The 72,089-nt window shown below is 38.2% G+C and overlaps 7 protein-coding genes across 7 annotated transcripts; all 7 read right to left on the reverse strand.

Annotated features, from left to right (window-relative positions):
* Window positions 1-13,472: 13,472 nt before the first annotated feature.
* On the reverse strand, window positions 13,473-15,442 carry LOC139700447 (fibroin heavy chain-like). Its single transcript, XM_071599047.1, has 2 exons — window positions 15,373-15,442; window positions 13,473-14,367 (listed from the first exon to the last, which is right to left on the reverse strand). Exons 1-2 carry the CDS (start codon window positions 15,385-15,387, stop codon window positions 13,843-13,845), a joined length of 540 nt encoding a protein of 179 aa, XP_071455148.1. The 5' UTR covers window positions 15,388-15,442; the 3' UTR covers window positions 13,473-13,842.
* A 5,888-nt stretch (window positions 15,443-21,330) lies between these two features.
* Window positions 21,331-21,819, reverse strand: LOC139696953 (cuticle protein 1-like). The gene has a single exon (XM_071595855.1). The coding sequence runs from the start codon at window positions 21,817-21,819 to the stop codon at window positions 21,331-21,333; it is 489 nt and encodes a 162-aa protein (XP_071451956.1).
* A 9,743-nt stretch (window positions 21,820-31,562) lies between these two features.
* On the reverse strand, window positions 31,563-33,768 carry LOC139696959 (cuticle protein 1-like). The gene is made up of 2 exons (XM_071595867.1): window positions 33,754-33,768; window positions 31,563-31,991 (listed from the first exon to the last, which is right to left on the reverse strand). Exons 1-2 carry the CDS (start codon window positions 33,766-33,768, stop codon window positions 31,563-31,565), a joined length of 444 nt encoding a protein of 147 aa, XP_071451968.1.
* A 4,420-nt stretch (window positions 33,769-38,188) lies between these two features.
* Window positions 38,189-39,624, reverse strand: LOC139696966 (fibroin heavy chain-like). Its single transcript, XM_071595878.1, has 2 exons — window positions 39,599-39,624; window positions 38,189-38,692 (listed from the first exon to the last, which is right to left on the reverse strand). Exons 1-2 carry the CDS (start codon window positions 39,611-39,613, stop codon window positions 38,189-38,191), a joined length of 519 nt encoding a protein of 172 aa, XP_071451979.1. The 5' UTR covers window positions 39,614-39,624.
* A 5,707-nt stretch (window positions 39,625-45,331) lies between these two features.
* Window positions 45,332-45,757, reverse strand: LOC139696982 (uncharacterized). The gene has a single exon (XM_071595879.1). It carries the CDS (start codon window positions 45,755-45,757, stop codon window positions 45,332-45,334), a length of 426 nt encoding a protein of 141 aa, XP_071451980.1.
* Window positions 45,758-56,698: 10,941 nt separating this feature from the next.
* Window positions 56,699-59,220, reverse strand: LOC139696998 (fibroin heavy chain-like). The gene is made up of 2 exons (XM_071595880.1): window positions 59,206-59,220; window positions 56,699-57,202 (listed from the first exon to the last, which is right to left on the reverse strand). The coding sequence occupies exons 1-2, from the start codon at window positions 59,218-59,220 to the stop codon at window positions 56,699-56,701; spliced, it is 519 nt and encodes a 172-aa protein (XP_071451981.1).
* A 4,539-nt stretch (window positions 59,221-63,759) lies between these two features.
* LOC139700463 (uncharacterized) lies at window positions 63,760-65,848 on the reverse strand. The gene is made up of 2 exons (XM_071599049.1): window positions 65,784-65,848; window positions 63,760-64,569 (listed from the first exon to the last, which is right to left on the reverse strand). Exons 1-2 carry the CDS (start codon window positions 65,796-65,798, stop codon window positions 64,066-64,068), a joined length of 519 nt encoding a protein of 172 aa, XP_071455150.1. The 5' UTR covers window positions 65,799-65,848; the 3' UTR covers window positions 63,760-64,065.
* Window positions 65,849-72,089: the final 6,241 nt, after the last annotated feature.

Below are 72,089 nucleotides of genomic sequence, written 5' to 3' on the forward strand. Positions count from 1 at the left end.
TGTATGAAATATACGCATTATCACCAGGTAACCATTGATTGGGAATTTAAGCTTTTCAACCTAATATTATTTTTGAAATAACTAAAGAAATGAAATTATAAATTTATTTCAATCTAGGATCACGAAGGAAGGAATGTGGAATAGTGTAAATGTTTTTATAAATGAAATTCACAATAGTATTATATATCACATTTGTAATATAAATATTCAATTAAGTTGGCGCTCATGCTCTTGAGGGTGACAAAGTAAGTGCCCGTAAGTGCCGAATAGTGTAAATGTTTTTATAAATGAAATTCACAATAGTATTATATATCACATTTGTAATATAAATATTCAATTAAGTTGGCGCTCATGCTCTTGAGGGTGACAAAGTAAGTGCCCGTAAGTGCCGAATAGTGTAAATGTTTTTATAAATGAAATTCACAATAGTATTATATATCACATTTGTAATATAAATATTCAATTAAGTTGGCGCTCATGCTCTTGAGGGTGACAAAGTAAGTGCCCGTACTACCAAAGAGAGGAAATGAAGAAAGGAGATTGAACAAACTTAAAAGATTTATTACGAAGAGTATTGGTCGGCATCTAATGTGTCTGTTTATTTATGGCTTATAAATAGTATACTCTAGAGTAATCTAGACAATTGAAGCTGAGTACAGCATTGCAAAATGTTGTCCAATGATATTTTTCAGTTGCGATAACTCCATCAAGATGAAGCTATGCCATGTGCAGGAGATTAAAGAAAATATCTATAATTTTAATTCATAGGATTCGTGTATATGCTTACCGATAGTGTTAGAAAGCTCGCATGAATATTGCTCATTTATCCTCAATTATGTAGTGGTAAAATCAAGTACTTAATTGAGTTAGCGAATAAAAATTAAGGTGGTATCATTTGGAATAATAGCGTCACTTTTTTGATTTTCAGATTAAAACGTTCCGAAATTAGTTTATCGATTAGCTATTACATCTCTAAGTTTGAGTGCTGTAAACGTGGAAAAATTATATTTGTGGCTATCATTGATTTTTGGACACTTTATTATGTCTCACTGTATACTTTGGACATTTAATGTTGTACATATGTACTTTTGATTATTTTAGGTTGTAAATGTGAATAAAAACGGGGAACTTATTTTTATTAACATTGCTGAATCTGTTTAGCGAATTTCCTAATGAGCCATCTAGGTCAAAAAAAGCGTATCATAACCATGTACATAAATATTGGTCAGTAGACAAAGGTCTTTGGGGACACTTATTAAAGGATAGAGGTAATAATTTCTTTTTCATGCACTAATACTTGAAGCTATGCCATCAATTGTCATGTTCTTTTCCGATTATGAAATAAATGGGTATACCTTTACTACATTTTGTTCGTACTTAATAGAGTGTATGTGATCTTTGTGTATGTGACACTATCTAAAGCTGTCCCCGTCTGACTCTTTTGATTTGCCAGCTTATTGATGGAATAGACGCCTATGCATATTAATGCTAGTGGAAGGGTTTTGCATATCCATTTGGGTATACAAAACACTAGTTCCAGTTGGAAAGCATCGTAAATTACATGGAAAGTGTCACCAATGCCAGCTTGACCTTCATTTATTGAAATTGAAAAATATTTTAATATGAACGTGCCAACAAGAGAAACGGATCATTTTAAACGACCATTTGATTGATAATTATATTCATGTTAATGTAAAAAAAAACCACACAGCTGTAAAATGAAGGAAGAAGAAATAGAAAAGGCCCGTAAACTTAAGAAGTTCATGGCCTTGGCTATTTCGTTTTTCCATTATATCCAAGAACTTAATTCATAATATTCCTGCTATAAATTGTTGTAAACTCCTATAAAGCCAGATACGTGATTTTCAGGTTACAAACACATTATAAATCTTTAATATGAACATATTTGAAACATTGTAAAGATTAAATCAATAAAAATGCACCTTAAGGAGTGTTGAATTAGGAAAATACTTGCCTCAATCCAATATTATAATTATCAATAAACACCTTAGCTATAAGTATTTTACTGTCACTTTAGTGAATACCACAACTTCTTAACTGACATTTGAACTTGGGTTTTCTTTTGACCGGGAGTTTTATAAAATTCTTCTGCACCAACACTGGTTTTTTTCATGAGGGCTATTCGAAAATGACTGATAAATTATTGTATAGTAGCGTGGTTTATCGTAAAAAAAATAATTTCATCTTATATTCTCAGCGCAATATTTATTTACGCATAAATGGCACAAGTTTCATTGATTTGACTTCAGCATCTTTCAAAGGAATCCATTGAGGTTTGACAGATGCTGAGTTTGCCAACGGTAAAGATGTAGATAACTGGTGACTAGTAAGACGCTGCATTGATTTTTTGCTTTCCCTGGAACAATCCTTCACTCGAGACTTCTGCAATCTCACAATAGACTTTCGAAGATTAAGTTCCTCCCTATAGCACAGAAATTAGATGGTTTAAAAAGAAGAGTCAATTTCGGTGGAAGATGGACCCGGAACTGCAGCTCCTGATCTTACAGAAGTAAACCTTAGAACTGCCGCTTGTTTAGTGAAAAAAGGTCGTTTAGCCATGTTAAGAACACTATCTAAACTATTTAATAGTTCATTCGGTGCCAACCATACGTTGGAAATAGAAGAAATACAAATGAGGCTTTTTTCGCAAATGAAGCTGATGTTAAAGGAAGAGGGGTTGTTTCTTTCTAAGTTTATTGCTGCAGATAAAACTTTGCTACATATTTTTTATCCAAAGAGAAAACAGCAAAATTTTTATCCTCTGCTGAGAAAGTTATGGTCATATCATTTTTCGACATTCAGGGAATGGTGTAACAGCGTGTTGTGACAGCATGCCCAACTGTAAATGAAGTACATTATGATAGGGATGTGCTGAAATTCATCCAAGGTTATGACACACTTGATTTTGCTTGTGTTTTTGTTACTTTTTACGGGTGGTGACCTAACACCCCCCGCCACATGCTCTTGAGGCGGCTTGCGGGGTATTATGTAGATGTAGAAGAAAAAGGCCACATTTTAAAGCGACATGCCGCACCACGATAATGCTAGGCGGCACCGGCGGCATCGAAAACTTTCTTCTGAATATCTCACAAAAATTAAAATTAAGTGAGTTTATCATCCTCATTCAAGTTCAGGTACATTTCTATTCGGATATGTCCTGTCCGCCAGGTTGAGGAAAACACTGCTGGGAAGAAGCAGCCCAAGGCGAACTGAACATGTTTCAAGTTGCAGTGGTTGCCACTATGAAATACCGAAGTGAAATCAATTAAAATTTTGCCATGACTGCATTACAAATTGAACTGAATACATTAAATTAAAGTCATCATACCACATACCAAATAAGCCGTTTATATTTTAATTTTGATCGCGTTTTTGAAAATGCAAGCAACTCTTTTATTTCGGTTGCATTTTCCTGAGAAAATATCAACTTTATGTGCGTACTATTTTACTGTATTTTTTAATGTTATAGAATGCCTAAGATCGAGTAGTATCGATGTGGTAAGTCTAATCGCTTAACTATTAATTACCGGTCCACGCGTATGATTTTTGCAATCTGAAATTCTCGTATTTCCGGGTTCATCCGTGCATAAATCTGTCGCGACATCTTTTTAAGTTCTTTGAATAAGTGCTGTACACCAAACATGGTTCAATGGACTGACTCACAAAGCGGACACTGTGGATTAGTGTTTATCTCTCACTCATCATAAGGTGGGAATCGTAGGAGAAGTCAGTCATTCAAGCGATATCTTTAAAGAACAATGAATACACCTGCAAAAGCTACAACGCAATATGTCCCGTGAAACTGCGAGATAGTGTAATTCCCCACAATGCAAATGGTTTTTTCTCTATTAAGTTACCTAAAATTAAAAAGAAATCACCCCTACCGACGAAAGGGTGTGCATCAGGGGATGACAGAAAAATAGGGTTTCCATGAATTTTAATGATCAAGAGTCCATGAAGGACAGATGTACATTTACCGAGTAATTCTTGCTTTATAAATTTTGCCAGTTCTATTCATATGGAAAATCACCCTCGGTGAAAACTGAAGACATTGGTGGAATAGTAATATTCCGTATGTCTTTTAACTTTAATTTCTTAACTTGCCCGGGACCGTGAATTGTATAAATCGGGAGGAATCCTGTTAGAAAAACCATATCACTAATTTCCATTTAAGTATAAAAGAATTATGTAACTTGCACTATTTTAAATTATTCCATGTTCCAAATGAATATCTATAATTTATACCAGTGAAACCAGTCTAATCTAGATTGGAGACTTGGGGTGTCTTCATGGGCTGCCCTTATTGATGATGTGGTGAATGTTTGACGCTTCGAGTTTTTTATCAGTTTTCTTCCGCTTACTTAGTATTCTAAACGTTTACATACAATGCTCATTGAGTAATTATTTATAAGATAGATTTCATGTAATCTATAGCATTTTTATCTTAAATATAACCATGGAGATATAGTTTGATTTCTTCAATATTCATGGCTATAATATTAAACATTACGTTAAAGAATTGGTAGAGTATTGAAAGCGGATTCGTACGTTTGGTAGTACCTTCAGTTTTTTCTTCGTATATTTTCCGTCATGCTCAGGCTGATATTATGGTGACATCCACGTAGTTTAACAATATTATACACAATCTTATTAAATAAATAAGGCCACCTCAATATTTGTTTCACATAATTCATTGTGTGCTCTACTTACTAATTCGTATGTCTCTTCTGCAGGTATAAAATATAATTTTGTGTACTTATAGGGTGAACTAAAAGTTAGAGAGATGAGTGGGAGATTTTGAAATGGCCATTGGGAAATGTTGGAAACTGGTGGGGGTCAAAGGGAAGAGATAGATAGATAGAGGTCTTTATTTGGGCAAAATTGAGACCAAATGGTCCCTTCTTCCATTTAACCCATCGTCGTATACATATTATATTAGACATTAAACTTATAGTTACATTTATATAGTATGTACACATAAATACATATAGACAGACATAAATTCATTTAACACAGATTTGCACATCAAAAAGAAAAAAGTATATATATATATATATATATATATATATATATATATATATATATATATATATATATATATATATATATATATATATATACATATATATACAGGGTTCGTCCGGAAAATAAGTGTACTGATTTTTTCCCGCCGCTCCAGGCGCGCCCAGCACCGCTCTGACGGGCTGCGATTGGAGGGGGGTATGTTGGCAAGCGACGCTGAAAAAGGCAGTCGGCTCTGAGCTGTGGTGTAGTGAGGAGCTCTGTTAACGCGAACCTCCACGCTCGACCCACGTCACGGAACGCGATGCCGAAGTTTTTGGAGCAGCGTTATTCCATCAAATTTGCGGTAAAGCTTGGGAAATCGTCTACCGAAACTGTCGGTATGATTAACCAGGCTTACGGGGAGTCAGCCATGTCCAGGAACATGATCTTTCGGTGGTACAAGATGTTCGTGGAGGGCAGAGATGAGGTCGACGACGAACCACAGCCTGGACGCCCATCAACGACACTCACCGACGAAAATGTGCGAAAAGTTCGCGATGTACTGAACTCTGATCGTCGTCTTAGTGTTCGGATGATAGCAGAGCAGTGTAATGTGCCAAAAACAATAGTGCACGAGATTATTAGGGAGCAATTACAGATGCGAAAAATTTGTGCAAAGTTGGTGCCGAAAGTGCTCAGTGATGATCAAAGACTCAATCGTTTGGAAATCGCGACACAACTTGCGGATCACTGCAAAAATGATCCACATTTTTTAGAGAACGTTGTTTCGGGTGACGAGACGTGGATCTTTGAGTACGACCTGGAGTCGAAGAGACAAAGTGCGGAGTGGCACACCCCATCATCACCCCGTCAAAAGAAAGCTCGCATGAGCAAATCTCGGATCAAGGCGATGCTCATTGTCTTTTTTGACAAAAGGGGAGTCGTCCACTACGAATTAGTACCTGAACGACAAACTGTAAATGCTGCATTTTACGTCCAAGTGCTCGACAGGCTTCGAAAACGAGTCGCCCGCGTCCGGCCAGCGATCAAAAACATCTGGCGGCTGCATCACGACAATGCGCCGTCTCACACCGCGCTTGTCGTGTCGGACTTCTTGGCCAAGCACGGCGTGGCAACGCTGCCGCACCCGCCCTACAGCCCGGACTTGGCACCACCGAACTTCTTTCTGTTCCCAAAGATAAAGAGGAGTTTGAAAGGAACGCGATACGGGACTTTGGACGCCGTCAAAGAGGCCGTGACGACGTGTCTTCGAGAGTTTCCCGATGATGCCTTCGCGGGAGCGTTCCAGGAATGGGAACGCCGCTGGAACAAGTGTATCGACTCACAAGGGTCCTATTTTGAGGAATATTAGCTTAAGATATGTAAAAGTTTAATAATTTTTTTTTCCTGACCTCAGTACACTTATTTTCCGGACGAACCCTGTATATATATACACACACACATACATGCACATACACACACATACATACATATATGTATACACATACCTACACATATACATACATATCTACACGCACATACATACACACATACACACATAAACATACACACATGCATGCATACACATACATAAATACATACATAATTACGCACATATACACCCATAAATACATACATATACATATATAAATTAAGAATACACCTACACATACTCAAATTAAATGACAGTGAAGATAGAGAACAATAAAATGAGGAAAGTCTAAGCAAAGAATGAGGTTTGTGGGAAAAGCTAGGGAGAGCGTGGCAATGCTCAACTTGTAAAAACCCACGCAGGAAAAGCACCCACGAAGAGAAGGGGGGTGTGAAAAACCTGCGAAAACCCTATTAATTAGAGGAAAGATACATGTACATTGTAACTATCATTTTAACATAGTATACATATTATTAAGTCACTGAAATTTAAATGGAGAAATTAAATACATTGACAACACATGCGTAGTAACGAGAAGCGTAATATTTCTAAAAATAATAATTCAAACTCCTACCACTTGAGATGACAAAACAAAAAAGCAGAAAAAAGTAGACACAGTCATCTGAATAGCAGCTGAGTGGAATAAGAGAGGGTATACTGGTTAAGTTAAGTACCTGAGGAAAATGAACTTGTGAAGTGCTCTTTTAAATGTTGTTGTTGATGAAGAGTTTTTTATGTCATCTGGGAGAGAGTTCCACAGACGGCATGCTGTAACATGAAAAGATTTGTGATGGATTTCCGTGCGATGGTGTGGGACAAGAAGTTTATTATTACCCCTAGTATTTCTGTTGTTGATTGAGCTGATGAAGAGGAAATTTTTTATAGATATTTAGGTGTGTGGTTTGAAAGTATTCCGTAGAAAAGTGAAAGAATGTGTAAATGCCTGCGGCCTTCTAGCTTTAACCAGGATATTCAATTAAATGAGTCGGAAGTAGAGAAAGAAAGAAAGTAAGTGTGGAAAAGGTTTTAGTAATTTTTAGGCGCGTTGCTTACCAATATTTAGCCTGGCATGGATGTTTTGGGTTAGAGAGGGAAATGGTTGACAAATGTCAAGTTCTTCAGCAATCTTCAATCCTTCTTAATGTTGCACAATCTATCTATCACATCCAGTCTACCCCCTTTGGACTTAAAGTAGTTTGGGCACTACGTGGTTCTGTGTGAAGGCTCGGTCAGATGGCTTACCGCAAAGGATGACCGTTCTTCCCACTCCACTTGTCGGGCATGTTTCTTCGATCCTAATCCGGAATCGTCTTCCCGTTTATACTATGTCCGATAAGATGGATGGAAAAACCACCCACCTTTCACTGGTTAGCCGATAAGACTCCCCGCTTATCTTCATTGGGTCGACTTTGCCTTCCATCTAGCTGAGTGAATGTAGCAGTGTTATGGGGCCATAAAATGTCATTTTCAACTAATTTAGGGAAAGAGGTTTGCTACTTTATAATAATTCTTCCCCAAGAACCGTATTTTACACCATTTGGTTCTTTTTTTGGATCACTGTGAAAAGTGAGGTTTGGATAAAATTTATGTTTAAAATACCTATTTTAGTTATATTTATGTATCGTAACACATCTTTTAGTAAGAAATTGTAAGTTGGTTTTGGTTTGGTTTTGGAAATTAATTTTTCACATAAGTTTCAAGTTTTTAGGGCTGATATTGAGATTCAAACTTTCATTGAAAATTCTTTCGATTAATTTTTGGTTTAATTTTAATGCAGAAACACACTCAAATAGACGGGGCACGTTTCTACAGTATCTACATTATCCCATCAATTTGTGAATACTGCAAGGAACTTATGAGACCTAGTATTAGTTAATCTCTCCCCTCAGCCCTAAAATCAACCATTGTGTTCATTACCGTGGTACATGTACCGGACACTAATTTCGAATATGTGGTGCCCCAAGGGCGTTAAATTATCCACTATAATTCGTGTTGCTGTCTCTAAATCATTGCAATAATTTTTCAAATCCAACTTAATTATCGATTTTCTTTGTAAGAAAAAAGGTATCATTTTATTTATTTTTCATAAAGGGTCTATCCCGAAAATAATTGGAACGATTTTTTACCACCAAAGCAGTTGGCTGAAGTAGGGTGGCGGCTGTGGTGGGACAGGTAATGGGATATCTTAGAAAAACAACGCGACCCACGTCAGTTAACTGTGTGTATTTCCCATGTCCGGATTTCTGCTAGGCTGGACCCCCGTTTGACGGTCAGATCACGAATTCACGATTCCACTTTCCATGGGGCAATGTTATGCGATAAAATTGTGCATTAGGCTTGGAAAATTGGGTTCGTAGACTATGACCATGGTTAAGGATGCATACAGAGATGGAGAAATGTCCCACGTGATGCTTTTTCTGCTTGCACAGTATGTTCTGGGAGGGTAACGAGGAGATTGACCATGAGGAATGACCTGGACATCCATCAACAACACAGTGTGATAAATATGGGCAAAAAGTGAGTCACATACTCAATTTGGATTGACGCCCAAGTGTCAGGACGTTAGCAGAAGAGTGCAATATTCAGAAAACCACTGTGCTTTGCATGTTTATAGAAGATGCCCCCCAAGATGCTGTCAGAAGACTGCTTGTGTGACAATCTTGCCTTAGACCTCTTTGACCACGGTGAAAGTGACCCGATTTTATAGAATAGGTTTTTACTGGTGACGAGACATGGGCCTTTGAGCACCATTTTGCATTACTGTATTATGCGAATCAAGCTATGACGAGATGCTTGAACGAGGGTCCTGTTGATGCTTCACAGGAAACATACCGCAACTAACGGAGGCACTGCAATTGGGATGTTGATACACAAGGAGGCTCTTATGAACAGTTTTAGTAATCTGTACTTTGATCTAGAATAATTTTTTCCCCAGATTTATTTGGCTTACCTTTGGGAAAGATCTTGTGTTTGAAAATGGTCCACCATTGAAGGCTTTACATATCCGCTGCTGTTTACCTATATTCTCTAGACACTGTCGTCCTTTTAGCAAATTATTCAAAAGTCTTGACTAAGAATATAAATCATTTTGCTTAATTCCTTTCGTGCTTCTATTCACTTTTCTTTAGATGATATCAATACTCATAAAACAAAGCCTTTTGGTCGAATTTCTCCCTTTTTAATGCTATGAAAAACCCATAAAAATTCCCACTTACACCAGTTTTCTGAAATTCTTGAGTAGTTCCGCAGGATTACCGCCTACTTCATGATACCAAACAAAGTATGAAAGTTAAAAATCGTTTCCTTTAAATTTTATAGCCTTATGAACATTAAACACACTTTGAACCCAAATATCTCTGGTGGAAGAATTGATAAGTTATTTCAAGGTTAACTTTTTATCAGGGGCAGATATTTCAAATTTGATTCATTACACGACAGGATACTTGTAATTTTTATTCAGTAGATATTTCATGCTTAAAACTTTTCAACGTCTGCCATTTATTTTTATTTATTGTGTAAATGCATGAAATAAAATTAATTTATTCAACTATTTAAATAGTAAATATAGAGAATATATATGCACGTATATAGACATGTGTGTGTATGTGTGTGTATACATATATGCGTACATGCATGTATATATATATGTACATAATTATTAATTTATATATATATATAATAATGGGCTGGCACAAAATAACACATATAGAATAGCAACATTGAAAAGGACACCCAATGGTGAATTGTTCGAGCTTTCGGCCCTCTCAGGGGCCTTCTTCAAGTGATACACTATATATATATATATATATATATATATATATATATATATATATATATATATATATATATATATATATATATGTTTGTATATATATGTATATCAACAGTATTTTTAAAGGAAATGAGAAAGCCTTTTCCTCCGATTAAAAATTATTTACAACTATGAAAACATTTTCATGATTGCCCACAGTTAAAAATTAGGCCCGTTCAAGTGCCAAAATCAGCATGTTACATAGAGCAATAATGGCTGCCACCTGTACATAGCAACGGATTATAATTAAATAATAGTTATTTTAAACAATGTATGCCTATGAGTAATATCTTAACAATAATTAATTATTAAATGGTCAAGGAGCCGGCTTCGGGTCACTTGAATTGGATTTAGCTTAAATTATTTTTGTAGAGCAAAATTATTAATTTGAGGGATGCCTGTGGAAATTTTAAGGTCTCTGTACTCGTATTTACTGTGATTTCGTCAGGAGAATAGATTGTGACTTTCTTCATCTACGTTTACCGTAATTACAATGAATCCTAATACTAAACTAGTTTCTTCCTTCATCCGGGGGAAAATATTTGAAAATTGAAAGGATGCCTACTTTTCTATCACAATATTCTAAATAATTTAATATTTATTCTTCCGACGACACCTATTTGCAGTGTTTTAATTGAATTAAATCTTTTGGACGATTCTTCTCTCATTGTAATAAATTCTAATTCCCAGTATATTTTCCAATTTTTCCACAACCATTAATCACGCGCTGAATTCGCTCGCTATTTTCGTTATCGGAGAACAGAAAGAAGAATTCCGAGTTCAAGAAATAAAGTCTTTATTGGTATATTGCGTGAACTTATTACACCAAACATTTTAATGCTAATTTTGACAAAAATCTGGTTTTCCTTGGATAAAACTCTTGCGATTTGGTGGCAATGCAATCAACTCAGCTTTTTATTCAAGAAATGTCAGATTTTTGATTTATTACCTATCATAAACTCACATGAATTTCCGGATGTGTAGGTATTTATATTTAACTGAAAAAAATCTTTGGCTTGTGTTGTGATATTTTAGTTCTGCTAGCAATGGCTTGGAATGGAAGCAGTTCTGCGTGTGCAGACGCATATGGTAAACATTATTTTAAGTTTTTGGTTTGAAAATACAAATGCTGTCATTTAATATTCGTGCGCGGATCGATTGAACCCATCGATTGCCAGTAATTTTCCCGACCGTAAAAATGAAATTCGTGAACATAAATCCTTGCTTTCAATGCTCTACGCGTATGTAAAGCAACTTTATTGCTAATAGCATGTTGCTGGCCTTGTTGGCGCCAGGTTCTCTTCTTTCAGCCTCCAATATACCGTTACGATATCATACGCTGGGTAGAGAATTGGCAGTGTTATTAGTATCAAGGCCATTTCCTAGAGACACCTTTCAGTCTGCAACATTTGACGGAAGTATTAATTTTATCAATTCGAAATGTGGATTAGAAAGTTTTAACCCTGGTCGCACGACCACGCCTAAGAATAAAAACTACACTTTAAGCGCAGGTTTCGCTTGCAGCGAAATTCTCCGGATGTACACCAGCATTGTTCACAACTCACATCAGCATCTACCTGTACCCCAGGATCCATCAAAAAGGTGTATGGTAGGGGGTGCAAGCACTAGGTTGGAAGGGCAAGTGATAAGGCAGGATATGGAAGAGGATGAGAAAAGGGAAAAAAATATTCTGTAAAAATTATCAACCTGCTATTTTGCATACATAAGGAAGGAAGACATGATTTAAAACAAACGCTAATTTCACCCAATAAATTTGTTATTTTTTATACGATAAAGGGAATAAAAATAACTGACAATCATTTATACGACAGGCCTCTAACTTATCAAGACAGGTAATGCAGATTTGGTGATTAAGAAGCGGTTATTCCATGGGCATGCAACCCATATTCCCCGCCTCTCACACGTCAATATGAAGAAAATTGATTGAAAATGGAAAGGTGCTGGGATTGAAAATATAAGCTAAAATCCCAAAAAACAATGGTGGAAATCAATTGTGAGCAGGATAGTTCGTTAGTTTTTCTGATTTGGTTACAATAAAAAAAATATGCTCGAAAATAGTAGGGCAAAGATTCCCTCGAGATTGCTTAGGCAAGACATTAATTAAATAATATAGGAATTGCGTTTGGTTCGAGGTTTCAGTGTATATTTTTAAAACATTCATCGTTATTGGTTATAGTCAATTTGTTAAAGTATTTTTTGGTTGGGGATACAGACTGAACATCGTTACACATGTAAGCCTCACCCAACAAGACACAACCTCACACCCCACACAAAAATAAACCCTTCTTCATTTCCGGATACTTTCTGCCACTCTTAATTCCACCAAACATGTCTATTTTTCTTCCTTTATTCCTGAATGCCAAAATTTTTTCTTTTATTACAGCGTTTAGTATTCCGTCGTGAACCTAAATGTCTTCCAAACAGTTTTAATGCCTCCTTTCGAATTTCTCCCAAAAACTCTCTCTCTACTATCTATCATTTTGTCTTTCTTCTTCCCTTCAGTCCATTTTGGTTTTTTTCCCATTTTTCTACACACTCACACTTCAGAAGTCTTTTACGCTTATCCTCTTACATATACGACCAAGTTTCCGACTCGTACATAACTAAGCCTCATAGTAAATATTACACTTGCCCTAAGAGCATTTCCTTACCTAAGGTGCTCTTATCGACTCCCACCTCTTTCTGATCCATCTTTGCCAAAAGCTTCTTATTATAATTATTGCCTCTTTCACTATATTCGTCAAAAGATTACCTAGATAGTTGATCTGTTCCACTAGCTGTAGTTCATTTTATCCAAATTTAACATTTAATTAGCCCTCCTATTTCCCTTGTTACCATTGATTTATTTGTGTGGATTCATTTAAGATGGAGATAAAATGAAATTTGGAAAACATATTCGTGTCAAAGGTACTAGTAGATATGTTTTGGTACTTTCAGCGGGTACTATAGCGATACTTTAGAATATGACATTTAAAATACACCTTTCCTGAATCCTTACTTAAAAATACCGACCAAAACATACTATATAATCCAATGAAATGCCTTTCAAAGTTTTAGCTTGGTTGAATCCGTTAATTTGGACCTTTGTGACCTAATCTTCAAGAACATTTAAATTACAAAGAAAATCCAAATTCTCTGTAAGGATTTATGATGAAATAATGGATAAAAATGAAATTCAATGTGTTAAATATAAAGTTGCTTTTATTGTTTGCAGGAAACGAGGTAAAACAACGGATATTTACATGCCAACGGCCTTGTAGGAGGTGTTAAAGCAAAGGGTTTATGGCCACGCTCAGCCGATGTTTTATCGCGAAGTGGTTCCCACGCTCGCGATAGACGGCCTTGCGTCTGCCGAGATCTTCCAATTCCCTTCAGGATTCCTTTAATGGCCTTTTCTTTAACATGGAGCAGACGGACTTGTTAGATCCGGTCCACCACTCAGAGTCGTCAGAAGCGCCGTCAGGCATCACCATCAGAAGCAGTCTTCGAGATGTTGCAAAGATTTTTCAGTGGCAGCAGAAAAAATTACCCCGGGCGACCGTTCCTTAGTGACTTAGTGGCAGTAGGGGTAGTTGGGGCATGCGTGGGGGTCAACTCCAGCGGGGTAGTGAGCGCCGGCACCAGCACCATGGTGTGCGGCAACAACACCGTGTCCCCAGGCGGGGGCGGCGGCGTGGGCACCAGCCCATCCGTGTCCGGCGAGACCATGGGCGGCTCCGGCCCAACCGTGAGCTCCGGCTCCGGCCCATCCGTGGGCTCCGTGGGCTCCATGGGCGGCGAGGGCCACGTTATCGCAGTAGGGGTAGTTGGGGCAGGTGTGGGGGTTCACTCCGGCGGGGTACTTGGCGGCGGCGGCGACTCCGTGGGCACCGACCGCGGCGCCGTGGTGTCCGTAGGCGGCGTAAGCGGGTGCGGCATAGGGAGCGAGGGCACCATGGTGTCCGGCGGCGTGAGCGGCGAGGGCAACGTTGTCGCAGTAGGGGTAGTTAGGGCAGGAGTGTGGGTTGACACCGGCGGGGTATTTGGCGGCGGGGACGCCACCTCCGACCACGGCAGCCACGCAAAGGGCGAGGACGATCTGAAAAGAATCAAAAGAGGACGGGACGATGAAATAAAAGCTTCCCGTAGGTTGGAAACTACGAGTAGTACGGTTACATAAAAAAGGAAGGTATATGAGTATTTTATAACATTTTTTCGCGCGCCTCTTTGTTACGGAACTAACCTGATATTGCAATGGAATTTGGGAGATTGAGATGATGGCTCAGAATTCGCGGACTCACTTTAAGGAGCAACGTTAATGATTGTCTTTAAGCTCTTTGTCTCGTGAAATGGTACATTTACATCTATTAAGTACCGTAAACACCACCACAGGGCGTGTGTCAAAAGTTGTTATATCACTAGTCATTTGATCAATCAATGATATGTGCTTTAAAGCGCGCATCAACACATGCAGAATATTCTGACAATGTTCCTAAAGTTTTCAATCTTGTTGTTTAATATATTGCCTCAGAAGAATTTTTACAATAAGCTCTCGGTTGACTTTTTTATTACTTTCCCTTACCAGGTAAGGAATGGAAAAAAATGAGAGCATAGAATAAAATGTGGATGTTTTGTTGCCTAATGATTAAGTAATTGAGATTTTATTCTACTTCTTGGTCTGTTACTTTAATGTTTCGATGTTTTTATGTCGAGTTACTCCATTTGCGTCACGTAAAAGAACGATTTTAAAAAATTCTTATAAAATTAAGGATATATATATATATATATATATATATATATATATATATATATATATATATATATATATATATGTATATATACAGCATGTATATGTGTGTGCATAATAAAAGGCGGACTTATTTCAGTGTTTACCTTTTTTGGAAATGATTTGATAAAAATTTTATCTTAACCAAAAAATAATTTGTTTCAATATTTCCAGATATTTCAATATTAGTTACTTCCTCTGTATCAGCAAATATTTAAAAGTTAACAGCAATGTGAGCAGTGTTTTTTTAAACGAAAATTAAATTGTATTTGAACTGAAAACTGTCTCGGCTTGGCCGAAAAATGGAATTATCCTCACCATACGAGCGGCCATTTTTCTTGCTTTCCTTCTGACGGGGGATGGACTTGTGGGTGCTAGACGAGCTTCTGCTGAGGTGATGCTGACGACTCAGTGCACCGGTGCAATCTTTTATACCTCAGGAGCTCCTCTCTTTCTACCCCCTCCGCAACTCCCTACTCCATGGAGCGAACCTCTTAGCCCCACCCCGACCCCTTTCACCCCAGTCTCCCTTATCGGCCCCATAACCCTCGCCCACTCCTCAAGTCTCGCACCCCACACTCCCCTAACCGCGTTAGGGGTTATGCAGGCGGGCCTCCCCCCCATCCACCTTCCCGCCCTCAAATGAGAGACGCCCTTCCCTTCTTCTCACAACCTTCGCCTCTTGCGATACCCAGGGTCACCGTCCCTCCGCCCAAAGTCCACGTGTTCCTCGGTACGGTGAGCGGAATCACCTTTCTCCTCCCTGAGACCACCAACACCCCGCTTTTTTCTCGCGTATCCTCGTCCGGTGACCCACACCCCCAGCGTGGCAACGCCTTCCTCCTTGTCTCTCTCCTTGACTTTCATTTCCGCCACAGCCCTTGGACGAGCCAAGAATCATTATCGTTATTGTAATACACAGACCATACCGATGTCTGTGGAAATATTTGACGGAAGTATTCATCCATGAAAGGGAATGCAGTCTTACGTTTCAGCTGAGTAATTATCAGTTATCTCTCCGCATAGTGCCATATTCAACCTCAAGACGTGAAAATCACATACAATTTAATTTAATATAGCAGTAGTAGTAGTAGTTTTGAGGGGAGGCGACCGACAGCTTAGGTCATTTGCGCCATAGGGGATGGACAGGGAAGGATGAAGGGTGGAGAGAAACCCGGTGTCGGCATTAGCCTACTCTTTACGAAAGGCGCCAAGGGGTCCGCAGTTTAACGTCCCATCCGACGGGCGACTCAAAGTGCCCTCCACAAAGCACCTCAAGTAGGGATCGAGATTCCTCTGAAAAATATTCAAAACCGCTGGGATTTGAACCCACGCCCTCTGGGTGGGAAGCCAGTACGTTAGCCCCCGCAGCATCTCGATCACCCCTTTAATATAGTTAATGAACAATGATGATTCAAGACATTTACGTGTTTAACATAAATGTAATTTTAAAATTTATAATTTCTCTCCCATAATGCGTGTGGCATTAATCTGTGTCCGTTTTTTAGTTGTTTTCTACCAGTTATTAGGATATTAATATTAGGTTGTTTATGGAGATTATTTATGTTAAATATTTATGAATATTTATTTTGATTTGTGATACATTTTCAACATTGCTTGAACCGATACACATTGCTTTTCATCTCTATATTTTATGGACGTTTTTGAAATAAATTTATTTCTCTCTCCTCGTATTTCCAAAATATTTGTTTCGCTTTTGCAAAAGTCACCTCCATACTATTGTTCGGTCAATGAGGAAAACTGAAAAGAGCATTGACAAAGTGTTTCAAGCCTTTTACTCTGAGACGTTTTACTTGCCCTTAGGTTCTAATTAAAATACTTCACTTATCTTTGCCGTTCATACATTAGAGTCGTAATTAAATTTGATTGACGCGTGAAAAAAACTCTGATTTATTTTTATAAATTCTGTGCATCTTTTAAGATGCTTATTTGCTATTGTTCAAACAAACAAAATCAAATGATCCTACTGCGTCGAGGTGATAGTTCCAATCAAAATTTCGGAAATCAAGAATCACGTAAATGAATGCATATTGCGAGAATAAAAATTAATGGGAAGAGTCAACCCCAGCCGTACTCTTATAAATGGGCAAAGGATGGGTGAGGGAATTTAGAGAAGATACAAGCAGTAAATCAATAAAAATTATAAAAATAAATAAATAACTGAAAATAAAACCAATAATAAATATAATAAAAAACTAAAAATAATTGAAATAATTAGATACCGCAAACGGTTAGAACAATGAAATGGAAGACTGCAAATAAATCACGTACTCTCTAGCTTGGATATACTATACAGCATTGATCCTTGCTAGTCTCAAGCACTCAAACGCACGTAATAAAATATAAATTAGAATAATAATAAATGAAAATTAATCACGCACTCTCTAGCTTGGATGTACTATGCAGCAGTGATCCTTGCTAGTCGCATGCACTCACACTCTATCATGGCTTACGAGAGGTTTCCCTCTGCGTCAGGGGCCCACCAATCACACGTAGTGAAATAAAATTAAAAATTATAATAAATGAAAAATAATCACGCACCCTCTAGCTCGGATGTACTATATAGCATTGATCCTTGCTAGTCACAAGCACTTACATTCAATCAGGGCTTACGAGAGGTTTTCCTCTGCGCCAGTGGCCCGTCAGTCACACGCAATATAATAATAAATGAAAATTAATCACACACTCTCTAGCTTGGATATACTAAGCAGCATTGATCCTTGCTAGTCGCATGCACTCACATTCAATCAGGGCTTACGAGAGGTTTCCCTCTGCGCCAGTGGCCCGTCAGTCACTGACTTGCTTGGGTATGCGAAGACGCCTTAACCCTTGCAAAACTCACTCACTCACTCACAGGTCTACCGTGGAATCTCTACCGACGTTAGTACTGTGACTCGCACTGTGTGGAAGGCTAAGGGGAGTGCCCAGAATCTGACACAAGTGTTTCGACTGCAAAGCAGTCCTCTTCAGAAAAGGAATGATCATCATATCAAGGGTACGCGTGCCAGCTTCTTCCAGGGCACTTAGGGTTCCATAATGGTGTCTTTTGACGGAAGTTTTCACTTGTGGAAATTGGAAATAGTCTGGTGGTGCCAAGTTGGGACTGTGAGGGAGTTGGGGAATCGTCACGATGTCGTTGCAGAAGGTCTTCGCAAGTAGACACTCGACTCTGCTCTTGGTCGTCCGTCAAGACCTTATGGACGAGTTTAGCGCAGGTCTTTCGCATCGCCAAATTTTCCGTGGTAGTTGTGTGCAATGCCATCTTATCTTTTCCAATAGGTTATGCGATCCTGCGTACACTTATTAGGATTTTAACTAAAATATGCTGTAATAATTGCTTGAAGGCGAGCATACATCGGTAACTATCCATGTAAAAACACTGAAGATTCAGCAGAAATATTTAAAGGATTATTCTTTGAGCTTTTTTAAACAAAAGTGGGTGATTAAGCCTGTTAAATTGAAATTAAATACTAGAGAAAAAATGATCCTTAAAATTAGCCCATTCAATATTTTAGTGTATTTTATTAAGATTGTATCTTTGACATCAAAGCCGCTCTTTTTATCCGGGTATTAAAGTGTTTTTCAGCAATCAACCCAACCCTTATGTCCTTTTAGTAAGTGCTGGATTTTCATTTCTATTGAGAGTTTGCGTGTCAGGATCGCTGAGATATTTCCAAATAGGTGTTATTAAAGTTTTTTTCTCTCAATTAAATAAGTCCTTGAAGGCAAATAGACACGTGCGCGCATTCTATAAAGCACCAGGAGCTACTACCGGTAATTCAATATCAAAAGTAAAGAAAGAGGTCAAGAGCTTTTGATCTCAAATCAATGAATATGTAAATACATGAAACATGAGCTTATACATATATAGGTCGAATACATTTATAATAATCACAATAGGTTTCAATATTCTCTATGATGCTTTGAGAATTTAAACTTTTAAAACTGGCCTAAATGTTATGAGAAACTATGATATAACCGTATTCAAGACATTATTTTATATTTTAATGTAGAACTTATAACATCAATCAGTCTAATCGCCGATCATGCTTTCTCATGAATATTGCTAAAATTATAAAATTAAAAAAAAACAAATACGATGATTCAAATCATGATTTTATTCTGTGAAAGGGCAGATTTTGTTGGCTAAAAATTCCATTTTAATGTGACATTAAAACGTACAAAAACACAAAAAATTGAGGATGCCTAAAATAATGTTCTCGCCATCACATCAGTCAACGTTTTCACACAGAGTAAATATGTAGAAGAAAAATTAGTATATAAGTAATGACTTACGGAACTTAACAATTGTTTTATAATTCCAAAATATTGTTTGCACTAAGATAAAAAGCAGACATTCTTGTATTATTAGTATTGATGAACGTATTGAGATTGGTCGTGATTAAAAAAACTTTAGATCAACTCCTAAGAATACCTTACAGAAGCATTTTACACACTTCATAAGTCAAATCAGGTAGAACATTTTAACTAGAATCCAAAAGAAACTTTTTCGTGCACATGTCAGGAAGGCTCAGGGCCGTTACTCAACACACCTTTATTGAAATGATTGAAAGTAAGAAAAATTTTGAAAATTTCAGTTTAGTCTTTCCATTATATCCCTCCTTTCAATCGTTTTCTTCCAATGTTCACAAAAATTAACGTAGAAGAAATTATTTCTTCAAATTGCAATGGACATTTTAATAGGTTATATGGTAAAAATTAGGTAAAACTAAATCTCTACACAGTCGGATATCGGGAAAATTGTTAACCGTTCTCAAAAATTATATGACCTTCTTCATCTGGTCTAAGGTACAGTTTTGAATGAAGATACTCAGCGTAAAATTGACCAAGCCTAGTTATAAAAATTAACTATTTAATCTAACTGTAACTTGTACCTTATCTTATATTATTTTCACTTTCATTTTAAAATTTCCATACCTCAGCTGGGACATTTATTTTTGGCGGCATTTAATCACCATAATTTCTAAACTTTCTTCTTTAAAGATTTTTCCAAGATTTAAAGGGTTGCACATTTTTATTCTTATTTTCTCATTTTTTCACTAATCCATCAATACCAAAGTTAAACATTTTCTACATTATAGTATAGTATAGTGTTGAAAAAAGATCAAAACTCATCTTGCCCTCCATCCAACACTTTTTCTGTATCCTTTTCTAAACCCACATGTTAATAGGTTTTAGTCAACGCTCACATTTCCTAAATGCTTTTTTTATCATCATTTAGCTCCTCTTCTTACAAATCAAATCAAAGTGTTTCTCTCTAAATTCAAAATTTCTTGTGCAATTACAATTCTCCCTTTTTTCCTCATTTCCCGCACATTTTGTATTTTTAAGTATCGTACCTCAGAATATTCATGTAAACTGCCAATACAAATGTCAAAATATTTGGTTATCCATGACTTATTACAATGTAACTGTAGCCGACGTACTACAGAACATTATTGATTGGGTTAAAGGAAGTTGTACATAAATATCAATAAAGTAAGAAGGTGATTTTCAAAGTAATGATGCAGAAAATTTCAAAATAAGTCCATTAAACAAACCGGAAAGTTGGTTTCATAGTTGAAGACAGAGCTTATGCAGTACTAAGCCCGACGGTGCGTGAAATATAGAACTTCAAGCGATTATGAGGGGGTAGTTTCTCTTCCTTAGGTTTCCAAAGAGGAAGATCTGGTGCCCGAAAAATCACACAGGTTAGGTGTCGAGGGTGACCAGAGGCGTCACCCGTTTTCAAACGAGGCCCCTCCGGTCAGTAGCCTAACGTTTTATCAACTGAGCGTCCACGTCCCATTAGTCCATTACTTCATGATTAATTATTCAAGCCATATATTAATGCTATCATTCAAAGGAAATAAGGTTCATGATGATTTTACCTGGATTTTAATCAAACTGAGACCTTTTTTTTGTAAAATTCGTTTTATTTTATTTTGAACCAAAATAGGTGGCATAAGTTATTAACATTAAATCACCATTCAAGATGTAGTTCAAAGGATGCAAAGGCGACGCGTGACCACATGTCTCGAGCTGGAAAAAAAAACCCAATCGAAGGCAACGCGACTGCCGAGACCTTAACATTTTCAACGAGATTTTGAGCGAACATAATTTTTGTGTTAGATCTATTATCAATCAAACTCATCTGAACTGCCTTCAGGAATCTTTCTCAGAAGTTGTATTCAGGATGTAGAGAAAATGTTTTCATGGCAGGACAAAAATTCCCCGGGAGGACAATAAACTCGCTCAATGGCAGTAGGGGTAGTTGGGGCAGGTGTGGGGGTCCAGTCCGGCGGGGTAGCGGGCTCCTGCACCGTGGTGTGCGGCTACTACTCCGTGTCTCCACGCAGGTGCGGCGGCGTAGGCACCAGCCCATCCGTGTCCGAGGATGCCGCGAGAGGCTCCGGACCATCCGTGGGCCCCGTAAGCGGCGAGGGCCACGTTGTCACAGTAGGGGTAGTTGGGGCAGGCGTGGGGGCTCACTCCAGCGGGGTATTTTGCGGCGACGGCGACTCCGTGGTGTCCGTAGGCGGCGTAAGCGGGTGCGGCATAGGGTGCGAGGGCACCAAGGTGATGTCCAGCGGAGTACGCGGCGAGGGCGACGTTGTCGCAGTAGGGGTAGTTGGGGCAAGCGTAGGGGCTCACCCCGGCGGGGTACTTGGCGGCGGGGACGCCACCTCCGACCACGGCGGCCACGCAAAGGGCGAGGGCGATCTGTAATATTCGATTGAACATGATGGAAAACAAAAATATAATCGAATTATTAGGTGTAAGTATTATTTAACTATGTAATGTGGTAAATTCTACCAAGTTGTTAACGAAATGACTCCAGTTCCTATGTTAATTTTAATCCAGGAACTATGCTATTTTTCTCACAGATGCTTTGGAAATTGCTATTTTGTTAAATATTAACTTATTTTCAGGAATGTTGAAACTTTTTTCTTAAATTGGGAATAATTTTAATTATCCTAGTGTATCCCAGCCAATGGATCGTGAATTGAAGTTGTTCAGGAGAGCGAATTCCGTAGTTATAGATCCTATTGTGCCACTGAAATAGTATAAAAAGGAAAATTAGAAATTCACTTTCACTCCAAGGAAAACGTATGAGTTCCCATTTATAGGTTAATTATACCGTGCGTCCGCAATTCATGAGCTCAAGAGTTAATAGTTTAATTTGAAGTCAACCACTCAAATATGCCTGCGTAATTATAATCAAGCGAGTTGTTTTTCGAAAGAATATCGGACTAGGGATTTTCGATGTTAAACTTCGGTATTTATAAGTAGTATTTGCTTGATGATCTTCAAGGTTTCCGTTTGTTAAAGGCTTAATCATCAATATGCCACTCCAATTATAATAGTTACTTCATATCGCATGACCACATCGATATCCCATTGGATATTTAAGAATTCCATTTTCTTTGAAATCATTTAGTTCTAAAGGGCCTGCAATTTCGAGAATATTGATTTGTTTAAGTACCTTTTTTTTTAGAGAAGGACTAATGAAAAATTCTAATAATATAATTAGAATGACTGTGAGCCTCCGGAACGAGTTAAGATAGATGTTTGGTGATTATATATATATATATATATATATATATATATTACACACATAGATATATATGTATACAGATATATATATATATATATATATATATATGTATACAGATATATATATATATATGTATACAGATATATATATATATATATATATATATATATATATATATATATATATATATATATATATATATATATATATATATACACACACACACACACATTCAAACACGAAATCCCACTAAGCGGCGAACAAATACTCAATCACATAGAAATAGATGCAAGGAAAAGGGATAGGAGCACATATAAAGGACGAACACAGTAGAGGTGGGGAAGGCGGAATCAGGAAAATCACAAGTGTAAAAATATTTCCTAGACCGGGACCTGAACTCCGGATCTTTCCACTTGCCGGGCGGATGCTCTGAACGATGTGTATATATATATATATATATATATATATATATATATATATATATATATATATATACACACACACACACATTCAAACACGAAATCCCACTAAGCGGCGAACAAATACTCAATCACATAGAAATAGATGTAAGGAAAAGGGATAGGAGCACATATAAAGGACGAACACAGTAGAGGTGGGGAAGGCGGAATCAGGAAAATCACAAGTGTAAAAATATTTCCTAGACCGGGACCTGAACTCCGGATCTTTCCACTTGCTGGGCGGATGCTCTGAACGATGTGTATATATATATATATATATATATATATATATATATATATATATATATATATATACATATGTATATATACATATATATTTATTCAATTTCATTTTTATCAGGCTTTACCAATCTTTTGAAGTGAGACCCTGGCATACTTAGTTTCGTCACTGGTTCGGGCATAACGTGGCTTTTAATTTCAATCGAAAAACTATTTCATAAGTCTTGTGATAATTGCCATACGTCAGTGGTGTTATCATAGTGATTAAATCCAACATTCTTAAACAATTCAATCGAGAATTTATGTTGATTAAAATTCGTTCTTTTGTTTTCTGTTAAATATTCTCATCTTATTCCAAAAATTTTTGAAATACGTTAAATTCATTCAAATCCTGACTTCGAGTCTAATTTTTTCAATATTTTTTTCACTGACTTAGTTTGCATAAGTGATAAATCGTTTTTAGGCCCAATAAAAATGCAATGTTAACGCTTTCATTCATAGTAATCAAATAACTCTTCCCTGACTAAAAAGAGTCTTCACTACCTTTGGTATTGTTTTTTGAAGTTTTGCCAAAGAAGACACCTATTTTAGCTCAATTTTACACGTTAAAAGCTACGATGTAAGAAAATCATTCTCACCAATCGAGCGGCCATGTCTCCTAGTTTTCTCCTGACGAATGAAGTTTCTTCCGTTAGCTTGTCGAGCTTCTGATATGAGATCTCGTGGTGTTGCTGAATAGACCGTAGTCCTCTGCTATCTTTTATACCCGAATAATTCTCCCCTCCCAATCGGGACCCCTGGTGTTCCCCACACTCTCCCCTCCACAGTCGACGAGACCTAAGCTCGCACCCCTTCGGGCCACCCCCACTAACACCCCCCTGCCCGGTCTCCCCCTTCTCCGCAGATCGCCAGGCTCCAATCCCCACCCGAATTCCAAGTGACCAACGACGCCTCCGAGGTGCGTTATCGCCTCTCCCCTCCACCCCTTATGCAACGGCATAGCCCTTCCCTCCCTCCTTTTCTTCTCCCTGGTATCCTCGAATGATGTCCCAAACCCACCATGGGGAAACGACTCCTTTTCTCTTTCTCTTCCGTTGCCTGCCTTTCATTTCCTCACCACACATCGCTCGCCCATGTAAAACCAGTGAAAAACTCGACGAAATTTTCATGACCATAATCCATCCTCTCTAACCCAAGAATCCAAACTTACGTGCCAATTTTAAACTATATTGTTGAAACACTGATTTGTGTAAAGTTTATCAAAATGCCTTAGCGGTTATTTGTGATGCTTGATGCTAATTCAGGTATATTTGCTTGTGCTACTGATGGCATGATGTAATAAATATTCCATCATAGCGATAACTAATGGCGGATGGGGATGGTGCGGAGGCTAACGAACTGTATTTCTACACATAGGGCTCGGGTTTGAATTCCGGTGGTGGCAGATATTTTTTAGTAGTATCCCGATCCCTACTTGAGTCGCTTTGTGGAGAACACTTTGAGTGAATATGATGTCCGTCGGATGGGACGTTAAGCTGCAGACTCCTTGGCGCCTTTCGTTAAGAGTAGGCTAATGCCGAGACCGGGTTTCTCTCAACCCTATAACCTTTCCTGTTCATCAATAATAGCCTAAGCTGTCGGTCGCCTCCACTAAAAATACTACCACTACGATAACTAATGACAAAATTATGAAAGATCGGAGGGAAATTTTATTATTTCAATACATATTTTAAGGTGACCTCAACCATACGACAATTTGAAATTTACTGTCTGAATAATTTTCAAGTTTCCTACAAATGATGTATTAGTTAATAAAAGTGTTGAAGTATAGAGATTCAGCTCGGATCGCCGGAAAATAGAAATCTTTTTTAACCGTCTCTTTCCGTTCTAAGTATTCTCTTCTCTCCCCTTTACAAAGAGTAAGGATATCGGATTGACAGATACTTGCATAATTCTACAAATGTAATACTTTCCAACGCTCCTCTAAGGCTGATCAAGTGCGTATCCGCAACAGATACGATCTCTCCGTGATTACGTCAACGCAGTAAAAAAAAGCAATTTTCATGGGGAACCATGCAGGGCAAGTTATGAAATATGAGTCGATTTCATAATAAATGGGATTGGGATGCTTGGGATATTTCCGAGAGGGATTATCCATTTTGGCAACGGACGTGCCTCAGCAATTAAAATGAGCCGAATGCTATTATATGACAATTTTGAGTGAACTCCTCAGAGATAAAATTGAAAAATCCATCTGTCCCATCGGAAAGGGGAAGTATCCCCATCAGTCGAGCCTTCTATATTTTCTCCTTATGGTTGAATGAGCTTGTGTCAGTTACTTAGTCCAACTTCTTTTGCTGTGATTTTCAGTAAATCCTGACAACGCCATACTCCCGTACAATTTTTTATGCACAAAATAGGGATCTATTATTCCCGTCGTCTCGTATTGATCCCTAAAACCCTTCCGCTCCCTCTTCTCTAATCGTCCGGGGGTCTCGGACTTGCCGTCTCCACCACACTTCTCTCGACTAGCCATTCAAATCCCTGTCAACGTGTATTCCTAGGCTCGACCTCCTCATGAATTCCACGTGTATGTCTACGCATGCGTTTAGTGAATTTGCCTCTGTTCCCCCTTCCTTTATTAAACTGCAATACAATTACCTTCTCATCTCCCCCTAGGTATCCTCGGACTCTGTCCCAAACCCTTGAAGGCGAACTCATCTATTCCTCTCTTTTCAATTTTCGATTTCCGCACCAAATATTGGCCAATCCTCTCAAATCTCCGTGAAAACCCTGCAGCTGCATGTAGGGCATTTTGTGCCTGCCGATATGTGTGGTGATCTTGGAAATGCAATTAATGCTAGAGGTTCAAAGTTTCATTTTTTGCCACAAAATTAAAAATGAAAGCACATATAAGGTTCTATTATTTTCTTTCCATGAAGGGTGTCAGTTATTTGTCAGTAATGTACTTTACAAAAAAGGGCGGCGCGGTAGTCAAGGGGAAGAGAGTTGGACTACTGACCGGAGGGCCCAGGTTCGATTCCTGGGCATGAATCTCTGGCCATTCTCAGCTCCGCCAAACCTGGGTAATATTTGTACCAAATCTGCCTGGGAAACCATAATGGGCACAGGAAAAGGAAGTAACCTCCCTAACCTGATGTGTGTATTTCACACGCCGAATAGGGCTTAGTACTGGGTGAACTCTACCATCGCCTACCAAACCGACCTTAGAGTTTATAACTGCATTTATATTTTTTTTACTGCTCATAAATTTCATTTTGTGTGAGTTGTTAGCTCAAAGTATAATGCGTACGTGGTACAAGTTTCATTAAGTTAACTCAAGTGTTGCCTCAGCGGTAGCCGTGGATGTTTGAAACATGCTAAGTCTTCCAATGCCTGTTTTAGTGATAAAAACGCTTTCCTCGATAGTGATTATTTAAATTCAGCAAAAGCAAAAATAGAGAGGATTAGGAACGTACGTAAAGTTATATTCGCTTTAGAATTCACGAAGAAATACGCCTTATTTGAAAAATTTCAATACTCATAACCAACGTAAGGGAGGCACCCAATGATATTTTCAACTTTTTTTATTGTGTTCAGTTCGTTATTTGAGGCTCTCTCAATTGCAGAAATGGTGTTCATGTTTTCTTCCGTAAGAGCATAGACTGGAGTCCAAGGTTCGCCTTCCTATGAATATTTTTCCTTCCTCTTTAAGTTTATACCAACTTGTAGCTGCGCTCTAAATAATGATACATTCACCGTAGTCTTTTATTTGCATAACATTGGCCTGGTCTGACGATTTTACTGGTAAAATAAATTATTGCAATGCAGCTTTACGTTTTACCTCTATCGTTGCCTAAGATGAACTGGGCATGCTTATAACTGTATTTGCAACGGTAGCCACTTTAAGCAATGCTTGTGTCGAATCATTGAAACTTTGTACCACATATACATTACACATAAATATAACATCGTGCTATAAAATTATATATTTCCTTGATGAATCACAATAATAAAATATTTTATGATTACTTTTTATTTTTTAAACTTTCTATTTTTTCCATTTTTAAGTTTTACCAAAAAAACTTCATAAAAAAATACGTGTGACACAGAGAAATGATCTAGCCCCCTATTCTGAGGGTTTACTGTTGCATTACGAAGTAAAGAGTGAAAGTTCAATTCTATCATCTCATATCATAGAAAACTTCCGTTTGATTCATGCAGTATTTTGTGTTGTGTGATATGAATTCAATTAACTATCCATATTCGTCCAATATGTTCTCCAAAGACCTAATATGATGAAATAATCGGTTGGTTCTCTCTTTAATTTTTTGTTTACTCTCTTCTTTATGCATTTCAATTGTAAATTTATTTTAATTTCTTATTCCTTCGGTTTTAAGAACTTTCTATTGAAGTTTCAAGGGTTTTTTAGCATAGGTACGGAATTACTTAGTCCAATTCCTGAAAATTAAGTCTTTTTGCCAATACCCTATATTTATTGACAAATAATAACGAAGTAAAACATATTCAAATCTAAACATATTTAACATCCCATTCTTTCCTCTCTGTTTCCTTTTTAGTATACTCATTAACAGCTCTTTAGAATGGAAAATAATTGAGGCAAGTTAGTTTAATTTTAATCCACTCAAATGGCTTTTTAATAAATATAGAAACTGATTATTTGGTGTATTAGTGTCAACATTTTCGAGGTAAAAACTAATTTGAATTGTTGGCAAAATAAAATGGAAATGTCTAAATACCTTCATGTATTTAAGTCTTCATCTTTCGACAAAATATTTACATCGTTGAAGTAAATGTACGCCACACCATTTAAAATTAAACGTTAATGAATGATGCCATCCATCATATGAAAAGTTTTTAAGTATTCCAGGAACTAAATATGGGTATCATATCCAAATTAGTCATAAAATCTGGCTATTTTATGCCATAAATTATGGAATGATTTAAAAATATTGAAAAAGCGGAGACCAACGTTGAAAATACTAAATTATATTCTACAATCACATTGAGATGGTATCTAATTCTTTTTTTTCGTTTTTAAATGAATGTTTTCTTAAAAAGTATTAATTTGCACTCAACTCTTTTTATTATTATACACCCCGTTTAATTCTGCTTTGAGAGTCATACTAGTTATAATGCTGGATGGTGAGATGGGAGTATTGAACGATCCCTACGAAAATGATGGAAATTTTAAGGAGCACCGAACGCATAGAAGAGTAAAGAAATATTTTCAACATTATTTTTTGCAAAATTCTTCTTGGTTTTCCTACCGTGGACATAATTGCTAATTTAAGTCATGCAATATGTTGAAACAAGTTATACAGGGTTCGTCCGGAAAATAAGTGTACTGAGCTCAGGAAAAAAAATTTATTACACTTTTACATATCTTAAGCTAATATTCCTCAAAATAGGACCCTTGTGAGTCGATACACTTGTTCCAGCGGCGTTCCCATTCCTGGAACGCTCCCGCGAAGGCATCATCGGGAACCTCTCGAAGACTCGTCGTCGACCTCTTCTCTGCCCTCCACGAACATCTTGTGCCACCGAAAGATCATGTTTCTGGACATGGCTGACTCCCCGTAAGCCTGGTTAATCATACCGACAGTTTCGGTAGACGATTTCCCAAGCTTTACCGCAAATTTGATGGAATAACGCTGCTCCAAAAACTTCGGAATCGCGTTCCGTGACGTGGGTCGAGCGTGGAGGTTCGCGTTAACAGAGCTCCTCACTACACCACAGCTCAGAGCCGACTGCCTTTTTCAGCGTCGCTTGCCAACATACCCCCTCCAATCGCAGCCCGTCAGAGCGGTGCTGGGCGCGCCTGGAGCGGCGCGCCCAGCCCAGGAGTCAGTACACTTATTTTCCGGACGAACCCTGTATATTTGGAACGCCAATGAGCAGAGATGATGGGATCTGCAATGTTTTTATGAACACGAATATGTTATATAGTTCACCTATGACCTCAAATTACATAAAATAACTTTCATAATGCAGATTATAATTTGTTAGAGTCAAATGGAGCTGAATGTGTTTCATGATAAAGCGTTTAAGTTTATGATCTCGGATTCTGTCACGCGATTTTCCCACTGAAGTCTCTTTTATTAGCTTATCTGGAGTTGTTGAAAACATAAAGCTTTCAATACAACAATTTCAGAGTGTAAAAACTATTCACCTTGTCTGGAATTCGAACCCGGATCACTCGATATCCGACCGAGTGCTTTGGCCAGTTAAGCTATCGAGGCGTCTAAACACTGAAATTTTGGGTGCTTTAAAGGAACTAGATTAAGTGACGAAATACCGTACTTCCAATGTCACAGGCATTAGTTGTAGTGCACGACGCGCCAAAGTCCATGAGGTTAAAGCCACCTTTAGCACTTAGACTGTTTATACCTTGAAAAATTCCAAGAAACTGCGGAAGATGTCGTAACAGTAACTTTTAACGGAGTCATCCACTAATTTGCCTGATTTTTATACTCTGAAATTATTGTATTGAAATGCATATTAGCGGATGACTTCGTTAAAGGTTACTGTTGTGGCATCTCCCGCAGTTTCTTGTAATTCATCCAGTTTTTGATATCCAGCGAGAAGAATCAATAAAATGGTTAACGTTAAGAATATTTGTTCTCAACAATATGAGGAGAGAGCTGATATCCAAGATGCCCTCCCAGCGAAGAAGAGGCCCAGGCTTCAGTAGCAGGGATCGCCAGAACGCCGTGACAACGCAGAAGACGACGCCCTGCCTTAGAAGCCTAGGCGGCTGGAAAGGCAACACAGTGGAGCCCCGACCGGAGTAACGGGGGTCCGTCCACGAGAATTGGAATTGGAACAATTTTACTAATGAAACTGCTCATCTTGAGGAATTCAGTCGTCCACTTTCCTCATTTGTTATTGTCACGCCTACTATTTTACATAACCACACTTGACATAACCGTGACTGACACAATCATGTGATAGTCATTCATAGGCAATTATAATTCCCAATTAGCTGTCACATACTCGAAAATTTTAAACAAATTTTAAATTTTCTTAATATTTCAAATAATTTAATCATTGCTTCAGCCTTTTATCGTGCAACCGCCCCAAAAATTTTCAAAAATGTTGGTTTAAAATGCTAGACAAATATGGATTATTTATTTTTATTAAATTTAATATACTTTTTTAACGGAGTTATGCAGATATTTTTAGGTTATATGGACATAGTATGACAAAATAGATGACATCATATTTGTTCAAAATGAAAATGACGCTATATGTTGAATTGGATAATTACCTTATTCTCCAGAGTATGTATGAAAAATATTAATTATTCTCCCAAATACATTGCCTTTTACTACTGTCCTCTTGTTTTATGCTACTCAAATTATTGAGAGTAGTCTATCCACCAAGATACGGTCTTGTTGAATCCACTTCTTAACCACTGCTAACCTTAGAGCACCCGCAAAACTCTCACGTAATTAATATGACGAGCTTTGTGAAAATGTCAGCATATTAAATGCTTCAAAAACGGCTTTCTTTTCCCTCACCGTATGTATGTTAAGTAATGCTAATCATTTCGCAAACGATTCCCCTTAGAACATCCCCCCCCCCCCTAAGATTCGCTTTTTTGTGTTTTCCTCCCAACTAAAAGGTAATCACTGATATGATTTAAACAAACAAAAATATCAAATGGAATATTTAAAAAAAAAGATAAACTAGATCCTGATAATTAATTCTTCTAAAATATAATCAGTTCACAGAATAATTAATAACCTGACTGATTAAGAACGAAATAGTGATGCCTTCCCCTATATGCTCCATATTGTGAACAGTCTTGTTGTTTTAAAAAATGATAAAAATGCATATTTGGTGTTGTAATGAATTTTTATTTGCACACATGATATAAAAATATTTCTGAAAGTATATTTACAAGGCTGAGGATACAAAATCAGTTGCAACACAAAGGATTCAAGGCTGCGCATGACAGAAGGCGTTTTGTCCACTGATACCACACATTCAGTTGGACCGGTATGCGTCTGGCCACGGATTCATATCTCAGGTCTCAGGCTCAGAGGTTTTGAGCAATTGGGTTTGGGTTAGAGTCACCTCTTGAACTCGTAAGAAACTTTTACAGACATCACAATCAGGAGTTGGGTTCGGGAAGAGTGAAGGAGGTTATCGCAGCAGTACGACTCTGCTCCCCGCGAACATCCTCGGTAGGCTACCCTCCTCACTCAATGGCAGTAGGGGTAGTTGGGACAGTCGTGTGGGTTGATTCCAGCAGGGTAGCGGGCTCCGGCACCGTGGTGTGCGGCGACGACTCCGTATCCCCAGACGGGTACGGCGCCGTAGGCACCATTGGCTCTGTGGGCGGCGAGGGCGACGTTATCGCAGTAGGGGTAGTTGGGGCAGATGTGAGGGTCCACTCCGGCGGGGTACTTGGCGGCGACTCCGTGGACTCCGGCGGCACCGTAATGGCCGTAGGCGGCGTAAGAGGGTGCGGCGTAGGGTGCGATGTGATGGTGTCCGGATGAGTATGCGGCGAGGGCCACGTTGTCGCAGTAGGGGTAGTTGGGGCAGGCGTGGGGACTGACGTCGGCGGGATATTTGGCGGCAGGAATGGCAACACCCAGGGCGGAGGCCACCAAGAGGGCGAGGACGATCTGAAGGAAGATTAAATTATAATCGATTCTTAAAAAAAGGGATAATACATATGCAGGGTCTGTTAGCAAAAATGTGCAAAATGCCAAAGAGTTTTTCTGCTAAAACGCTACAAAATTTTTATTAAGAATTTTAGCAATGTTAGCGTCCAACTTTCGAAAATCTGAATAATATTGACTACTATTTGAAAGATGTACCACAAAATCTTCATGTATCAGGGCTGAAATTTAGAAGTTATTAAAACGTAACGCCAGCAGTAGCTGAAATTGTAATATCCGCACATCAATGGACATGTACATAAACGCGTTATTTTTCCAAATGAATTGAATACACTTTTTAATTCTATTTTGACAAGGGACACTGGTGTACTTTTAGTGAGGCTAATGTTTGTAATCCTTTCGACCACCGTTTGTGAATGATGAACTTAGGCAGGAAACATAAAAAATAAATTACAAACTCACCAATTAAAGAACGCTGGGGAAATAATTATTTTTGTACCGTTCAATGAGTTGCTCATTATTTGAAATGGGTTTTCAAAATCTTGAACGTTTCACTCGAAATATTTCTTTAACGAGATTAAACTGGAGTGGAAATAAATTGATTTCACGATTGTTATATAATTTTATGGATCTCATGAATATTCAATTTCATAATTGAGTTTTATAGTATTCTTGAAAAATCCTACACGTATTTGACTGATATAAGGACGTTGCCACTGCTTGAGTAGTTGGTCACCTGATTAGAATCTGAATTAATTTCGGATGCCTAGCTATTTACGTCGGTTATATGTAACAATTACTCACATGCTCTACTATGGAAGATTGAAAACAAAGCCAAAACTAGCAGTGTTAGTTCAGAAAATATCATTTTGTACATTATTTAAACTCGTAATGCATGAATCTTATTTTTTCTATATTAACTCTTACTATAATGATCCTCCAAGCACAAAACTTTCCAATTACTTCTTTGAATGACGAAGCTTCCGCAAAAGATATAAACTCATGTATCTCAAACTGATATGAAGATCTAACCATCGCTCATGATTTATACTGAATTATGCGTTGTTTACTTATAGATATTTACCATTCAGTTTAAGAGAAATTAATTATCTATAATTTTAAAACTTTGTTTGATGTATTCAGATAAGAGTCACATTAAAGGCTGTCATGAACAATATTAATACTGCTTCTGTATTCGGTAATGTAATTTGAATCTCTCTTGAACGTGTATTCCTAGTCATTGTGCCAGAATTATCGTAACGATTTCCTGAAACAGATGTATTAGAGAAGTAAAATTTAGAGCTTCAAATCGGGTCACTGTGAGTTTTTTTTAATGTGTCTTTCCGTTTCATGCATTGCCTTTGTTCCTTGTATAAAGAGTAATGGCAACTGACAGATACATTATTCTTTCAACGTCTAATTCTTAAACTGCAATATTTTTTTCAGTATTATTTTCAGAGTTATGAAGTACGTTTTCGTGAGCGTTATAACTTACCTATGCATAACTCAGCGCTGCAAAAAAATTTGTTTTTAATGGTAATACACACTGGAAATGAGATAACATATTCATATCAAAACTTATGAACTATTTTAAAACACCTGCATATACTTGGAATATTTTCAAGAGAGATTATGTTTTCAAACAAACAAACTGTCACAAACGTCCGTGTGATCCGGATATAATTGCGTCAAATTTTTATGAAATTTCCATCGTGGTGGAACTGAAATCCTCATCTGCCTCGTAGGAAAGAAGAAGTATCCTCACCAGTGTAGCGGCCATTTCTCCTAGTTTTCTCTTGATGTATGAATAGGGAACCTCCGTTAGCTAGTCGAGCTTCTTCTGCTGAGTCCCCTTGATGATTCTGACATTAATGTGCCTCAGGGCAACCTTTTATACTGCAAGAAGCGTTCTCCCCTTCGCCGGAAGGATTCCCACCCTCCGGCGCTCCTCACTTTCTACCCCCAACGTCGGCTGGACTTAGGATCCTTACCTCCCCCAATAGACCACACTCTCTCCTAGCATCTCTCCCTCCCCCTTCTCACCTTTGATCTCCAGGGTCCAACCTTAAATTCGAATTTTGCGTGGCACCTCCCAGTTGCGAATCTGCCTCTCCTTCCTCGTGCCTTTTCAATACCCTTCCATATCACCTTTCCTAATCCCAGGTTTACACGGTTGATTTCCTAGCCTGGCAGTATGGAAACATGTCCCTCTTTTTCCATCGTCTGAATACATTACTGCAATAAAAATTGATAGTCCATGATACTCGTGTAATTATAATCTCAAATTAATTAGCCGCCATGGATGAATGGAGAACTTTCAGCATGTGTCACAATATTTCAGGAATTGAGTTTCCAAATTAATTGTGTGAATCGTCAGTTTTGTTCTTAATATATAACTAAAGTACATAGAACATTTTTATTTACATTTTTTTATAAAGTACATATTTTTCTTTTTCCATTATTTTTTTAAAGGTTTGATAGCCATTGTCAGTGTTTTTAATGTGAATATAAATGGCGATGGGTTTAGTACTTTACTCGCGAAACCACTTTCTCCAATAGCATGTGTAAGTGGAAAATTCACTCTTTAGCAGTTGAAATTGTGACAAAATCCAATTTACTTATCATCCTAACTATAGTGAAACATTTTTTGTGAAATATCTTCAGCATACTTTCAATACACAGCCTTTCAACGAGGGATAATTTTGTCATATAATGTGAAGAATGTGATTTTGAAAGGAATGTGGGGAAGTATGGTTCCAATTACCAGTTTGATTTTGAAAGGTGATAAGGGATTGGAGATACAATCATTAGAAATAACACGAGAGGTATGAGTTGAAATCGTTGGAGCAGAATGACACAAGCGATTGTATGAAAACAAGAGTTTTATATTGTATATGCATGGTGAGTGTCAATGTATGAGACAGATTCGTCCATTCGAGCGTTGAGGTACATTAGGTAAAATGTAAGTCTCGAATAACTTAAAAAAAGAAGATTTGTTGAAAGTGAAAACCTTTTTAAATGAATGAAAACCAGGAAATAAAGATTTTTAATGATTTTAAAAGAGCAAATTAATTATTTTCAAATAGTTTTTGGATCAAAATGATCTGCCTTATCACTTGATTTCTAGCGGTAGATTTTGTCTAATTATCAATTTACTAATTGCATTTTCAGGTTAATATGATCTATGTTGCACTGCTTTTTTCTCGAAATTTCTCTTTCTCAGCGTTCTATGTATACATTCTTTTCTTACTAGCCCGTCAAATATGTCGTCATACTTATTTGCAGTCTTTCATGAATGCATAGACTTGAATACGTGCTTTCGAGAATAAGTGGACTTTTCCAGACCAATTCCTTACGTAGAGCCGATACTCTGAGACACTACATAATTTTTTCAAGAAATATTAGGGCTACATATCATTCGGAAGCATGTAATTGAAGAATATACACTTCTTCACATCATGACCTAGGTTTCGACTTACGAAGTCGTGTTCAGGTAAATAGTGCGGGAAAAATTGTATACTATATAGTAATTGTTCGTGTATGTATGTTAATATAAGTGACAGGAAGATGAGGTGGGATTTTTCCTTTCGTAGGAAATAAGTAGCGATAAAATATATGAGGTCAATTATCTCCCTTCTTTTTATTTAAACATGGCCATGTTAGTTGAAACATAGGTCGTAAAATAAAGTCTTGCATGCATAAATACGGAGTGACTTGCCTCATTATGAGCCCTTAACATACCTTTTATCTCAAGGTCAATACTTTCCAGTGTTTTTTGTCCTGAATAATGTTCCGCAAATGATAAAGTCTACCATGATCAAATCATTCAAGTTATATATCGATTAGTTTGGCAAATAAACTTGCCGGTAAATTGTTGAAACAAGAAAAGATTTTAAAATTATTACGAATGATTGGGATGTTTCTGAAAATGATTTTCTATCACGGAAATCGAAGTGTTTTTAGATTAAGTATAAGCCGGATGTATTCTGTCACTGTGTTTGGTAAATTCCGTCGAGACGGTGGAGAAAATACGTGGAAGTTGTCGAAATGGGAAACTATCTTCACTCATCGTAAGCTCAGGTTTCCTGTTTTTCTCCTGATGGATGAAAAGTGTGCTTCCCTTAACCAAAGATCCCCAGGGTAAACCCTCCGTCCGAATTCCTATGGCCAACGGGTTCTCCAGAGTTTCGAAGCGCCTCTGTCCCCCTATCAAATTGAATTTCAATACCCTTCCTACCCACATAATCACTCAGTAAAACCCTTGCGAAATTACGCCGAACACTAAAAGTTGAACGTTCTATTTCAGGGAATTTATTTTTCCAAGTAATTGTGCGAGTTTTCACTTTCATTGGTGGGAGCATCATGAGAAACCGTAGCACATGGTTGTGGAATTCGTAACATGCTTCACACACAGATGTAATTACCATGACTAATGATTAGATGCATGCGTTTTAATTGTCTATATCCACTATCTTCCATTATTTGATGAAGAATATCGTTAAAGAAACTCATTCAGTTGTCATTAATCTGGCAAGGAAGACAAGTTGAATTGAAAAATAATGGTTCCTTGTGCCCAGCGAATTTTATGATAATAAGTGATTTGCTGCCTTTATCCCTTATAAATAAAGGTGAGATATCGTTTAAATGAATATACTTTGTAACTTCCACACAATTTTTATTCGTACTACCGGTTTCAACGCAACGGCGTCATCATCAGGTACCAGATGATGACGCCGTTGCGTTGAAACCGGTAGTACGAATAAAAAAAAATTGTGTGGAAGTTACAAAGTATATTCATTTAAACGAACATGAACCTCCACAAAGTTGAGCCCGAGACCATAGAATTCAAAGGTGAGATATGTTTGCATTTAATTATTTTTGGAAAATAGGCCAGTAAATAAGTTTCTATTCTCATTTATTCAGGATTAACAATTACAAGAATTCTTATATTCTCAAATCTGGAACAAAAACTACAGTCCTTTAACATTCCGGAAGGTCTTAATGACTAATAGTGCAATGATCACAACGTCCAACTTACCCATCCGTGCTAGTTACCTCAGTGATCCTCATATACACACACATCTATTGGCAATGATGTTACACTCACTACATAATTTATTTTAATGCAAATTCGTTGTTTGTAAGATAGATGTTTTGATTTTTTCAATGTAAGATTATTTGAAAAGAATAGTGGAAAACGGAAGGATAAGCCAAGTGGGAATGAAGAAAAATGAGAAAAAGTAAAATTCAAGGGTTAATATTCCTATGAGGAGGTTCACTGGAAGAGAAGAGAGAGATAGCTAATGAAAGAAGGTAAAGTGTATTCGATAATTTATGTTGATATTTAACAGTTTAAGATTGTGACAAATAGAAGGCAAGCGAAAATAGGGAAGGAAAAGAAAACATGTTTGACCGGATAATTTGAGAGAGGAAATACGAGGAATTGAAACATAATTTGCAGTAGTGTAGTCCATCCTGTAATGCCATGAAATGTGAGACATTGATATGTAGTAGTGGTCAGTCACTGTGTCCATCTAAAATATATCACAAATATGTAGGGTTTCATGATAACAGTGCATAATAAGTGAACCTTTTTTTAGTCTTATTTGCCCTGCAAATGTTACTGTAAGCCGTTCCCATTTTTGTGAATGTTTTCGTGAATATTTTCAGTGATTTATTCTTCTATGAAGTGCATCCAACTCATAAACATTTCCCTTAATTGTCTTGAAAAACTTTGACATGCAATGGACGTCAATTTCATCTGGTAAGCAGAATGGCAGGATACTATACGTCCAGCAGATTATGATAAAAATGGTTCGTTCATAAGCGGAGGAAGGAGAAGAAAAATAATTTAAAGTGTACTTTTTAGAGATCATACTTATGTTTAATAACATAATTAACAAATCCAAATGCTTCACAAAGGATGTTAACAAGGCAACAGCATTATTGTTGGTGAAGTTTAAAGAGTGCAAGACCACGAGTGTCCGAAGTCATCTCATCCGTGGATTGCACCTTCGGAAAGGTTTGCTTTTAACCCTTTCCAGGAGGGTTTTGAGCCACCGAACTTTTTAAGTCCGATTCACCACTCTAACTCGCTTGAAGCGTACTCAGGCATCACAATCAGGAGTTGGGTTTGGGAAGGATCGCGCCAGCACGACTCTTCTCCGTAACGAAGATCCAAGGGTGGCCACTCTACTCGCTTAGTGGCAGTAGGGGTAGTTGGGGCAGGCATGGGGATCGACTCCAGCGGGGTAGTGGGCACCGGCACCAGCACCGTGGTGTGCGGCGACGACTCCGTGTCCCCAGACGGGGGCGGCGGCGTAGGCACCAGCCCATCCGTGTCCAGCGAGACCGTGGGCGGCTCCGGCCCATCCGTGGGCTCCGTGGGCTCCATGGGCGGCGAGGGCCACGTTATCGCAGTAGGGGTAGTTGGGGCAGGTGTGGGGGTCCACTCCGGCGGGGTACTTGGCGGCGACGGCGACTCCGTGGGCACCAACGGCGGCGCCGTGGTGTCCGTAGGCGGCGTAAGCGGGTGCGGCATAGGGTGCGAGGGCACCAAGATGGTGTCCAGCGGAGTGAGCGGCGAGGGCCACGTTGTCGCAGTAGGGGTAGTTGGGGCAGGCGTGGGGGTTGACGCCGGCGGGATATTTAGCGGCGGGGACGCCACCTCCGACCACGGCGGCCACGCAAAGGGCGAGGGCGATCTGTAATATACGATTATGACGATTAAACCACCACATAATATATAAATATGCAATATATGAATGACTCTAAAATAAAAATGTTGCAAGCTAGCGAAAAGAAACTTGTCATAATATGACCATAAACTTGTGAACATTCTGTTTCTCACTCTTAAATTCCAAATTAGCATCTCTTTTATGGTTAATTTTTCTTGACAAAGGATAGTTCTTTTATCTACGAATGAGGATTGTTGATAATTTTTTTGAATTAATGCAAAAGTAATGTGTATTTTTAGCTGTGAATACAGTATTGATATGATTGAATATAATTCCCCGTCAGATTTCATTTCCTTATTTGAGAAGTAATGAGCCACCCTGATTAATATTATCTGTATCGTTGAATGCCAATTTTAGAAATACTGAAAAAATGGTCACCGATCCCTTTGAACCTCGTATATTCCTGTTTAATCTAGCTGGCCGAACTTTCCTTTGTGAACGTGGTAAGGTGATATAAAATATGTCCTCTTCTGATAAGGAAAGTGTAAAATTATTAACTCTCTCTTCGGATGACAAAGCTATTTTCATCAAGTGATATTATCCCTACTATTCCTTCTAGTTGAAAGGTTATATCTCTTCAGTAGCAGTTGGAGATATCTAAGTAGTATCTTCACTCGTGCTAAAATATGTGAAAATAAGCATTACTATACCCACGAAGAAATCCTGATAAATTCTGTTAAAAAAGATTATTTTCACTTTACTGTTTACACTGCAAATACTTTTGGGAGGGGCTGTTTCTGATAAAAATAAAATTTTCCAAGAGTAATTGAATATCAGAATTTCAAAAGCTAAAGTGTCACAATACTAAGCAAAATCTAGCAATATTGAGTAATGAACTTGATCGGAATCTCCGGAAAGGCGAAGTAATCTTACCAATCGAGCGGCCATGTCTCCTGGTTGTCTTTTGACGAGTGAATAGGGGGCTTCGGTGAGCTAGTCGAGCTTCTGCTGGTGAGACCTCGGGGTGATGCTGACAACTCCGTGCTCCTGTTTATTCTTTTATACCCTCAAGAAGTGTTTCCCCCTCCCTACACCCCCATCGACCCACCTTCCCACTCTACACCGTTTCCGTTCACCGTTGATCCCCAGGGTCAACCCTCCACCCGAATTCCGCGTGGCCATCGGCGCCTCCGAGGTGCGGTATTGCCCCTCCCCTCCTTCCCCATGCAACACCCTTCTTTTACGTCCTTATCTCGCGGGTATCCTCGGACTGTGTCCGTAATCCTCAATTATTACCTCTCTCTTTTTCGTTGCCTTTCATTTCCGCGCCACACTTCGCTCACCGTCGGAAAGACAGTGAAAAAACTCAACGATAGCATGTGGGATATTTTTGTCTTTACCGCGTATACACGTATGAATGAATTTATTATTGCAGTTAATACTGAAAATTTCCAATTATTTTTTTTCCTCAAAATGAAAATTATATCGAATCATGGCATCTATCGTTTCATTATTTATATAGAGATCTGAGAGGATTGGCTAGTTAATAAGTATTAAAATGCCTAATAGCCATTGTCAACTTTTATATCAAGTCAGCCCCATCGAAAAAAAAAACAAAAAAATGGAAACACACATAAAAGTAGCTCACACGTTATCGTGTTTTCGGAGGACAAGTCACCTTCCTTGAGAAAGGTGGCTTGACCACCGAAAATGCGAAAACGTGAGTTTTTTGTGTGTGTTTCTGTGATTTTGGTTTTCTTCGCTGGTACTAACTTGATATACATTATTTTTCACATCCGTGAGGCTTCCACATTCGTTATATATATATATACTACCTTGATCAAAAGGTTCCCGGAATAACCACCGTGTGCCGCTCCCATCGTTCCGATTTGAGTTCTGTTTTTTTTGTTAAATTGGTACAATTGTTGTTGATATTCCCTTTAAATCTTAGTGTCATAACTTGACATTTGCAAAAGTTACGTAGCCAAGAGTACATCTATCTCTGTGTGTGTTGGCGATTTTTTACAATTTCAGAAATGGATTTAAATTTGCAACAACGAACTTGTATTAAATTTTGCGTAAAAAACGGATTTAGTGGCGCACGGACGTTGGAAATGTTGGAAAAGTGTTTCGGCAACGATTCTCTAAAAAAAACGGTCGTTTACCAGTGGCACGAGCGGTTCAGAAGTGGTCGTGAGTCAATCGAAGATGATGAACGCAGTGGCAGACCATCGACATCGAAAGTCGGTGAAAAAATTGATAAAGTAAAAGAAATGTTGGTCAATAACCGCAAATTAACCATCAGAGAAATAGCGGAGGACTTGAACATTGCCTATGGATCCGCTCAAGACATTGTGGTTAATGATTTGGGTTTCCGTCGTGTAGCAGCAAAGTTGGTGCCAAAAGACCTCAATTTCATGCAAAAAAGAGACCGAGACCGTGTTGACGTCGCAAAAGACATGATTTGCGAGGCTGAATCCGATCCCACATTCATCAAAAGGATCATTACTGGAGACGAGACGTGGGTTTATGAGTACGACACGCAATCCAGACATCAGGCAAGTGAATGGCGTTCACCAAATGAGCCGAGACCAAAAAAACCACGTCGTTTTCAGTCAAAAAAGAAGGCAATGCTGACGGTTTTCATGGATTACAACGGTGTAGTGCATCATGAATTTTTGCCAGAAGGCCAGACAGTAAACAAAGAGTATTATTTGGGCGTTATGAGACGTTTGCGTGAAGCAATTCGCCGAAAGAGACCAGAAATGTGGGCAGAAAACTCGTGGATTTTGCACCATGATAACGCACCGTCGCACAGTGCTATCATTATTCGTAATTTTTTGACGACAAATGCAACAAATACCATCCAACAGCCACCGAATTCACCTGATTTGGCTCCCTGTGACTTCTTTCTGTTCAATCGAGTTAAAAAACCATAACGGGGAACGCGTTTTAGCAGCCGAGAGGAAGTAATGGAAAAATCGCAGGAAGCACTGATGGACATACCGAAAACCGACCTTAACTTTTGCAAATGTCAAGTTATGACACTAAGATTTAAAGGGAATATCAACAACAGATGTACCAATTTAACAAAAAAAACAGAACTCAAATCGGAACGATGGGAGCGCCACACGGTGGTTATTCCGGGAACTTTTTGATCAAGGTAGTATATATATATATATATATATATATATATATATATAATTATGACGACTTTTAATAAAGGTGTTAAAACAGGTGTTTTTATATAAATATGCAAATCATAATGTTGAGACCTAATTGCTTTTGCTATAAACTTTTCATATTTTATATACTTTTATGCATAGTTTTCTTCAATTAAAATAAGTTTGGTTCAGTTTATGTCAAGGATGTATCAGTGTATTTTAGGCCGGACGGTTATATTATGATTTGAGAGATAGTTGAGAGACACTTTGTGGAACTTGTCGATAAAAATTACAGATTCACAAAAAAATATATATCACCTTGTTAAACTGAATATCGACGTCAACATATCTGGTTAAAGAATTCGTTTTGCTTTAATCACCAAATAAACGGAAAGAGTAAAATTGTTCTGCTACTGTCAATATATCAACATCGTCTCTTCATGACATTAAAGATCCTAAAAATACATTTCAGAGGCGAAAGCCGAGATTGCCTCTTGAAAATGGCTAAAGAATGAGCAATGTAAAGCTCAAGAGTAGTATTACTCATTAAAAAACTGTTGCTGTTTAGAAGTTCAATGGTATTATTTTATTAAATAATTGAATTCGCATATTACCCAGAGCGCAAAAAATAAAATAAAGACTGATAGGGGCATACACGAAGCGTGGAAGTGAGGGAGATACCTTCACCAAAATTCTTAAAAAAAAACCACAGTAAGGAAATGAGAGCAAGGAAAAGTTGCAGTTTTCATAATAGGTAATGAAATACGTTATTTGCACGTCTGGTAATATCCAAGGTCTAGGAGATGTTTGCAAAATCATGTTGCAAACATTCCCCGAGGTTGAATTATAATCCATACGCTTTGGCAAATCTTACGTAAAATAGAAAGGAAGGTTAGCAATTGTTGCGGATAATTTTGTACTGTCTTACATCTAGAAATGGAGACATAAAAAGTGGTCTAAACCTTCTTATGTAATACTTGAATGGTCTCTTATTGAAATAAAATTTTGACACATTTAAAAATATATCCCAGAAAGAATTAATTCCTCTGTTAGAGAAATAGGTGTTTCTGGAAAAATGTTGTCGGTTAGTAAATGAATGAAAATAGCATCTCTTTTCTTGATTATAATATTTAACTTCAAAGGCTGCTATGTTTAGAATGAATGTCTTTCAACGAAATAGATTTAACTTACCTAAAAACATGTCTCAGGATAAAGTTAAAAGAAAATCTTCTAGCCAAATGCATTGGTCAATAATTATCATTATTCTAATATACATGATTTCATATTATATTTATCATGTCAATCTCCAGACTAAGATGTCATCTTTTCTTTTACTAGCAAAGAAATAAATGATAATATTGCATAGGTCTTTAAAAAAATTGTGTTTCACGGAATGTTGGAATTGGTAAGAAATGCATTGTGAAATAATGGTAAATGGGTCGTGCAATTAGCTGGTACTACTGAAAATATGTTGGCAAGCAATAGGAAAATAGAACGAAACACAAAGCAGCATTAACTTTTGAAAACCGCGAATTAAGAAAAAGACATATCAAAAATATAAGATTCTTACGTAGTTCAAGCTATTGCACAGTATTGTAACATTCCAAGATGCTTAAGATGCTTACCCGTTATTGCTGATACCATTATTATTATATGGTATTCAATCGTTTAAGACTAGTGTTGGATGGACTCAGACTGAACACCGCTACATTCCTTAGTCTGGCCTTGGAAAACACAAAATCGACACCCGACATTACAATAAACCCTTTTTCAATTTCTCGTCCATTCTACTTCCGTCATTCCCTCCAGCCTGCCTATCCTTTTCCTCATCTTACCTCGCCTGCCTAACGCTCTCCCCTCTGGAATGTTTTTCAACATATGCCATCGCCAACCAAATTGTTTTGCATCCATCTTTTCTGTATTCTCTGGATATCTCCCAACGATTCCCCCACCCTTTACACAACGTCAATACTTATTCATTTGTTTGTTTGTTTCTCTACCGTCAATTTTACGTTTTCCATTATTTTCCACACACCTCAAAAGCTTTCAATCTACGCCCATCATTCTGCTTCAATGGCCATGTTTCTGCACCGTACAAAATAACACTCCACATCAAATTTTTAACGAGTATTTTCTTAATATCCTTGTTAAATACCCCGGACATCAATATCCTCTTCCTTGTGAAAGCTTCTTCGTCTAACGTAATTCTTGTTCTTATCTCCCCAATGCTATTACCATTGTTGTCCAAAACACTTCCGAGATTCCGAGAGTGTGATACGTTTTGGAAATTCAGTTTGATCTACTTAACTTGGAGAGCCCTCTATTTGATTCATAGTCCTGTTTATGGAGTCTTATCCACAATAGAGAACATCTTTAAAAGCATTTTAAAAAGCAGTTTACAGTCCTAAACTTTTTGGTGGATAAATATTTCGGGAATATTGTGATTTTGATAAATTATACTTCGATTGGAGTGATTTTAGTACAGTCTCATAGATGGTGTGCTAGCGTAATTGATTGAATGTGAGAGCAATGAATTAAGGTTCTGGATTAAAATCCAGTGTAACCTCTTTGGGCATCTTCAAGTCTACCAAATCAGTGGGTTTATTAGCATCAGTTTTTCCTAAGAAATTGCGGAAGCTTTGGTGAAGAGGTAGGTTCTTCGTCTTCTCCGGAAGACGCTTCCTTCCTTCGCTCCGTCTTCGTCGGAAGACGAAGCTGAATTCCGTCCAAATGATCAATAAATAACGTGTGAGCGATCTTTTTATGGGTTCTTATATTGTTTGTTGCTGTGCAAGTTTGTTATTCAACACTTTAGGGTTACTATATATATATATATATATATATTAAAACTTCTAAATAATTTTCTCGGATTTCCTTAATTCAAAATTAACACTCTCCTTTTAAGCCCCATAGTGCTACGGTTGTTTATATTTATTAGCGAATCCTTTTTAAAGGGCACACATCTTTGTACGCTCCAGTAAATTCTTCTCCTGTAGGAGTAAATACTTCGGGTGAAAGTAACATGTGCGAATTTATTGGATAGAATATTTAAGAGATATATCAATTCATTATCATGACAAATTGACCCTTTTATATTTTTTCACGGGAATTACTGAACTGGTATTTTTAAAATGTAATGTTTAGCGCAAATGCTATTAAGCAGAATAATGGCATGATTTAATACTTGCAGGATATAAAGGAATAAGAAAATTTTTAAATAAGGATATTAAACAAATAATTTGAAGTTGTTACAAGTTTTATTTACAGATAAGAAATATTTTACAATGGATATCAACATTAAAATATCCTGATAGTAGGTGTAGTAAAAAGTCTTCAGGGTTACGCGGGTTCGACACCGTCTCCTCCGTGGGTCGTACGGCCGGAGGGGGCGGTCACGCGTCTGCCCAAGTATTCTTCATGATATCCTTAGGGGTTTTGAGCCATCGGACTTGTTAAGTCCGATTCACCGCTCTAACTCATTAGAAGACATCACAATCAGGAATTAGGTTCGGGAAGAGTGAGGGATATCGTCGCACCAGCACGACTCTTCTCCACGGTGAACATCCAAAACTAGCCTCTCTGCTCGCTTAGTGGCAGTAGGGGTAGTTGGGGCAGGCGTGGGGGTCGACTCCAGCGGGGTAGTGGGCGCCGGCACCAGCACCGTGGTGTGCGGCGACGACTCCGTGCCCCCAGACGGGGGCGGCGGCGTAGGCACCAGCCCATCCGTGTCCAGCGAGACCGTGGGCGGCTCCGGCCCATCCGTGGGCTCCGTGGGCTCCATGGGCGGCGAGGGCCACGTTATCGCAGTAGGGGTAGTTGGGGCAGGTGTGGGGGTCCACTCCGGCGGGGTACTTGGCGGCGACGGCGACTCCGTGGGCACCAACGGCGGCGCCGTGGTGTCCATAGGCGGCGTAAGCGGGTGCGGCATAGGGTGCGAGGGCACCAAGATGGTGTCCAGCGGAGTGAGCGGCGAGGGCCACGTTGTCGCAGTAGGGGTAGTTGGGGCAGGCGTGGGGGTTGACGCCGGCGGGATATTTAGCGGCGGGGACGCCACCTCCGACCACGGCGGCCACGCAAAGGGCGAGGGCGATCTGTAATGTGTGATAAAATCAACTGAATAAATCGATTTCTGCTCGCAAAATAATTTTTAATCTTTGAAATATCTTTTAAGCAAGCATATTTCCTCAAATCTATCATACTCTATTTAGCCATTTCAATAACACATATCCTGCGTAAATTTCTGTATTCTATGAATCAATTTTGAAAAACTATTGGTCAATACTTCTTCTGCTCTGGAAATAAACATTTGGTGTTAAAGATATTTCCAGGAGTATTTGGAAAGAACAATAGAAGATATTTTCTGCCCTGTCCAAAAGGAAAAGTCTTTTTCTTACAATTAGCTATATCCTTCGTAATAAAATCACTTTAACCGCAATAAATATCAATTTAATCAATAAACCATTTCGTCAAAATTGAATAAGGCCACAACTATATATGTAACTTGGAGATTCGCTTGTTATATTTGAAAGTAAAATTTTTATTAATTCTAATGAAGTGTATTCCGGGTTTTTGTAATCAATTAGCTGCTCTTCTAAAACAATATGACCCTTTCATGCTCGATTCAATTCGGTTGAAATACACTCAGTTCAATTTTTACAAGAATATTCCCTGGGAAGGCGTAATGTCAACCGAAAAACAAATTTGATAGAGAAGAATATTTCCGAGAAGGATTATTCACTTCGATAATCATGTTGATATAGACTGAAGAAGTAATCCAGTCACTCTTGCAGCGAAATTCTACTGAGTTTAATGTTGACAGTCTCGCATTAAAGGGAAAGAGTCCTCACCAATCGAGCGGCCATATCTGCTGGTTTTATCCTGATTGATGAATGAACGGGGTTCCGTGAGCTAGTCGAGCTTCTGCTGGTGAGACCTCGGGGTGATGCTGACAACACCTTGCCCCCGTGCAATCTTTTATACCCAAAGGAACATTTTTCCCTTCCCCCTAGAGACATCCCCTCTCTCTCCCCCCCCCCACCGCCGCTGGGTCTCGAACTCGCACCCCCTTCCGGGACCCACCCTCCTCCCTCCCCTCTCACCCAGATCCCCAGGGTCGAACCTCTGCCCGAATTCCGCGTGGCCTGCGGTGTCTTCGAGGTGCTGCATAGCCTCTCTCTTCCTCCCCCTTCCAACACCCTTCCCTCCTTATCGTCTTACTAGGTATCCTCGGACGCTCTCCTAAATGCCCAATCAGGAAAAACCTCCCTTTCTCTTTCTTCGACTTTCATTTCCCCACCATGTATTTTTCCTCCACGGTAAACCGGTGAAAAATGACAATACCCACATACGCAAATATCAGCCTTTTTCGATGTGTTTGAAAAAACTCTAGCCACTATGAACCTTCAGTTTCACTCGTGTTGTGTGATTTTCGGATTCCAGTACTTCGAGGGAAACGGTAGGCAGCGGAGGGAAAGAAACTGGCTCTCCTACTCTGATGAGTGAATTTCACACGCCGTTGGACTTAGTGTTGGGTAAACTCTACCATCACCTGCCCAACCGACCTTCGGGTTGATTGCTGTGTTTGAGGTTTTCAAGCAGGAAGTTTACATTTTCGTGGTTGGTATCGAAAGGAAAACTGTGTCATGCATTGATATTTTTCTTAAGATATCGCATCCGTGACCAGTCAATAAAATATACACACTAAACTCCTATTGTCATTATTTTCCATTACATCGACAGCAGATTTCAAGAAAGTCGTTTTTTCCTACCCACATATATATATATACAATATATGTTTATATATAAATATATATATATATAAATATTTATTTATTTATTTATATATATATATATATATATATATATATATATATATATAATATATATATTCTGTGTTTGTATGTGTATATATATATATATATATATATATATATATATATATATATATATATATATATATATATCTTAGTAAACAATAAACAAGCAACGGATAGGTTATTAACAGTAGAAATAAAAGCAGAGCTGAAGCTTTTGGTCATCGTTCAGGTATATATGCCACCAATAATTCATACGAAGAAATCGATAGGATATACAATCAGTTATAGGACATAATCTCGTGTGTCTTCCAGCAAGAAAACATTTGATAGTAATGGGTGATTGGAATGCGACGGTAGGCGAAATACTAAGAGATGGTGATGAGGTGGGGGACTATGGTTTGGGAACGAGGAATGATTGCCGCGAGAGAGAATTTGAGTTCTGTAGGAGACAGGGGTTAGTCATCACCAACAATTGATTTAGACACCACAAAAGGCGTAGGTATGCATGGATAATGCCAGGTGACTCAGCTAGGTATCACTTATATAATAATATAGTTAGGAGCAGATTTAAGGGTGGTCAATTCGTACAGTTTTTAGTAGCGGATTCGGACTCAGATCACAATTTAGTAGTTCTGCAATGAAGCGTCCGAATCAGAAAGAAAAGGCAGGGGCGACGGGTTAGGGAATGAAATGTAAAAGCATTAACTGGAAAAACACGGAAGGAGTATTAGCAGGCTGTATAGATCATCACGGATGAGGGAAAAGAGCTGAATGCTATCAAGAAAAAATTGAACAATATCGAAAATAGGATATCAGAAGCCACAAAAGAAACTATAGGTACAGTTAATGGAAAAAGTGCAAGGAAATCATGGATCATAGATGAGGTGTTCAGAAAGCTAGGTGAAAAAAGGATATGGAAGAATGTAAACACAGAGTTGGGCAGAAGGAAGTACAAAGAGTTAAATAATAAATTTAGGCGGGCAACAAATAAAGCAAAAGAAGCATGGTGGAAGACGCAATGCGAGGATATGGAAAGTCTGCCGAGGAAGGGTGAAATTGCTGCGCTATACAGCAAGGTTAAATCATCATCATCGGGGAGTAAGAAGGGAAGATCTATACTAACAGTTAGAGATAAGGCGAATAAGATAATAGTTGACACAGGAAAGATCCAAGAGAGATGGAAGGAATATATAGAAGAACTGTATAGTAAAGAACTTAGACCAACATAGTTAGAAATAGAAAAGGAACATGACGTATAGGAAGATAGCTTAGGTCCAGGCATTCTCGACGATGAGGTAGAAAGGGCTTTAAGGGAGATGGCATCAAATAAGGCTTTGGGGGTAGATTACATTCCTGCGGAACTACTTATAGGTTTAGGAAAATGTGGGACTAAGATCTTTTATGGACTAATACGTGGTATCTATCAGGAAGGAAGTTAGACGAGAGACTTGTAGTAGTTTTAGGGGAGGCGACCGACAGCTAAGGTCATTTGCGCCGTAGGGGATGGACAGGAAAGGATGAAGGGTGGAGAGAAACCCGGCTTCGGCATTAGCCTACTCTTTACGAAAGGCGCCAAGGGGTACGTAGTTTAACGTCCCATCCGACGGACAGCGTACTCAGTTAAAGCGACCTCCACAAAGCACCTCAGGTAGGGATCGAGATACCTCTGAAAAATATTCAACACCGCCGGGATTTGAACCCGCCCCCTTAGGGTGGGAAGCCAGTACGTTAGCCCCCGCACCATCTCGATCCCCGACGAAAGACTTCGTGAGATATGTGTTAGTTCCTATTTGGAAAAAAATAAAGGTCCTATTTGCATAAAAATAAGTTTGATATCCCATGCAGCTAAAGTGATCCCCAGGATCATCAACAAAAGGATGGAGAGCAATGCAAATGATTACTTGGGGGATGATCAATTTGGATTTAGGAAGGGGACAGGTGGCGTGATGTCATTGCAGTAATGAGATTATTAATCGAGAGGAATATAGAATACAATCAGGAGGAATTTTTCTGTTTCGTAGATTTCGAAATGGCGTTTGATAGAGTGAGTTGGGAAAACTAATGAGTATATTGCAAAAAATAGAAATACGAGGGTCATCCGGAAAGTAGTACCCGTTCGTGAAATAAAGACACAAAAGTAAATATTAACAAACATAAAAAATTTTATTTGAAAGAGGATACTTTAAACTACTTCTCAACATAATCTCCAAGCAAATTAAGGCATTTGTCATAGCGTGTGACAAGTTTCTGTATTCCTGCTGCATAGTCCTTCGCCGCCAGCTCATTGAGATACGCGAGGGACCCATCTTGCACAAATTTTTGCATAATGCAGATGGTGTTTAACAATTTCATGAACAATTGTTCGAGAAACATTGGGAAAATGCTCACAGATGTCATCAATTGTGACGCGCCGATCGTTCCTCACGAATTCGTCAACTGAGCTCACCAGTTGGTCTGTAATGACAGACGGTCTCTCCGAACGCTCATCGTCGTGTGTGTTCCCCCTCCCCATGTTGAAGTTGCGACACCACCGCCGAACAGACGACTCGTCCATTACATTGTCTCCATACACCTCCTTTAATTGGCGATGAATATCACATGGGCGAACGTTTCTTGCATTGAGGAATTTAATCACTGCCCTCACTTCACAACTGGCGGCGTTCTCAATTTTTTTAAACATTGTAAACAATCACAGAAACAACACAGGCAATGCTAGCGTCACGCAACTTGGCTCAGAGAAGGCAGACAAGCCACTGAAGCTATCTGACCTCGTCCAGCGGCTACTCGCGTCGTCAGCACTTCATGCGGCACGAACGGGTACTTCTTTCCGGATGACCCTCGTAGATTGGAGGTACAGGAGGCTAATCCGCACCCTGTACATGTTTCAGACTGCTCAGTTGCGACTGGGGAACGGGGAGTCTGGATGGGCAGTGTTAGGAAGAGGTGCAAGGCAGGGTTGTCCCTTATCACTGGTGCTGTTCAACTTATACAATGAGAAGAAAATTATTAAAGAGGCATAAGAAGAACTGGAGGTAGGAATGAAATTCGAAGGGGATTTCGTTTAATCAGTTTGGTCTGCTGATGACCAAGCTTTAGTTTATCAGTCAGCCAATGGGTTGCAAGCACTGCTGAGTGAATTGGAAATTCAGTGCGTCAGGTATGGGATGAGAATCAATATTAATAAAACAGAGGTATTGCGAAAATCTAGAATGAAAAGGGTTAAACTAAACATTAAAATAGGAGGGCAAAAACTAGAGCAGGTAGAAAAGTTTAAGTGTCTCGGAAGTGTTTTGGACCAACACGATCAAAGAAGTAGGAACGCAAGGACAGGAATTGGGTCAGGAAAAGAGGTTTTCACAAGGAGGAGGGGTAGGGATGTTGACTGAGGTTATTAAGATAAGACTCGTCAAAACTTTGATAAGGAGCGTAGTTATGTATGGTGAGGAAACGTGCTCACTGAAGCAGGATAATAAAAGTAAATTGGAGGCTTTTGAAATGTGGGTTTGGAGAAGAATGGAGAAGGTTAAATGGACAGAGAAGAAAACCAATGAGGAATTACTAAGTATAGTGGGCGAGGATAGGGGTTTGTTGCGAGAAATCTTAATGAGGCAGGAAAAATGGATGAAGGGCGTATTGACTAGCAGTGGGATGTTGAAGACACTAATGGAGGGGAAAATGTTATGCAAACGAGGAAAGGGCAGGAACAAGATAGGGATGTTGAACAGGATGAAGGGAAAAAGGAAGCACTCAGAGATGAAGAGGGATTTGATATAGACTGTCGTTGAATTGTGTTTTACTAGGAGTCACAAAATTTGGTTGGTGTGTCTATTTAAAACCTACCTTAACCGGTAGATTACTTACAAACATATGTATATTCAAGTAGGGGTACCCAAAAATTACAAGAATCATATTTTTAAAGCTGAGCATTAAATTGTTTTAGGGAAAAACCTTATCAATTTCAAAGTAATCTCCATTGTGCGTAATTAATATGTCCAATTTGCAATTCCATACCATTTTTCCAACTCCTCTGTTTTGATGTCAAACAGCTCCTGTTTCGTTTTTTCTTTCCCACTTTTACGTCATCAAAAAGTTCTCCTTTCATGTCCCTCTTCATTCGAGGCAACAAGAAGAAATTGCACGGAGTGAGGTCAGGTGAGTAAGGGGCGTGGGGCAAGAGAGTCGTTCTGTTTTTGAATAAAAACAGGCGCAACGAAATGACTGCATGAGCCCGTGCATTGTCATGGTGGAAAAACCATGAGCGAGGCGTCAATGAAGTTTTCCATTGACTTCACTCTTGTTTCGTTTCGGGGTCGTAACCATAACACTATGACTAGTCACCAGTAGTGGCCTTGGAAAAAAATATCTGGATTGATACGGAGATGGTCATTTGATGCACGGGAAGTTTCAATACGATTCTCTTTGTGGTATTCAGTCAGGACCCGAGGCATGAATTTCAGTGACCCTTCTCATCTTCAAACCTTCGAACAAAATTTGTTGAAGCGAGATCCCTGTTTTTCCAGGCCTAATGCCTTCCAGGTCATTTTTTTCCAACTAATGCCTTCAGAAGTCAATCTTCGGTATTTAAGCACGATTGCCCGAACTTTTTCAATATTTTCGCAAATTCTACATGTTGACGGACGTTATGAACGAGGTTTGTCACCAAGTGACTTCATCGTGAGTTCACATACTTTTAATCGAGGAAACCTTTGGTACACTTGATTTTTTCCCATAGCACATTCATTGTAAGCTGTTTTTAACATCATGACTTTTGGCGGTTTTTTCCTCAAGCAGGAAGCCAAATTTCCCAGCGAAGCGCTCATCACTTAAATCCATCATGATGAAAAACGAGGAGCAAAGCTCTGGTTTTACAAAACGAATTGTTGAGATATATATATATATATATGTATATATATATATATATATATATGTGTGTGTGTGTGTTTATATATATATATATATATATATATATATATATATATATATATATACATATATACGCACGCCTTTCTTCAGCTAGGTGATCATAGCGTAAATCGTCCTGAGCTGTGTATACACACTCACACATATATTTTTTTTTTATTTTAAAACATTGTTCACATACAGCAGTGGCGTCAATTTACAGTGAAAAATATCTCAAACATAAAAGAGGACAAAAGACAATAACAGTATAACAATAACAACGAGAACCAAGCATGGACAGGGGAAAATTTTAATTTACTGAAAGGTGGGATAAAGCTTGGGTGGTGAAGTTGTTGCATGATAGGTTAAAGGGGTCGACAGTGTGAGGGAGTGAATTTAGAAGGGAGGAGAGGCGAAATAACAGTGAGCGCTTGGTGAGAGATATTCTGGGGATAGGCAGATGGAGTAGGGAGTGGGTGCGGGTGGATCGGGTTGGTATTCTGAAGTTAAAGAAAGATAGCAGTTCAGGGCAATCAATATCCGAGTTTAGGGTCTTGTAGAGGAGTTTTAAATCAGCTTTAAGTCTGCAGCTTTGGGGACTAGAAATGGATAGGGAAGACAGAACAGCATTTGAGGACATATTGCGGTAATGTGGGACTCGGTGTTTGACTATTTTGGTAAAGAAGTGAGAGATGCAATCAAGGGATTTAAGGTTAGCTGGGGATGATGTGGACCAAATGGGGGAGCAATATGATATGATGTATATATATATATATATATATATATATATATATATATATATATATATATATGTGTGTGTGTGTGTGTGTGTGTGTATATAAATATGTGTGTGCGTGTGCATAAATATATATATTTAACACTTCGAATGCACAGTAGAACAAAAAATGTACCCAGAAAATGAGTAAAAGGGCACCCACATTTTAGATAGTTTGAGTTTTCGGCCATCTCTTAGGCCTTCTTCAAGGAAGACTAGGATTGTTCAGGTATTATGCTTTAACAAAGACCAATTTCATCAGTTTTGCATTACTTATACTTGAAATATTCTATCGGTTGCTTGCTCTATGTTAACTACGTTTTTCTTACTTTATTATTCAACATTATTGCCACCCCTCGCTGGCTCTCGTCCCCTCCGCCGTATTTTACTCTGTAACTATCGCTCCAGTAATCTTAGCTATCCTTTCTCAACTGCTATTATCCTCTCTCAACTGCTATTATCTTACTGCTATAACTACTATATAACTGCTTAGCTATCTCTTTCCTCTCAGCCGGCCTCGGTGGCGGCGGGGTAACGTCCTCGCCTACCAACCCAGAGGTCGTGGGTTCGATTCCCACCTAGGTGGATTTCCCTCCATCTAGGGCTTGGTTGTATGTGATTGTCGTCAAATGTCTGTAATGTAGGGTTAGGTGGAAGAAGGGACTATTAGTCTCAACCTCGCCTAATTAAGTCGATAAATAAATTAATTAATTAATACAAACCTAAAATACAGTTATATCTTCCTTCCATCTCTTGCCCTACATTCTATTATTTTTCTGTCCACCAAATTATCATAAGGAGGAGGAAATCGACAGGGTTTACATCCAATAATAGGATAAAATGTTGAGTGTTCCTGCAGGAAAATCTTTGATAGAGATGGGTGATTGAAATGTGACGAAGAAAGGGATGGTGATGAAGCGGGAGATTACGCATTAGGTAAGAGAAATGACCTTTGGGAGAAAGCAATTGAGTTCTGTAGTACACACGGGCTAATCATCACCAACGCTTTGTTTAGACACAGTAAAAGGTGGAGGTATATATAGAAAATCCCAATTGGTCTGTTTGAGTTCAGGAATGGGAGGGGCATACGTGATTTTATTGCGGTAATGAGATCTCAAATCGGAATGAAAATTGAATGCAATCAGGACGTATTCACCTGTTTAGAAAATTTCAAAAAGGTTTTCGATAGAGTGAATTGAGAAAAACTAATGAATATATTGTAGAAAATAGGAATAGATTGGAGGATTAGAACCCTATCCGAAACCTGTGTATGTCTTAGAATGCTCAGTTGCGAGTGGGAGAGAAAACGTCCGGCTAGGCAATGTTTGGAAAAAGAAATGAGGCAGGTTTGTCCATTATTTCCTATATATGTTCAACGACAGATCGAGGATGACCAAGCTTTTGTTTGTCAGTTAGCCAGGGGGTTGCAAGCATTGCTGCGTGAATTCAAGATCCAGTGGGATAGAATGAGATGAGAATAAACAGGAATAAAATAAGGTTTATGTAACTTTAGAGAAAAAGAAAGGCTAAGTTTAACGTTCAAATAGGAGGGCAAAAGCTAGAGTAGGTGGAACGGTTGACATATCTCGGAAGTGGTTTGGACCCAAAGAGTCACAAAAGTAGGGAAGTAAGAAGAAGAATTGCACAAGGCAAAGAGGCTCTCACAAGGATGGGGTAATAGATGACAGATACGTTGAGTAAGGATGTTAGGAAAAGGTTCACCAAAACTTGAATATGGGGTGTAGTTATGCATGACGCGGAATCATGGTAATTGAAGCAGGATTATAGGCATAGATTGAAGGTTTTTAAAATTTGGTTTTGGATAAGGATGGAGAAGGTGAAGTGAAAAGGGAGGAAAACGAATAATTAGCTTCTACGCATGGTTGGAGAGGAGAGGTCATTGTTCAGGGAAATCATAAGGAAACAGGGAAAATGAATGAAAAGCACATTGGTCGGGAGTGAGATGTTGAAGACTGTGTTAAAGTGAAGAATGCTAGGCAAACGAGGAAAGGGAAGGAATATGATATGGATGTAGGACAGTTTGAAGGGAGGAAGGAAATATACGGAGATAAAGTGGGGCTAGTTGAGGAGTAGGATGTTGGGTTGTGTTCTCCTGGTAAAATGGTAAATTTTTAATCCAAGTTTGCACAGCCAGATTTTGCGTGCACTCTGATTTCACAGATGTATGCAAGAGTGCCGAATTTATGCGACTTTCCACAGTAAAAAAACGTATGAGATGAGTATCAGCCATTTCGTAATGCTTTCCGGAAAAATGATCGAAATAAAGATTTGAAGAGCACTTAAAGGAGTTATATGTAATCGGGTATAGTAATACAAAGAAAAAGTGCATTGAAATCGACCAAAACCTGATGTGAAGCTGGTTTTGTAAGTCACCTTGATCTTCTGAGCGTATCTAACGACTCTTCGTTTTTTTCTTCTGTAACTTATTTACCTTCATTACATTTTTATAGTTTATCCAGTATAAAAATAAAAAATATAGATCAATATATGTGTATTAGATATAATTTCATCAATATGTATATGATTTAATGTTATTTGTTAATATTTTTAATGTCCATGCTCGTTTCCTTATTAGTTGAAAAAATATCTAGCAATGTCACAAGTTTAACGTGTACATTTTCTATGATTGAAGATAATTAGTATTTGAAAATACAATACATAATCCTATAGATCCAATTACTCTGATAAAAATCACGGTCACCAAAGGCAAATGGAAGAATTTTAACAGAAGAAAGTTTAAAAAAAGATTAAAGAAATGTCTCTATTGATGTATATTGAAAACAAAGAAACGTCTATTCCGAATATCATTCATTTCACTTTCTAAACATTTAATTTTATCAGAACCATTAAAACCAAAATATAGCGGATGATATGCCGAATTTATATAATAATGAGATAGTAATATGCATTCCATAGGAATTAATAGGAACGGTAACTACGGCCGTGTGAATATTAAGGGAAAAATCAACCCCAGCCGTACTCTTAACACTGATTCCTTCATAATATGCATGGCGTAGTGTTAAATAATCAGTATTAAAAAAGAAGAAAATAAAATACATGTTTTTCAGCCAATATTTTTTAATTATTAATTAGGAAAAATATTCCCCAAATGATATTTACATAGCAATGGTAGATGTAATAGAATTTGTTTAAGGCCAAGCGTGATCTCCTCCGTGGGTCGCACGGCCGGAGAGGATTGTCACGCGTCGGCCGAGATCTTCATTCTTTCCTCAGAGATTTTGAGCCATCAGACTGGTTACGTCCGATTCACCGCTCTAACTCATTAGAATGCATCACAATCAGGAATTAGGCTTGGGAAGAGTGAGGGAGATTGTCGCGCCAGCACGGCTCTGCTCGCTTAGTGGCAGTAGGGGTAGTTGGGGCAGGCGTGGGGGTTGACTCCAGCGGGGTAGTGGGCACCGGCACCAGCACCGTGGTGTGCGGCGACGACTCCGTGTCCCCAGACGGGGGCGGCGGCGTAGGCACCAGCCCATCCGTGTCCAGCGAGACCGTGAGCGGCTCCGGCCCATCCGTGGGCTCCGTGGGCTCCATGGGCGGCGAGGGCCACGTTATCGCAGTAGGGGTAGTTGGGGCAGGTGTGGGGGTCCACTCCGGCGGGGTACTTGGCGGCGACGGCGACTCCGTGGGCACCAACGGCGGCGCCGTGGTGTCCGTAGGCGGCGTAAGCGGGTGCGGCATAGGTTGCGAGGGCACCAAGATGGTGTCCAGCGGAGTGAGCGGCGAGGGCGACGTTGTCGCAGTAGGGGTAGTTGGGGCAGGCGTGGGGATTGACACCGGCGGGGTACTTGGCGGCGGGGACACCACCTCCGACCACAGCGGCCACGCAAAGGGCGAGGGCGATCTGTAGGAAGGAATTTTATATCATTCTCATTGGGAAAATATCGAGCAGACCCCTTAAAATATTAAACAAACAAGATACAGGTGGTACATGAAATGAAATCATTTTAATTTTACCCCTTGTTTTTCATTCAAGATCATATATTTACCTTCGCATTGTGTTATAAGAATATCTACGACAGTCACACAAATGGCTATCTAATGTAATAGAGACACTCAACTCTTGAAAGGTTAGTACTTTTGTAGGACATGTATATTTATATATTAATCTTGAAATTAATTCCATAATCGCCTTTAATTTTCAATAAGGAACGCACCACGGAGAAGACACGAAGTGATTCATATCATCGGTTTCGTCCAGTGAATAAACACTGCCTCTTTTGACGCGACACAAATAAGTGTTGATGTCCATTTAAATTGAAATGTACTACTGCCATGTTTCATTCTTTCCTGTGAACCACTTATGTGTTTCCTATAGTGACTAAGTTCCAGCAGTGGCAAAATAACTTAATGCTAAAGGTCGTAAAAAAATGAACTTCTCGTAAAATATTGCGCTAAAATATTTAAGAAATATATTCCAATTTCAATCGCTGTTTTTGCATGGAATATTTCCGAAATTAATATCCATTTCAACGAAATTCATTAATCTCAGAGTGGAAATAATCATCTTTTTTATCGGATTTATCGCTGAGTGCTTTGACCAGAAAAGTCACTCATGCACAATCTTTCCTTGTGAATTTCTAGGTAACTTTAAGGGAGAAAGCTGCTACGACGAATTTCACTAAAATAATTCGTTATTTTTTTTTCACTATAATAATTTTTTAGTAGTCATTATTAGTATTGCACCATTGTCAATAACATCCAACGTTCAAATACAATGCAGGTTTTTCTTAGGACAAACTCAAAGAACTTCTGAGATACCGCGGTAGTTATGTTGACGGAGCATACAAATGAAGTTCACTAAAATTTTGATCAAATCTCGGTAGAGAGGAATGATTTCTGCACCGTGAATATTCTGCACTTCGTTGATCATAAGCGGATGAATCCTTTAAAGTAACTGTTGCCTCATATCCCACAGCTTTATGATTTATTCAATTTAACGATTCAAATGTTTCATATTTTAAGAAACTCGGAAGTTATCTTGTCATTATGTTCAGTTAATTTATCAAAAGTGAAAAAGAAAACTTCGTAAAATAAAAAGGAAAAATGATTTTCTATCGTAGTGATAGCTAATGAGTAGGCTTATTCCGGACTTACTCTATTTTGTAATCTCATAAACAATCCCTGCATTTTATTCCAGTATTTCTCAGTATCTATATATTTCTAAAAATAATTGTTTAATATTTATTCTGAACTAGATATAATGATTTGGCAATGAATGGAATTATTAAAGTACTTGGAAAATATATTTGAATAATTTCTCTGCCTTGCCAAAAAGGGGAGCAATATTCGCCAAAGGGGAACTCAAAGGGGAACGATACAATAATCGATCAGCCATGTTCTTTGTAATTTTAACAAAAATGAAATATCGAATTTGTATCATTTTAACAAAAAATTAATTAAAGCCACAATTTCTACATTCACTTTTGAGATTCTTTTGTAATATTTAGGAGTGGACTTCGCTTGAATTGTCTTGGTAATAGAATTTTGGTAAGAATGTGTACATCTAATAGTTTATACGCTTATCTGCAAGTATTTTTGGTCGTTCTTTACGGTCAACGAGCTCTTTTTCTGAAATAATATTATCTTTCCAAGCTCGAGTAAGTTCCATCGAAATGCATTCAATTCAATGTTCACAAGGAAGTTCCCATGGATGAGAACATCAATGCAACTATCGATTTCAAAATAGATTTGAATGTGTAGAATATTTCCCAGGAGGATTATCCACTTCGATAAACGTGTTTTTTGTAGATTTAATAGTAAATCCAGTCACTATTGCAGCAATATTATACTCTGTTTGATAAATTTAAATGTGTCAAAATCGCTGTAAAGGGGTAGAATTCTCACCAATCGAGCGGCCATGTCTATTGGTTTACTCCTGACTGAGGGATGAACGGGCTTCAGTGAGCTAGTCGAGCTTCTGCTGGTGAGACCTCGGGGTGATGCTGACAATACCGTGCCCCCGTGCAATCTTTTATACCCCAGGAAGGGTTCTCCTCTTCCCTTCCCCTCGTGAATACCTTCCCCGCCCTATCCAGGTCCACCTTCCCCTTCCCCATCGCCCCATTCACCACAGATCCCTCAGGGTCGACCCTCCGGCCGAATTCCGCGTGGCCATCGGCGCCATAGAGGTGCGAAATTTCCTTTCTCCTTCTTCTCCGTGTTATCCACCCCTTTCTCATCTCCTCCCCGGTATCCTCGGACGGATTCCCAAACTCATATTGAGGAAAAGACTCCCTCTCTCTTTCTTCGGCTTTCATTTCCGCACCATACATTTATTGCCTGAGGAAAATCTGCTTCAAAAACTCTGGCCTTGGAACCATAAAAAAATTATCGTAAATTTTAAGTAATTCAGTATTCAAACTAATCCTGGAAGACGTCTTGATACTAATATGAGCATTATGAACAAGATGAGTCACCTCAAAGGACTTGCCTTGAAAATAATCCTCATAAAAACCCGTGGATCACGAGAAGTAACATGATTATTATAATAATTTTTAATAAATATTCATTTAATATTTTCTGCCTATCATCAAGGACTGACCTAAATTACAGTGTATTAAAATATTCTTCCAATTCGAAAAGAAACAAATATGTGTGTTAAAAAATGTGTATCACATTCGTGTTCCAAAATTCATTGTGGCAAATTTTATGAAAATTGTTTATATTTTTTTTCAGCCGCAATACTCACACGGTGGAGTTATGAAGCATTTATTTCACTTTGTTGGCCATTGAGATTCAAAGCTCCTCTTAGCCATGAAAAATAAATTACGAGAATGCGATACATTTCTTTACCAAGAACATCTTGTGTATTATTTGTCAATCTCATCATGTCATCTTTATCTGAAATGTGCCTGATGTACAGTAATAATTTCCAATACAAATATAGCGGCGTATGTCATGTACTTATTCAGGCCGTTAAATTTTTATTAATTCCGGATATTTTAGTAATTTTCATCCATAAAACAGGAACAGTATTTTGGAACTCAAAAGGTGATGATTGAACGGATTATTTTATGTTTTCTTATGCATTGAGGTAATGGAGATACAAGTCTTGAAAATTGTAAATATCTAAGAAATGTTTCTAAATGTTTTCTTTTGCGTTTATAGTTGATTTTAGTAAATTTTCGGGTTTCATAGTTTTTTCTTTTTCTTTTGCTCATTGGTATAAGGCTTTTGATATCAGTTCAATGAAGCGGTCCTCTTGTGTTACTCCCATCTAGTTTCTGAATATTTGAAAGCACATTAGGAAGTAAGTATCACTTTTCTGCATTTACATGCTTTCCAAGTTCATATTCCAAGCACTTTTTCAACTCATAGGATGTATATTGAGGTTTATCAGGAGATTTCAATTTAATCTCCGAGCGTGTTTGATGTTCAAAATTTACCATTTAATGTTATTAACAAGAAATTCGATTATATCCAACAGATTCCGGCCTGATATAGTGGAATTTCGTCAATATGAGGAAAAAAATTGTAATTTTTCTCAGATTTATTGGTAACGTAGGTATTGCGCGTTTTGGTTCACAGAACCAGGTCTTAGCCCTCAAGATTGTTCCGTGAACCGAAACGCGTTTTACGTTATCAACAAATCTGTGTAAAAGTGCAAATATGTATCTTCTCATAAGTAAGGTTCAGGTTGAGACATTTCTGGTTGAATAAGTTCTGCTTTACAGAATTCGACAGATAAATTAAGAAAGATTTTTGCCTGATATGTTATGCATGTCTTGTACCAGAAGATTGTTCTGTGAACCAAAACGCGTTGAGCATTTACAATAAATCACTGGAAAAGTGAAAATTTATTTGTTTTTCTCATAAATAATCCTATCTAATGAATTTTAATACAAAACTTGTAACTATTTATATAGTATAAAGTGATACCCGCACAACCTTCAGGGAAACCCATCACACAAATTAACATGTTTGTAAACCATTTCTGACAAGTAGTCCACTTTCATACGGAATATACCATTGTTTGACAATAAAAACAGCGACACTGGTAGACATTTTTTCACTTTACTCGCAAGTTCGCACATAAAAGAGAAGTTTAGATCAATCTGATAAACAAGGAATATGTGAGGAGATACCTTCATCGACAAAATTCCTCTTGAAATGTGTAAATAAATTATTAACGAAATATAAGACAAACCGTAAAATAAAGTGTTATTGTTGTTAAAAAAAAAGCTTTTTTGGCCATGTAAACGGTGTATAATGTGTATTGTATTTCATTTTTCAAAGAAATCTACTGATTTTTATGTACTTTCCTCGGATTACCTTTTAATAAAATCGATCGCGGATTATTATCATTGAAGCATTAAAATGGTATTCGTTCACTCGGTATAAACATACAAGCTAGGGACCAATACATTTACTTTGTTATTTAATAATAGGCGACTAACTATCAAAGACCGATCGATCATAGCTCATCATCTATCTCTTTTACGTTTAGCGGTCCTGATGTTTCTATACAAGAATTTAACAATTTACAGACACCCGGTAATAAGCTGATGACTACACAATCTTATCATCTAAACCATCCGCACTAGCCGTCCCCTTCCTATTGTATACTTCAATATTGTATAATTCTATACTCTTAAGACGCCTCTCATTAGTGAAGTCTGGTAGTATAGTGGGAAAAGATCACGCGATGAAATTATTGCGAGATATATGAGGATCCGCATTGGCATTATGCCCATAGACAAAGTAAAATACTGTTACTAAAAAATTCGACAAACTGGATTCGATGTTGATGATGCTATGTTATTCCATGTTTTGCCATTCAGCCTGTTATCATGGCAATGCGTCATACCGGTATTATTTTCTTTGTCATTCTGTTCCGCAATTATTTTCTCTTTGAGTGCTTTTAATTTCTGTCTGTAAGCTTACGATATGCTAGACCACGAATGCGTCCAAAAGAGTGACAAGAATATTAATAAGCCACAACAGAATGTTGACTCAGAGAAGGTTATACTTCCTAACCGTAAGGAGAGGCATAACAGTTTCAGGTTTAACTTTGTGAACTTCCTACATTATGAGGGTAAAAGAAGCTCAACATTTCCACCATATATATGGTGGAAATGTTAAGTTTCTTTTAATTCTCTTTGTGTTTCTCTTTGCCCTCATAATAACCGTCATACTCACAGTGTAGGACGAGTTAACCATTCAATTTGGCATTGCCATTACGTATTAGTAGAGATCAGAGAAAAGTTGGGTCGATCAGTAAAGGGTCGTTCAATAGATCGGATCACCACCTTGAGTCATTAAGAATCGTATGAGCGGGCGAAATTTAAGGGGTTAGCAATCCTTAAAGACTGAAAAGGAGGTTTCCTTCCTTTTTACGGTTGTTGACCTAGCACCCCCATCCACACGCCCTTGCGGCGGCTTGCGGGGTATTATGTAATTTAGATTAAGGAGAGGCTTTTTAACTGGGGTTAAAAGCATTAATGCGGTCATAAAGATCGTACGCCAATACTTAAAATACCAGTGTCTTACTTTCCTGAGTCCTTGACTATTTTTAATAACTGAAATTTATATTTCCTACTATATACTTAAAAATTTTTATTCATATTTCATCTCTTTTTAATTTTTCAAACCTCTTCTTCCATGTTCCAATCTGAATCTTGATTTTATCTAGTGTTTCTTCTCCATTCCCTGAGTCCAGGGACTCCGTTCTCCGTAGGAATGTCTCTTGAAGTACCAAACGAATCTTTCATCCTTAGCTAATTCATATTTTGCCATGAACCATCCAACGATACTCCGGATGTTTTCCTAAAAGTATGTTTAAGTATCTATTCACATTTACCAATTATTTAGGATTAATGACTTTACCTAATTCTAAACTGCTAGCATAAACTAAATTCAAATTAATATTCCTGCATTTAATTAGATAATATGGATTAATAATTAAGTATTAGCACATAATTTAAAGAAAAACGCAGGGATTCTTCTCCAGGGTGGCTAATTTCTTTCTACCGGAGGAATTATTGGTGAGAATATACAGCAGAAGATTTGCTAAGTAAGCTAATCTAACTTCTAAAATTATTCCAGGTTAGATAGTTATGCGGCCAAGAATATTTTAAATACATTTTTATTTATTTTATAAAATATTTTTAACGTTGATTATTTGTACCTATCTTTCCCTACATTATTACTTTTAATAGGCGGCGTCATTATGATACTAAAAATGTATTGAATCGAATATTGGATTCCAATCCGGGAAACTTCTTATGTGAGTAAGGATTCCATTTTACTGATAATTTCAATCCAATGAATTACTACAGATTACTACCTGTATATGACCAACACAATAATAGAATGATAGTATCTAATCAATTCTACAAAAATATGAAACATTTGGAAGGTTTATAATGAAATACTTGAACATATATATTTGGTGTGTAATTATATTTTTATTTTGTATACATTTTATTTCTCCGAGGATATTTACATACCAAGGCTTATTAGTTAATCTAACACAAAGCCTGGTAGGCCACGCGTGACCGAAGCCGAAAAAGTCACGCGTCTGCCGAGATCTTCGTTTCCTCTTGGAGACCTGAGCGAACGGATTTGTTAGGTCCATATCACCACTCGGACTCGTCAGAAGGGTCTTCAGGCATCAGAAGTGGGCTCCGGGAAGAGTAAGGGAGATTGTCGCGCCATCACGACTCATCTCCCCGTAAACATCCCCGGCGGCCGCTCATTCGTAGCTTAATGGCAGTAGGGGTAGTTGGGGCAGGCGTGGGGGTTGACTCCAGCGGGGTAGTGGGCACCGGCACCAGCACCGTGGTGTGCGGCGACGACTCCGTGTCCCCAGACGGGGGCGGCGGCGTAGGCACCAGCCCATCCGTGTCCAGCGAGACCGTGGGTGGCTCCGGCCCATCCGTGGGCTCCATGGGCTCCGTGGGCGGCGAGGGCCACGTTATCGCAGTAGGGGTAGTTGGGGCAGGTGTGGGGGTCCACTCCGGCGGGGTACTTGGCGGCAACGGCGACTCCGTGAGCACCGACGAGGGCACCGTGGTGTCCGTAGGCGGCATAGGCGGGTGCAGCATAGGGTGCGAGGGCACCAAGGTGGTGTCCAGCGGAGTGAGCGGCGAGGGCCACGTTGTCGCAGTAGGGGTAGTTGGGGCAGGCGTGGGGGTCGACTCCAGCGGGGTACTTGGCAGCGGGGACGCCACCTCCGACCACGGCAGCCACACAAAGGGCGAGGGCGATCTACAGAATGCAAAGTAAAGGATTGAATAATAATAACGGCGCTAGATATGATCTAGTATGAACTACAGAAATTGTTTAGTTTCGGAAATCAGTCGCAGCTAATGAAATATCGAATGGTTTCAATTTTTTCATTTTGTTATATTTCCTCGAACCAATTATAAAGTGAAATTCTTATCAATACTTCGGAATCTGGAAATGAAATGTTTGCTCTATGTTTCTTGAGATATTAAGAGTCAAGGTATTTTAATACAGTGTATATTGGGAAGATTCCCAGCCTTATAAGAAATTAGATCTACCTCATCACAAATAATGCTAATTTGAATGGGCTATTCAATCTGCTAACTTTTGACTCAATTTACTGCTTCAATGAGGAAGGATCTTCAATTTAGGAGAGAAATCATTCATTTTTAAATAATATCCGCCTATTTCGAAAACAATTACCAGAAGTCTTGTATAAAACTTCCTGTTTACGATAAAAATTTAGAGAAAGTAATTGTTTGCCGAGTAATCAGTAAAAATCACTGTATATCATTTAATTGAATTCCAAATTCTTGAGAAAACGTTTTGAGTTGATTCCAAAAATTCATCAAGTATCATTCATTAAGTATCCATTCTAATCACCTCACTGCCGATATTGCAACCAAATTGAACCTATTTCGTCGTTTGATTGAGTATATTTTTTCCTATGTCCTAACGAGGTTATTACAATGAAAGATATTTTCAATGAAAATAATTTTACACTATCGGCAATATATTGACAATAAAAAAGTAAAGAGGAAGAATTTGTCTTTGTTATTCACCGATTAATGTTTCTTTTCCTCTTTGCGTTCAATAAATGCAATGGAAATATAAACGGTGATCAAATGACACAAATTTTGAACACTTGCGGGACCTCTTTAAAACTCCCCATTATTCAATGTCAAGTTTATTTACTTTTCAAAATCTTTTAAAAAACATCTGTGACTTACATTAAATATTAATGGTCTAAATACTCTAGCTGGCAATTCGTGATAGTAATTTTACAAAAACATTAATTTGAAAGAAAAGAAATGTGATTTCAATTTGAAATAAAAGAAATGAAAAATATTATTTTCCCACAGGAAATTTTATAAATCTCTCACTATAGTAAATTTTAGGTGTAAGTATGAATTTTATATAAGGACGTGAACCGAGGAATCGCTCTCGGGTTTGGCGAAAAACGGGGTTATCCTCACCAATCGAGCGGCCATTTTTCCTGGATTTCCTCTTGTGGAATAACTTCTGAGAGCTAGACGAGCTTCTGCTGAGACCTCGTGGTGATGCTGACAATATCGTGCACCGGGGCAATCTTTTATACCACAAGAGTTCTTACCCCTACATCCCCACTCCGGTTAAATTCCCCCGTCCCAAGACTCAGGTATTGTCCCTCTATCCCTCACCCTCCTCTCTCCACGCCACTCCCAATCACTTAGCCCCACTCTCTACATAGGGGGCTAGTACATCCCCCTCCAGTCCCCAAATGACGCACCCTCCACCCTTTCGGACCCTTCACCAGTGGCCTTCAGGGTCGTCCCTTCGCCTAAAGTACATAATGCAGCCAATCAAACGCCCTCCGCGGTGCGAAAATCACTTTTCTCTCCCCTCATCGCCCCTCCATCGCCCCGCTCTTGCATGCAATGATCCGGTGATCCACATGACGGACGCCCCAAAACTTCCCCCTTCTTCCCTCCCTTCGACCGTCGTTACCACAAACCGCTTCCTTCGCCCGTTGAAATCTCCAATGACTCGGCATAATTCCGACGAGTGCGAATGAATCGCGAGATCAGATGACTGTATGAATAGTTCCTTAAACACGTGGCGGGGCGTTCTTTCCGTTCAATACGCGAAGGAGATCTCGCTATTTGGTTTAATTTTGATCGAGGACCCATTATCCCGTTCACAAAAAATTCACGATCACGCTCATAAAAACATTTCCGTTGACGAGGGGTCCGAATTTCAAGTTCGTTCGTCCTTCCCCCTTTCGAAGGTTGTGGCGAAATATGAATTGTTTGGAAAGGAGGAAGTTAACTCACTATTTCTGCGTTTCAGGAACCGGGTACGGAATGGACAGATAGTTGTTTGCGTGCAGTTATCTGCCCTTCAGCAAGGTCCGCTAAACCAGATGGGAAAGTGGCATGACATTCTATCATATTTGTATTCATGCTATTAAAGAATTCGTTTGTAAGCGGGGAACTCTGACGGATAAACGGGTTTCCAGCTCGGAGGTTCAGGCTAATAATCCCAACTCAGACCCATGTGATCATGCCTTAGTCTTTGACAAGGTTTCATTAGATCAAATTTAAAAAAAAATTGTCCATAACTGTGTTATGAAATTCATCATTCTGGATATCCCTTCAAAGGTTATAGAAGAAAAGGACAAGACTGTATAAGTTTGATATGACCGATATCATAGAATTTCATTTATTTTTAATTAGAACATCAAAATACAAATGAGGAGGAGATGAATGCATTCCATGTTATTGAAATGATTGATTAGATGAAGAAAAATGGTTACAGTCATTGACACGGCAATATTTATAGGAAGGCGTGATAATGGCTCGTTATGTTTCGCTACTCATTTTATACCATGCAAAACAAATACTGGGTGAGGAGCATTGCACTCTAACACGCTTCAGTTAGTCAATAATTTACATAATTTGGAAAAGATTTCTTTTCTCTTTGAGCAATTATTATCAAACCATTCAGAAAGAACTGTAGATAAATACGTAAAACCAACTATAATGGCCCACAATGTGAGCAAGGTAAGTCTGAAGTCATTTTACGAGAAATATTTGAAATAAATTTTTGTGGAAATTTTTAGGTTTATTTTAAAGACATATGACCTCACAACAATGACTAAATCAATTAGCTTCCTTTATCTTGTGTTCAATTAATGATTTTCAACAAATAACGTAAAATTTAAACTATTCATTCTTTTCATGTAACACTTTAATTAGAATTATCGGTTTCTTTTCAATTAAATTCATCCTTAACTTTATTTAACTATAGAATATGAACATTTGTATTGATGCTATGATTTTTTAAATCTTTTCTAAATGTCTCTCGGAGCTTCACATTATGCTTCGTATAATTGCAATTACCAAAAATACTTTCCTTCTGAAATACCATATGCGTCCAGTACTTCATATGAAATTCGTTCCTAGTAAATTAAAAATTTTTCCTTATAATGAGGTGATAACTTTGAAATATACTTGAAGGTAGGTTCACTAGTTACCCCTTCCCATCTGAATGACTGGTTACATTTTGAACCGATTACGTTACCCACATTCATATTTGAAGTATATATACATACACGTGCGCCAGAATTGAAATCTTTTGAAGTTTAACTTCCATGCTGCCTGCGCTAAAAGCCTTTTTTCGTCCCACTTATACAAACTTGAGCTTTTAAGCACCACCATATTACTTGAAAAACATTTACTAGAGTATATTTTGTATGGATCACCCCATATCATGTATTTATTACCATTCAACTCTTATTTCTTGCTTTATTGATTTATTTGGTGTCATTTGTCGGGTTTTGTTACCCTAGTGCTTCCAGCGTTTATCTTTCGATCATAAGACCCAGGTTTGATTCGCGGTAATTCCCCTTCACATACCCCTGTAATTTTCTAAATATGACATGCTTTTTCCGAAAAATTTCGGAGGCAAACAGAAAGATTCTGACTACCCTTATTACTTCGGATATGTGTGACATTTACACGGCACATATGCTACGAAGTGAGCTCAATCTCCAATTTATTGGGTTGATTATTGTGGTAGTGGTATGAGATAGGAAATCAATAATTCAATGGGAGGCAAACCCAAATCATTAGCAATTCGATGGAGTTACTACTTTCCCTTTGCATTGTCAGAAGTGTCACCATGTGTTGGATCGCAACCAGGTTTTTGGCGTAAATTAGTCCGGATATTAAAAATGCTAGCCAAAATAAAAAAGTTATTGTCATTTACCGTAGTGCACAAAGTTAAATTTTGGGAAGAATAATATGTCAGATACGTAAGGTGAGATGTGATATTTCCACAAATAATTTTATTTGTGCAATCCTGAGAATACATTGACGAATTAATTAACCTCCAGTATATGTAGATATTTAATTCACTGGTTGAGAGTATCTAAACTCCTCGTAGGCAAAAAAAATATGTAAATGGAAAGTAGACTGGTAAATAAGGAATTAAAATGCAAGACCCTCATTATCCGATATCCTACCCTCCATTATTCCATATTTGTGATTTCCTATGTGATTGTGTATGGATAAGTTCAGTTAATTCTGCGCTCGATACAGATGGAGATATCTCCGAAGTTATCAATGAAGCCGTGGGCATGTAAGTGGAAGTTAATCAATGAAAACGTTCACAAATATGTTGTAGTCACGGTTCCATGAATAGGGAGGGCATTTATAAGCTTTCGTGACTTATTCAAAGGACAATCTTTCAAATAGCTGACATAAGGTTATCCTGGCGCAGATAAGGTTATCTATAAGGTGGCGCAGGTAAGGCGCATATAAGGTTATCTCTTTGTTACGCTAAACTGTAACCTCCATCATACGTGTCCGAGATGAAAAACTTCCTATTTATTTACATGCAAACAGATAAACCTCTATACACTTTTGAAATGCTTTTATTTTTACCTTCGTTATGTGTGCTTGGTGCAAACATTTCCTTATTTTTAAATTATAAACTCTTAATTCTGTCACTCTTACATTCTTGTCAGCACAGTTTCCGATTTACTTATTTGCTATTTCTTGTGGATACTTTATCGAATTAATCAATTGAAATATTCTCTAACGGCTTTAAAATAACTAAGGTATATTAAAAATTTGCAGCATGTCATCTATCGGAATTAAATCTAATGCTATCCTTTAAAAGGGGATATAGTGTCGTAAATTTGAATCATAAATGACCCCTAACATTTTTTAATGAGGTACGCCTGATAATAAATCTACTATTTTCAGCTCACGTGTTTAAATGATACTTTCCATCCTGAGCAAGACACACTAATTCTGTTTTCATCCCATTTCACTAACAAAGCAGAGGATAAGATGGGGGTAATGGAAGGAAGAAAAGAGAAACAAATGGTTTGCATATGATTTAAGATGAGTAATAGTAAGAACCCACATGAAGGGATTATGTAATTCCGGATTCATTTTTTAGGTTAACGGCCATTTAAACTTCCCAAGTTACTCCGAAAACACTTTGAATAATATGGAATATATAACTCTGTCGTGGAAATCTGCATAGGATACTTATGGGAATATTTTTCAACATTGTATCAATCACAATGAGTCGTAAAAACTTTGGTAGCTGATTGGATTGAATAATAAAAGAGTGTTTCTTCATTGACACACATGAAATGTTTGAATGTGCTGCTAGGTAGCAACAGTTTATCATGGGTGGCATAAGTATTTTTTCGAAAAAATATCCTATAGGTTACTTTTTAGTGAGTATCGGTCATGTGGTAATACGGTCAAAACGGCTCTAATTACCAGTTGTAATCAGAGCCGTTTTTCAAAATATGTGTTATTAGATATATTCCGATGCAAAAAAGTCGCACACCCCACAAATAATTTTTGAATTTCCTGAAATAGGAGGATTGTTTTTCCTGATGGCATATAACTGTTAAAACTTGGTCTTGTTTCACATTTTAAAAATATTGGTCCATTTCATTTAACACAAATATTGGTAGTGCTTGATTGTGAAAACAATGGCAAATTTTAACTGTTGTTTTATGATAAGTGCGCTTTGGGAACTGATAAAATTCTGAATAATTTTTATCAATGTACTACATTAATGAGTTGTTGGGGAAGTGGGAGAGCTTAAATATGCTAGATGTTTTATCTCCCTTTAGTTGCCTCGTAGAGTATTTAAACAAATACCTGTAGTTCAGCCCATGACCTCAAAGTCATCCGCACGGGGAAAATACACTTTTACTCGCGTACTTCCAAAACGGCTAACTTATATATATATATATATATATATATATATATATATATATATATATATATATATATTGATTCTCATCTCATACCTGTCGCACTGAATTTCCAATTCACTCAGCAACGCTTGCAACCCCTTGGCTGACTGACAAACTTCAACTTGGTCATCAGCAAACCTAACTGATTTTACGAATTTTTTCCCCGCTCACTTTCATTCCTACTTTCAGTTCTTCCCATGCCTCTTTAATCATTTCCTCTACATACAGGTTGAATAGCAACGGTGATAATGGGCAACCCTGCCTTACACCTCTCCCTAACACTGCCCATCCGGACTCTTCGTTCCCCACTCACACCTGAGCAGTCTGAGACAGGTACATGTTGCGGATTAGCCTCCTTTCCCTCCAATCTATTCCCATTTTCTGCAATATACTCATAATTTTTTCCCAATTCACACTATCAAACGCTTTTTCGAAGTCTACGAAACAGGTAAATACCTCCTGGTTCTATATTCCTCTCGATTAATAATCTCATTACTGCAATGGCATCACCCAAACCCAAACTGGTCATCCCCTGAGTAATCATTTGCCCTACTCTCTATCCTTCTGTTTATGATCCTTAGAACAACTTTAGCTGCGTGGGATATCAAACTTATTGTCCTATAGACCTCACATGATGTAGCCTTTACCTTTTTCGGAATAGGCACTAAAACTGATCTCACAAAGTCTTCCGGTCAGATTCCTTCCTCATAGATACTACGAATCAGTCCATATAGCCTTCTTCCCACGTTTATCTAGACATTTCAGTAGTTCCGAAATAGATATTAATGAATAATAACTTACGGACTTTTATCCCAGCAAAATTACAAATTGTTGAGAATTGGGACCATGCACGAGCACGATTTTTTTAAATACGAATTTTTTAAATGCGTAGCACGTCGTAGTTGATCGTAGTCATTGATTGATGAGTTTACGTAGATTTGTCTTATAATTTTGCTAGCATCTGTGGTACTAGCGGGTCACTGTCATAGGAGAGATACTTGCAAACCTTGAGTGTGTGTGTGTGAATGCGATTTACGGGAGTGTTGTTATTCCTTAACACACCCTACTGACCGAGAGGCTGTAGTTTCGTTTAATTTATTTATTAATATAAAAATAGTTCGGCTTCTTTTCGATCACACCTAGTACAAATTGTACTTGTACAGCTGTACGAATTGTACAACACATGTACTTTTACAATTGAGCATCGGAAAAAACGTCATCTATTCCATATGACGTGCAGATTTCGAAGGCTTCATGACGAAAATCATCTTCTGCGTATTGTAATAATTTCCTCCTGTTTGCTCTAAACTAATTTATCCTTCAATTTTTCATGACTTTAGCCAGTATACATGCTGTTCAATTAGCGTATTAATACGTAAATTTGTATAAAAACCGAGTACATGGCTTAGAGTGATCCCAATTCCATAACGTTTGGCTAAATATTGACTTAAAAATGATTGAGTGTGGCCTATCAGAAACTATAAAGTTATAATTAAATTAAGGAATGAAGGAA

This window comes from Hetaerina americana, unplaced genomic scaffold (assembly GCF_022747635.1).
Source record: "Hetaerina americana unplaced genomic scaffold, ioHetAmer1.1.p SCAF_1, whole genome shotgun sequence".
NCBI lineage: Eukaryota > Metazoa > Arthropoda > Insecta > Odonata > Calopterygidae > Hetaerina > Hetaerina americana.

Coding starts and splice junctions, on each gene's coding strand:
- LOC139696953 (XM_071595855.1), bottom strand. CDS start 21,819: ATGTTCAATCGAATATTACAGATCGCCCTCGCCCTTTGCGTGGCCGCC.
- LOC139696982 (XM_071595879.1), bottom strand. CDS start 45,757: ATGCCGCACCCGCTTACGCCGCCTATGGACACCACGGCGCCGCCGTTG.